The following is a 72089-nucleotide window of genomic DNA, read 5'->3' as shown; positions in this document are numbered from 1 at the left end:
AATGCAGTGATTTTTGCTGTGTTGTGTTACTCCAGATGTTTAAGCCACTCAGACCCAAGGGGCTTTGTGTGGCTTCAAAAGTCTGACTTAGAGGTTTGTGTTATGTATGTACCACGCTGCATAGTGCTAACTTTTCACAACCCTCTCATAAATGAGGCCCTCACTGTTTAGCAACTTTGTGATTTAAATGAGAATAAGACCGTAGAAAAAAACAAGCAGTGCCGAAAAAGCTTTCTACTTTGAATTAAAGGCTACTGAAGAGCAAACATGTTTCTAATAAGTCTCTAGGCTAGCATAATACTGAAAGATTCTAAATGATTATGACAAACCAGTACATAGACCATGAGAAGACCAAGGATGTGTTTAGCTGACACTCTCAGTATTCACACCTGTACAATGCAACATAAGTAGAAGTGTGTTTCAGCAGAAGGTTACAAGTAGACTTTTGTGTATCTGTTGAGGCCCTGAAAACTGGTAGTGCAACCTGACTAGTTTTTTAGACACTAAAAGCGACAACCCCAAAAAATTTCCAGGCAAGTTTAAAGACACATTCCAAAACATCCACATGTTGCGAAATCTAAGTGTGGGGTGCAGGCATTTAGGCGCATGATTTGTATTCTATATTTAAAAGATAAAAAGTCTGCTAGTTCCCTCAAAATCTAGGTCTAGATGAACAAAGCCATTTTTGGGTCACAAACTGCTTGATTCGGTCACCGCATTATCACACCCCAACTTCGGAAGATCATCAACAGCTCCTTCGAGACCGTCACCTTCCCAGAAAGCTGGAAGCATGCTGAGATCAACGCCCTACTCAAGAAACCCACAGCAGACCCAAAGGACCTCAAGAACTGATGGCCTATCTCCCTTCTTCCATTCCTGGCGAAAGTCATTGAAAAGATCGTCAACGCGCAACTGACCCACTTCCTTGAGGAGAACATCATGGACCTGTCCCAATCCGGATTCCGGAGCAATCACAACACCACAAACTGCCCTTATCACTGCCACAGATGAGATCAGGACCCTATTGGACAATGGCAAAACCACAGCCCTCATCCTCGTGGACCTTTTGGCCGCCTTCGACTCTGTCTGCCACCACACCCTATGCACACACCTACACAACGCAGGAATACGCGACAAAGCCCTGGACTGGATCACCCCCTTCCACACCTACAGAACCCAGAGGGCCTGCCTCCCCCTTTCCGTTCTAAAGTCACCAAGATCATCTGCGGCATGCCCCAAGGATCAGCCTTACCCTTTTTAACATCTACATGTCACCGGTGACCATCATCGTCCGCTCGCACAACCTCAACATTGTCTCCTATGCCAACAACACTCAACTGATCCTCTCACTCACCAATAACCCCACCACCGCAAAAACCAACTTCCACGAATAAATGAAGGCCGTTGCCAGCTGGATGCAGACCAGCCGCCTGAAACTCAACTCAGACAGATTTCTTCATCCTCGGATCCATGCCCTCTGCCTGGGACGACTCTTGGGGGCTGGCTGCCCTGGGAGCTGACCCCACACCCACCAACCATGCACGCAACCTGGGGTGATCCTGGACTCATCGCTCTCAATGACCCAGCAAGTCAACGCCGTCTCCTCCTCCTGTTTCACACCCTCCGCATGCTCCACAAGATCTACAGATGGATCCCCACCGGAACCAGAAAGACGGTCACATAGGCCCTCTTTAGCAGCAGACTGGACTATGGCAATGCCCTCTACGCATCTGCGCAGGGACCACAATGAAACTCCAGAAGAGGCTCCAATGCATTCAAAACACCTACGCACGCCTCATCCTCGACATTCCTCACCACACCCACATCACTGCCCACCTGAAAGACCTGCACTGGCTCCCAGTCAAGAAGAGGATCACCTTCAAGCTCCTCACCCACGCCCACAAAGCACTACACAATGCCGGACCAGCATACCTCAACAAGCGTCTCACCTTCTACACCCTGATCCACCAGCTTCACTCCGCCGACCTCTCCCTCGCCACCGTTGCACGCATCCACAGGACCTCTACCGTGGCAGATCCTTCTCCTACCTTGCTGCCAAGACATGGAACACCCTCCCCACACAGCTGCGACAGACCCAGGACCTGCTGATCTTCAGTAGACTTCTCAAGACCTGGCTCTTTGAGCAGTAGCTGCACCCCCACCCGGATCCGCGCCTTCGGACCCTCACAGGTGATTAGCGCGCTCTCCAAATAATGTATTGATTGATTTATTGATTCATAGAATAAGCACATTAGTGACTTCAAAAAGGCCTCTCGCTATGTACAAACCTGTACATAGCCCCCCTCATCTTTGCTCTTCAGCAAATGGAGGTCTCCGTATATAACTATGCGGACGACCTCTAGCTCATTTTTTCTCTCTCTCACTCTCCTGACTCTAAATCTAATTTCCAATCCACAATGCTCTTCATCCGGGACTGGATGAATCACAACCACCTGAAACTAAACCCAGATAAAACAGAGCTGGTTTTGACAGGTGGTTGCTCCAGTCCCTGGTCCCCCCTCTTTTGGCCCCCTTCCCTTGGGCCCCCTCCCTCCCCTTCCCCCTCTGTCAAAACCCTCGGCATCAAACTCAATGACCAACTCACATTGCACTCCCAGGTGAGTTTGGTGGTTTCCTCCTCTTTTCTATCTCTCCGCACTATCCGCAAGGTCTCCCGCTTCTTCTCCTTCACGGCCCTAAAACTTATCGTACTTGCCATGGTCGTCTCTCGTTTGGATTATGCCAATGCCCTTTACCACGGCATGCCTGCCTACAATGTACGACGACTACAGCTGGTTCAGAACCAAGCTGCCCGCTTGGTTCACAATCTCACCAAATCCCACCACGTCACTCCCCTCTTAAAATCCCTGCACTGGCTCCCCATTCGCGAACGCTCCCAATTTAAGGTGGGCTGCCGCGCCTTCCAGGCCCAGCTAGGCTCTGCTCCTGCTTTTATCTCTTCGGAGATCAAACCCTATGCCCCCTCCAGGGAACTTCGCTCCTCTTCTCAACATCTGCTGATTGTCCCCCGCTTTCGTCGAAAAAAATGGGGAGGCTCTAAATTCTCCACCCTTGCCCCCATTTTCTGGAACTCCCTCCCAGCCCACCTCAGATGCTCCACCCAATTCTCGCTTTTCAGAAAGGCTTTAAAAACCTTTCTATTCTCCAAAGCCTTCCCCCAATAATCTATCATAAGTCCCCCCCTGTTATTCTCGCTTCTTAAGGACTTGGCATACTGTAGCGACATGGAACCGTTCAGGTGTACACGTGCTTTAAAAATAATTTAAAACTCAAACTCAAACAAACCACTAATTACAATTCCATAACAAATTACTCGAAGGCAGTTTGATTGTGGGGCCAAAGTCTGATTTGGTATTTAGAAGTGGCATGTTTAGGGCTTCCTTTATAAATACAAAATTGGATGTATGAATGTTTCGCGACCAAAATCCAGTCCAGCACAGGGTAAGAGGTCATGTGAATGTTAAAAAATGTATTTTGTAAGAATAGGCAGTGTTCCCAGGGCCACTGCATACTCTTAAAAAATGTTTGTAACTTTTAAGGAAAACTGGCTGTATTTAAAAAAAAGCTGCTTTATCTAAAAGCAACCACAGACAAAGTGTTCTGCTGACCTCAGCAGACCATCATATCTGTGATGGTTGAGATTCTTAAGGGTTCTCAGTTTACGACCTATCTCATTAATATTATTAGGTAGGTCAAATTGTGACCCACTTAGAATCAGTATTATGTGAACCAACCTATTAGTACATAGTTTGCAACACAGCACACTGGTTGTAAACATACTGGTCGACAGCTGCATGTCAGTGCTACATACGTCTGGCCCCTTGCTACTTATCTTCTAAGTATCACAGAATATACAGCCTGATTCATCAACGGGACGTTTTGCGTGGCCCTAATAGCGATTAATAGCGACTCGCTATCAAGGACACGCAAAACGATATTCATGATTATTTTAGAGAAAGAAAAGCGATTTGCACGCGGCCGCAAATACCGGTTGCGAGCATCGAAAATCGCATAAAATACGCAATTACCGGCTACATCCGTGTCGGACTTGCGAATTCTCTAATAGCGAGTTCGGCAATAGCGGGACAGCAAATAGCGCGAGATCGGGAAAACGGGAAGTCGCATGTCGAGCACAGCGATGACATCACAACCAGGAAGCAGCCAGGGCCCACCCCCATGCACCACAGTGAGGCAGACCTCGAGTCAGCAACTGGGAGAGCTCCTGCAATTCTGTTTTGATACAACTCAAAAAGTACAGTGCAGCAATGTCTGAGGATGCAGTTCCTGGGCCCAGCAACACCACAGGGCGGAAGAGAAAGTTAAAATTCTCCGAGCAGGAGCTGGAGAATTTAATAGAAGGGGTGGTGGCTAACCACTCAAAACTGTTTGGGAAGGACTCTAGGAGGGTGGCGGAACAGGAAAAACGCAGGATCTGGCAGGGTATAGCGTCCACGGTGAACTCCGTGGGTGTGGCTGATAGGTCGCTGGACGAACTCAAAAAACGCTGGTACGACCTCCGAGGTCGTGCCAAAGAGAGGGTGGCTGAGCGCCTTGGAGAGTCATCGGGCACTGGAGGGGGAGGACCTACAGTCCCTCCAAAAACCCCCATGGAGGACCAAGTAGAGAACACCCTGGAGACAGAGGCGGTCATCGGAGTGACTCATCTGGACTCATCCTGCCCCACCCAAGACAACCAAGGTAAGTGGCATGCGACTGCGACCCTGTCCCCTATGAATGTCCATGACCAATTAGCCTCCCATATTGTTCCATAGTCATGCCATCGTTCCACATCAGGTAATGCCCTGAAGCATTGTGGGACATGTAGTGTGGGCACAATATAGATGTACCACAATGCAGCCAGACAGGTTCCAAAGTACGCAAAGCCATAGCCAGTCAGGGAATGTCACCCAGCATGCATGTAGCAACTGCACGTGTGACAGATACATGCAACTAATGAACGTCCACTTCCCCTCACAGGTGGTGCAGACAGCAGCGACAGCGAGAGGCTAGAAATAGATGAGGAGGCACAGGATGAGGAGGAGGTGCCGCCACATACACAGCCACCAGCCCCTGCCCCAGCAACTACTCCCGCAGCCAAGTCCACCACCAGTGTGCCTCCTGCGTCTGGCGCAGCAACTACTCCCGCAGCCAGGTCCACCACCAGTGTGCCTCCTGCGTCTGGCGCAGCAACTACTCCCGCAGCCAGGTCCACCACCAGTGTGCCTCCTGCGACTGGCGCAGCAACTACTCCCGCAGCCACGTCCACTACCAGGGTGCCTCCTGCGACTGGCGCAGCAACTACTCCCGCAGCCAGGTCCACTACCAGGGTGCCTCCAGCCCCTGCCGCACCAACAACGCCTGCCGTGACACCACCAGCAGCTGGTGCTTCAACATCAGGGCCTGCGACAGCGGCAACACAGCGGCCACCCACTGTGTCAGGCCAGCAGAGCATGCGTGGCAGGCTTCGCCTGCAGACCAATGCACCTATCAGCAGGAGGGGGAATGGACAGGAGCATGTGAGAGTGAGCGTGGAAAGACGCTTGCTCCGTATACATCAGCTGCAAGCACGCCAGCAAGGTGCCATACAGCTACAGCTGTACAACATTGGGCGCAATGTTGCCGGGGTGGGGGACCGGATGGACCGCATGACGGCAGCCATGGAAGGTGTGGGGGAGGGAATGGCCAGCATGACTGCAGCCATGGCAGGTGTGGGGGAGGGTATGGCCCGCATGACTGCAGCCATGGAGGCCATCACTGCTGCAAATACATCGCAGCGCAATGCAGCACGCCGCCGCCACCGTCAGCTATTGACCCGGCTGACCGCCTACACCAGGTCAAATTATATCATAGGCAATGCCACATCACAGTTGTCGCGGCGGTCCCTTGCGCAGCAGCAGCAGCTCATCCAGTGCTGCGAGGATGTGGCCAGAGTCCTTGAGCACCTGACCAGTGCCGTGATAGCACTACACCCTCCTGCTCTACCTGCCACTGTTGGGGGTGATGATGCCAGTGAGGGGACATCGAGTGTGAGTAGCTACTCTGCCTCACACGTAGGGGCACGCAGGCGCATCACCAGGCCCACAGCAGCTGCACGTGCCTTGGATGAGGATGAGCCACAGAGGCGCTTGGGTGGTACGCGCAGGAGGCGCACATGACTTCATATGACTCTTACAGGCACAGGCTGAGTATAAGCCTGCCCTGTCCTGTCACACAGCAGTATGCTGAAATACTGTTAGCAATGACAACATTTAAAGTGGTACCATTATTGTGAATGAAACAATAATATTTATTTTAGCAGCACACATTGGCGTTGTGTCATTATTACTTTTTGCATGCATTTGTGATTTGTGGGGTGAGGGAAGAGGGTGCTTTAGAAACTGTTCAGTGTGATGTGGTTGCGACGTCTGTGGCCTTCAGCTGGATTCTCCCCGCGTGCATGGCGCGCATGTGCAGGTGGCCGGTCGTCCCCTTCAGATTCACTGCCAGAGATGTCGACAGGTATCCGGCGCTTGGTTGCAATGTTATGTAGAATTGCGCAGACAGCCACAATGCGGCAGCACACTGCAGGACTGTAATACATGGCCCCACCGGTCTTGTGCAGTATGCGGAACCTGCTCTTGAGCAGCCCAAATGTCCTTTCTATGCAATTCCTTGTCCGAATGTGTGCAACATTGTAGCGCCGTTGCTGGGGTGTAGCAGGGTTGAGGTATGGGGTGAGGAGGTAATCACGGAGGGTGTCGCCACTGTCACCTGAATGAGAGGAGCAGAGGGTGAGTGCCTGTGCTGCACTGCTACTTCATAGCAATGTGACATTGTCGACAAAGTGTACTTACCAAGTAGGTGTCCTTCCCCAAAGTCTCCCCTGGCCAGTCGTGTGTGGAGGCCGCTGTGCCAGAAAATGTAGGAGTCATGTGTACTCCCTGGGTACTGGGCCACAATGTCAGTGATGTATGTCTTGGCATTGCAGACCATCTGTATGTTGAGGGAGTGGTAGGACTTGCGATTGCGGAACATATACTCCGTGGCAGCTGGTGGGCAGATGGCGATGTGGGTACAGTCTATGCATCCGAGTGCATGTGGAAAATGGGCTACATTGTAGAATTGTAGCTTGGTCAAGTCCAAATCCTGTGGCTGGTGGGAAAAATGATGTGTCGGTGTAGCTGGGTAAGCATAGCGTCAACAAAAGTCTTGAGGCAGCGTGACATGGTGGGCTGGGATATCCCCCCAGCAACCGCTACTATCCCCTGGAAGCTCCCGGAGGCCAGGAGGTGCAGGCTACACAATACCTGCACATGTGTAGGCACCGCATTGGTACGCCTTGTTGGGTGCTGCATCGGGGGTCAAGGTCATGTATCAGCTGGATTATCATTTCCCCATTCAGCCTGTATTTAGCATATATCTGCTCTCTGGTTTGGCCCAGCAAGGTGACCCGCTGGCGGAATATCCTGTCCTGGATCCGGCCTCTCCTCCGTGCTGCTCGCTGTAGCCTTCGCCGCCTGACCACCATGTACATTCCTGGCATTGTGGAACTCCTAATGCTGCTGCTGATTGTCCTTATGTGTGATTGGTCAGGCCTGAACCTGTTACTGATTGGCCAACAGTTTTTTGAAAAAAAATTTTAATGGCTTTTATGGTTACCACCTGCTTTGAGTTGTCCTTAATTTGCGCCGCACAAACTGCGATTTTTGGGTTTTTCGCTATTTGAGAATTTTGATGAATACCGATTGCGATTGTATAGCGAATTCGCAATTTATTTCGCAGGATCCGTGGTTTTTCGCATTTTCCGATTCGCTAATGCTCTCCTACCGGGATTCTGCGAATATTATTGCGATTTCGGTATTATGTGTTTGCGACTTCATGTTGAATGCCGATTACGGACATTGCGCCCGCAATTGCATTTTTGCAGCGATTGCGGGTGCAATTTTGCTTCATGAATCAGTCTGATAGTGCCTGTCCATGAAGGCTAAAGCAAGAATTGTAGCATCCAAGGTTTCTCTTTCAATAGCTCTCAGTTTAGACTAATCTTTAGAAATGTTCACTGTTTTATACCTTGGTAAAACCAGCGTACGTTTATCATCATATGCACTTAGAATTCATCAGTGTGTTAGTAGATATTGATCTGTAGTGATGTAAACTACAACACATTCTCTCTAAGCTCTCAGAGCTCTGCCTGTACCTAAGTGTTTGTGCATTTAATCAAGCTGATCTTTTCTCCAGAGTCGTCATTTATTTTCTCTGTGCTGCCTTTATCTCTTGTTTTTTTACAAGCTGCCAAGTGCAGCCAATTAAACAAAAGCAATTCCGTCTGCCGTGTATAGTATACAAATGTGTCTTTCTCACTACAAATTAAATTAACATAAACATCAGCATGGACAGAGGCACCTTGGCAATTGCCCGAATTAAATATCACTAGCAAATGATGTACATAGTTAGAGCACTTTAAAACACACACGATTTCAATTTAGTTTCATTTAATTTTATTTGACAGGTTGTAGTTGGTTATTTTATGGCTGTTTATGGCCATGTAAATAAAACTCATTGCACATTTTTAGGTCTGAATGTCGTCACTGGGTAGTTATAGTTAGGCCAGTATTTCCAAAAGAAAAGTGTTTTTAGTGTTGCAAATAACTTTGGCCCCATTTGACAAATCTCCACAAAACTTTCCAAAAAGGGGCTACCTTTTGACTACCTTGTGCATGGAAAGTTTCGGGGTGATCCATCAAACAGGGATCAATTAAATTGAGGGGTTTCAAAACACAAACTCCCCATTTATTTCCATATACTTCTGTGGCAGGAAGATAGATCTTGGCCCGTATATTGTGTAATTTGTGATTTGGTGTAATCAGTTCAGTAGTTTTTAAGAAATTTAGGTTGAAAAGTATCTGTATATCTGGGCGGTTGGGTTTGAAGGATTGTCTTTAGAGTCCTTCAAATGCTCTATATTTTATAAAAATAGAGCATTCTAATGGGCCTAGGGAGCTTTTTCCCCTTTGGCCCATCTTGCTTCCGCAGAAGCCAGACTCCTGCGGAAGGGAGTGCTCTGATTGGCTGCCAGCAACATGAGCAAAATGATGTTGGCAGCCATTACAGGACTCAGGGACTTGGGGCCAGACATGCAAAGCATGTTTTTATGCACAAATGGACTGATTTGCAGAATTGGCCAATTGGCAAATGCAAAAAGGCTTTTTGAGATGTACAAATTCCTATTTGTGATTCAGTAGCCTATTACTGAATCACAAATTAGGTCTACAATCTAGTATTAGGAAGGGGATTGTTTAGGGTGTCCATACCCAATTGCAGTGGTGTGTGTGTGTGAAAGTTTTGCGCGCACAATGTGTTCGCAAAAGATTAGCATTTTACTGCCTACTTCATGTAAGTGGTAACCCTTTGCAAATGGGAAGTGATTTCAAAGGGATCTCTTCCCTTTTATGATTGTTTGTTGAAGCATTTCGTAAGAGCAAACAATTGTCCCAGGGACTACTGCCTACTCTTAAAAAATGGAGAAAAAAAACCTTTAAGAAAAACAGGCTACATTTAGAAATAAAAAGCTTTATTTCAAAACAACCACATACATGGTGGTCTACTGACCACACCAGACCACCATCCCTGCGATTGTAAATGGGAGTTTGCGATTATCAAATAGCGAATAACAAAAATGCACTATTTGGTAATCGCAAATGATTACCTACGTATATCTGGCCCCAAGTTCCCTCTTCTGAAATAAATGTGAGAAAAAATAAGAGGGTAAGGTAGGTATACCTTCTCTCTCTACGGCCCACGGGGTTATAGTTTTAAAGTCTTCCATCAGAGCCCACATTGAGGCCTTAATTACAATATAATCTATTTTATATGATGACTGGCCTCTCCTAAAAATGGAAGCTCCCTGTCTATTGAGTGGAGACCTGCCATTGCAAGCTCTCAACCAATTTGACGATGTTTAGAACTTGGAGAGGGTCTACTCCCACACTCATCCTCGTCTTCAAGGATCATGTCATAAACACATATAGGTTCAAAATGCATATTAAGATCTCCCCCTGTAACAATCCAATCTTTGGGACTGATTTAAATGGACACACTGTTGCAAGGTGGCCGTGGTAGGTAATTCTACACTCCTGCCTCTATGCCTGAAATAGATACTGGACAAATTCATTCAAGTCCCCTCTGAAGAACAGATATTCAAACTCAAAATATCTAACAAATCTATATCTAGGACCACATTACGTAGGTTTTGGTCTATCTTTACCCAGATCAGTAACCCCTCGATGCCTTGTCATGAGCATATGGTATTGCGTTAACATGATATGTTGTGTAACCCAGCTTGTATAAGGGTTCAGTTGCCCACGTCTCTTGAAACAAACATATATCTAGCGATGTGTGGTGAACTCCGCCTCGCCAGCGGAGTTCATTATGTTTTGCCAACTCTGTGCTCCACTGGGAGGGCAGAATTCTGCAAAAACTCTGATTGCGATACGTTTGCCCCCGTCGCCCACACCTAATCCCAGTGATACACACTATATGGAGGATCAACGCTACTGGGGGGGGGGGTAATCCTCTGATTGTGAGAGTGTTTTATCTGGAAGGTAATTTATTCCAACAAACGTCTGGTACGGTGGATTATCCCACAGAAGCAGAGGAAGCTCCTGAATTTGAGAAATTTCCTTTACCTTTCAGCTACAAATCAGGCTTTGGTTGTGTTCTCTCTCAAACTGAGTTCAATCTCTCTATCTCACTCACAAGAGTAACTGTTATAATTAATGTTAGCCCTTTCCTGTAGACATGTTTTTTAGAAGCTACCTTACCCTTCACCCCTCCCATTTCTCCCCTTTGGAAGGCTGGTAGTTTCCATCAACCTTTAGCTGGTGCGGGGTTGTGAACTTGTGACAAGAAAAAGGTGAGCAGGACTGCGGTTACCATCCATACCGTATGTTGGAGCCTGCAGGCTGCTGGGAGCCATGAGACTGGCAGTGCGTGGAAGGATCGGAGCGCCCTGATATCAAAAGTGAACCGAACCAAACCGAGCTGAGCCGAGTGCAGAGAGATGCCCAGGAGGAAGCAGAGCAAACCACAGCAGATCAATTGTGAGTTTCTGCCCCCACCAGGGGTGCCTGGAGCAGGCAGGTGGATGTCAGTGCTCCTTGTACGCTTACGATGGTGACTGAGAGGTGCTCTGAGAATTGTTTTGGTATGTTTCCCAGGGTAAGGAGGCAGTGATGATTACTTGCACATTTTCATAAAGCACCTTTACTGAGTAGATTAGTTGCATTCACTTTTATCTCATATGGATATACATATTACCAAAAGTATTTTATGCATGTGGGCCTCACTGACCAACTTTGTACCCTTGTGGCCAAACCAATATCATGGATGTTATTTCAGACCAGAAATGATTGAACTCTCTATTTTCATAGCTTGGTTGGTATTAAGGAATATCTAGGGTGGAGCAGAACTCCGCAAAATTCCACGTCCGCAAAATTCCACAGAGTTTTTATGCAACTCTGTGGAATTCCTCGTAGTGCTACTCTGCGAACTCCGCCCACCCCTACAGTCAAATACTTCTATATATTCCATTCAACTGGTGTTGGCAGATTGGACTTAAATCTTGCGATATTCCTCGAGAAGATGTTGATTACTCCCGTGGGGTATTTGTTTTGGCCATTGTGAGGTGGGTCAACTGTCAAATTCCACGGGGTTAGAGATGGAATTAGTGGTGAGGATACAAGTGAGAGATGGGGACAAGACCTCTCTGTTAGAGCTAATGGCAGTGGGGCTGTTGCAGGGGCGTCCAGGTCATCTGTGTGATCTCTTCACATTAAGGATAGTTTGGCTGCACCTGGTAAAAATGTTTCCCTGTGAAGAGGCATCTTGCAGAAGGTTATTACTCCCCTTTGTTGTGCTACAATTTAAGACCACTGAGGAGAATGGGACTGTGTTGTCTCCTTTGGCCCCCAGTGATCCTATACCAGCAGGTGTCTTGTTCAACCACCGTCAGTTTTGTGCATCCAGGGATGTTAATAGTTCAAAAGGATTATTCATCGGTATATTGAAGGTTATTTGGACAGAGATTTCAAAGATTCCATCGAGGGAAAGCATAGCCCTGTTAGAGGTGGAGGAGAAATATAGGAGTCTGTAGAAGTAGCTCAATGGGTGCACATTTACTTTCGCTTATAATGGTGGCAGGATGTTTAAGTGCCTTAGGAGCCCATCTACAAGTTTAGGGGCCTTGGAATTCACTAATATGCAGTCCTTTCCACAGTCTTTTAGATGGATGCCAAGCCATGGGGCTCTTCTTACTGAGATGATATCTTGGGCTATATCCTGATGACATCTCATGTTCATTTTTATCCAATGCATAATCTTACTTTTCAGGGCCTCATGATCTTTTGTAGTGCCAGAAGGCATTACCGGAACATCCTTGAGAACAATCAGATAGGGGTGCACACCGGGGTAAGTTGGGGGATATCTTGTAGCAGTTTTACCTGCATTATCATATAACTTGGGTTTGGATGTTCTACTTTTTGCCTGCTGGGTCCAAATTATCCGGTCCATCTTCACCAATGGTCATTTTAAGCAAGCAAATAGCAGAACAGGTAGGGGTTGAAGATGTACCGTGCCTCTTGCATAGGGGGAAGGTCGACGGGGAGTTTCTGGTTCCTTTGGTTGCAGGTGGTAAAATCTTGAGAGGCTTTATCATTGTATTCAGTTCATCAAGTCAGGCCACTAGTGGGCCTAATTCCGTTTCTAGAATATCTTTAAATTGGTCTGTACAGGACTCCATTATCTTGAACATAAAGGTAGACATAAACCCCAAGGCAGCTTCACTCATCATTTGAGGAGATTAAAACTGCACAGATCACTGCACTGTGAGGATTTATCTATTGATAAGGCTGATGAGATAGTGGGAGATGGGACAGAGACCTTCGCTCTTTTCCTTGGTTGTTTCATATGAGTTACACTCTTACATTTTGGACTAACGACCAGGGGCGATGGACTGCAATCTACTGTGCAGAGGTCTCTTGAGTGGGACTGGTGAAGCAGTTCTGAAGGGGAGCTAGATTTATGTGATCTATCTTGAGGTGGAGAGGACAATGGTTCTGGCTCTTGAGGAGCGTTGGCAGTGGAGAGGGGAACAAAAGAGGTAGAAAGTTGATTTAGGAATAGTATCCTTTCTGAAAGAGCAATCTCAGTAGTACCTACACTGATCGCCCTCTCGAGCATGTGATCAATAGAAGTACATTTCCTAGAGGGTTTTGGATGAGAGCCCCCCTGCTGGTAATATTTCCCCCATCCTTTACAGGTAAGCTTATAATCAACACTAGGTAAAATTTGGCTCTAATGGGGGGCTAGTTATAAAACTAAGAGATCATGTACTTTAAGAAGTTGGAGCCAAGGGGGTGGCTAGCCTTCTCTGGTCTATGCACAAGGGGAAGCAAAATCCCCCTATATCGCTGGCAAGAGTCTGCTGGCCGACCCTGGACTACATGAATCACCTCCTTCACAAATCCGAGGTAACAGTTGTCTTATTGGCTTGTACAGCGGTTATATGCGGCTATAGTTGGTAATTGCATAATGAAAGTCAGGCAGGGAGTGCAGGGAAGCCGAACTCCTTGGAGCACAAGCTGCGCCAATCGCTTGGCTGACCAACTCTGTGCACAGAGAGAAGCCTCACTCTGCACATGCCTACTGCTCCTCCGATGTTTCAACCACTCTGCCCACTCTCCTAAGGCTCTATCAATTAGATGCTTTCACTTACATGCTCAGGTAGTCTAAGGCCCTCCTCACAGATCAAATCTTACAGCTGGCCTCTGAAAATTCACTGAAGCGCAGGTACAGATACTCACTGTATAACATCCAAACCCAAAATGCTGCCAGTAACCCCAAAAGCAGTTAAGAAGGGTGAGGTGTTGGTTGGTTTAATGTAACTTGTGAGAGTTTAATGTGCAAAGTACATCTGCTGCAAATTGGTGCCGTAATAAATCAGCCACAGAACATGGCAATGAACAGCAACAATCAGCAAATAGAGCTGAGATCAGAAGGATGCTTCTTTCCTCCTCCTTGTGGTATACTCTTGGTGCTGCATGGCTCAACGGGCTTTAACGAGGGACCTTGAAGGCCCTTAGGTTGTGGTAAAGAGAAAGGTGGTATCGTTTTTTTCACGTTCAGCTGCACACCAATCCCCTCGATTCCCTCACCCCACCGAGTCCGACACCAGCACCAAACACAACCAGTGCACGAATAGCTTGCACACACTTTCCCCACCTAAGGTATTGCTCAAGTTTCTGGTTTACTCTTTCCATCTGCCCATTGGGCTGTGGATGAAACTGTGACAAAAAGGGCTTGTTTGATTCCTAAAGAGGAGACAACTGATCACCAAAATCATTAAATAAATTGAGAGTCCCTGTCTGATATTATGGTATCAGGCAGCCCATGTAACTGGAAACTTTCCCTGAAAAAGAGAAAAGTCTGCCATCATAGAAAAAAGATCAACTTTGACCATATCTACTCAACGTCTCACAGAGTGCTGTATGTCAACAATAAGATCAATAGAAATAGTATTAGAAGGATGAGGAGGCACAGGAAATGGCTGGAAGTCATAAAAAGGTTTATCATGGATAGCCTTTGCCTAAACACAAACAGGGTAGGACCTTTATACAGACCTATATGATGTTCAACAGTAGACCACCAAAAAGACCCAGGTACAAGTTTGAAAGTTGAACTCAAGCCTCACTGCCCCACCACAGAGGAAACATGCCACAGCTTAAGGATGTCCATTGGTAGCTCCTTGGTTAGAATTAAAAAGGCCTGTTGAAAAAGAGATTTTGATTAGCCCTGGCTGTAGTTTGTGGAGTTCTGCTCCGGAAATGCATTCCGATTGATAATTAAAAATGTAAGACCCACTCTTATTCATTTCTGTTCCTCATGCTGCTGAATACAACAAGGTAGATAGGGATCCAGACTTCACTGCAACACTCTGAAGGAATCAATTTAGAATGAACAGGCGAAATCCAGACCCTTTGGAGGAATATGAGGTCTTTAATTTGGGGAGAAGTGAGTCTCACTTTTGTTTCCTTTATAAAGGATGAGGCTTAGTATTTCCTTGAAGCCTGGAAAGCCAGACAGGGAATTGTCTAACCAAGTGACCTGGGTCTGCAAAGTATAAACATAGGGTATTCTTGCATCATCAGCCCTTTTCAGAGTCAGAAATAACATCCCCATGTGAACTGATTTGCATGAATTCATCCTGCGAAGCACATACAGAGTTGGTGGTTGGCTCAGGTTATCTGAAACTTCGAGATGGAAAGTTTCAAGAACCGGAAAAAGCCCTACTGTCTCTCCAATCTTTTTTCCTGAAGCCTGTGTTCTACTATTGAAACTGGATTTGAGAATCCAGAGAAAGAAATAGCCTGTGAAGTTATAGCTACTTAGTCCTTCACTTCTACCTTTACCCCTCTCCAAAACATCTGACTGCACTGAAATGGTTTTGGCTGCCAATTCTTAAAAATGGGTGATAACTCGTGAAAATATCCAAGTTTCCTTGAGTGATTTTAACCAAGGTTTTCTCTGCAGAAGATTCTTGGGGCATCTCTTGAACATCTTCAGGAAATTCTCCAAGACGTTGGCATAGTCATTCAAGTTAGGGTCTTCAGAAGAACCCAACAGAGTGGTGTAGGCTAAAGCAGCATCTGAAAAGGATGCAATCAGGTACCCAGCCTTTGCCCTGTCAGAAGACAATTGTCCAGGAAGGAAGGTGAACTGATTCACTAGACCATACAGAAATTCTTTCAATTTAGTGGAATCACCGAAAATGTATAATCATGGAAAGCTTTCTCCATTTTGAGCTGGCTCCAAAGTTTGTTGCTGAAGGAGAGTCGCCAGGGGTCACACCCAGATCCATTTCTGAACCTGTAGTCAGCAAACACTGGTGTCATAATCTTTTCAAAGCTGGATGCTGAATTAACTTTTGGAGAAATTGGGGTATTAGTTGAAAGGGGTGAGAGCCCCACTCAATTAATAAGGATCCTTGTCAGGGTGAACCACAAGAGTCACTAAATCTGGCTGCTCTAACAAGTACCTTATGAGCTACTCCGGCTACCTGTAAGTAACTCTCCTGTGTGCTTCCATTCCTACCAAACTGGAACAATTTGCTTAGTTGAATTAATGTATGTGTGATAAAATTGTGTATGTAAGACTAACAATATGCAGGGCCGTACTGGGAAAAGAAACTGGCCCTGGCAAACTGCTCAGCTGGCCACCCTGGGGTGAGGGTGGATGCAGCTGAGCAGTTTGCGAGGGCTGGTTTCAGACAATTTTGTTACGGTGGCTGATATTGCCAACCCCCGGTAACAAAACCGGCTGCCCAGGGGCCCAAATCCAGCCCCCACCATGATAAAAAGGGCTTGTTTGAGTGAAAAAGTGGTAGGAGAAGAGTGTATATAAACTTTATTGTTTAGTTAATTAAAACAATAACAAAACAAGCAAGTGAAAATTGTCCTTAGCAATAAAAACAAGTAAAATTCTTCAGAATACGTATTAAACACAAATTTGAAAAGGATATGTTTTTTTTTGGGGGGGGGATTTTACCCCCCTTTCTAAGTCCAGTAAAAACTTTTATCAGATTACACATCAGTAAGACAATTAGTAATATAGAAAACATTATTGTTTTAAAATTTCATATTGCTTTCAAGCGCTTTTCAAAGGCTATCAAGAACTTTATCAGCTTGCAGTTGATTATAGGGGCTGTTGAATCCAGAGCACCAATAATGGCAGACCTGCAGGTGCGTAGCCTCTTAACCCTAAAAATGTTCTTTAAAAAGTACGTGTGCTCCTGGTTCAGAATCTTACAGTGGCATATGATGTGGATTAAATTCTCTTTTGTGGTGCCACATAGCCGACAGGCGTCTGAGTCTGAACGTCAGCCATTTTTTTAATGAAGACCGAATATGTTGTTTCTAGATACGCAGCCGGGGTGAGTTTTTTGTAACTGTTAATCACAGTCCAGGAATGGGAGCGGTCTGAAAAGATCGCTTTATCGGTAATCAGCGAGTGAAATTTGGCCACCTTATTTAGTGCCTGTTTAAAGGAAGTGAATGGCAGGGTTTTGGCCCACAGGTTGGCGGTGCATGTTTGCTCCAGAGCACAAGTCAGATATTTTTTAGCTGCTGAGTTTTGTTGGCTTTCTAATTCCTGCCATAAGAATCTGTTCATAGTGTTATTTGTGGAATTCATTTTAATTCGGTACCATACTCTGATGCTTGTGTAGAGTCTTCCCAGTGACTCATTTGTTAGGCCAAATTCTAGGCGCATCTGAGCTGGTGAAGCTGAGCTTGGGAGTTGTAAAACCTTCTTATAGATTTTTGTGATAAGATTGTTTAAAATGATTGCATCCTTGCCCTGCATTACTACGCTAGCATACGATAGGGTAGGAAGTACTTTGGTGGCCGTCACTGTCAATAGGGGAGTAAACGAAGGGCCTTCCAGTTTTTTTGACAGTGTGCTTAGTGCAAATATTAAAGCTCCAGCTCTTTGCTTCATGTAGTTTTTTGGGGCATTTAAGGTGAGTTTGTCGTCGATATAGTATCCTAGATATTTATAATCTGATAATCTTTCCAGTTGTTTTCCTTCAAGCATGATATTAAGATGCGCTGAACGACGGTTGGTTATTAACATTGTTTTTGTCTTGGACAGATTGAGAGCAAGGTTGTTTGTCGCCAGGAATTCTGTCATTACTGCTAGTAGTCTAGAGAGGCCCACTTTAGTTAAACTCAGAAGCACAATGTCATCAGCGTAAGCCATGTGAGTAAGTAGGAGGTTGCCAAGTTTCGGTGCATGAGCATTACAGTTGTTTAATTTGCCCGAAAGGTCAGAAATGAATAAGTTAAATAGTTGTGGTGCTAAAACGCAACCCTGTTTTAATCCGATCGATTTATATACTTTTCTTGATAGATGTGACCCGTTCCCTAGCTTGATTTGTGTCCAGGTGTCAGAGTAGAATAAGAGTAGGCCCCTAAGTATATTCTCCGGTATGGCCCATGCTATCAGCTTCGCCCATAATAGCTTGCGATCAACGCTGTCAAATGCCGCCTTCAGGTCAATAAAGCACAGGTTCAGATCCTGTTTAGCGCGCTGGCATTTTTCTGCTATCATGGTTATTGACAATATGTTCGATGTTGTTGCGATACCGGCTCTAAATCCAGTTTGATTGATTGGAATCATTGCTTTGTCTTCTGCCCAATTTACCAGGTCTTTTAGGAGGAGAGAAGCAAAATATTTAGCTTCTATGTCCTGGAGTGTTATTAGACGATAATTCAGTGGGTTAGCTCTGTCTCCTCCTTTATATATAGGCGTGATGATAGAACCTTTCCAGCTTTCGGGAATGCGATTACAATTTTGACAATCTGCGAAAAGTTTTTCGAGAGGTGGGCCCCAAAATTCTGGTGCGTGTTTGAAGGCAATTTGCGGGATACCGTTCGGGCCCGGTGCTCCGTTTCTTTTAACCTTTCTAATGATGGTGATTATCTCGTTAGCCGAGTAGCAGCCGTCTGTGGTCTTAAGGTGTGCAGTATTTCTTGGGACCATTGTTGTTAGGTGGCTACGACGTTGTTCTTCGCTGCTGTTTATATGAGGATCCGGTGGGAGGAATTGCTGCCAAGAGCCTTCTTTGGGTTTTCATTAAATTTTACCAACAGAAAAGTTACCCATTCAGTTTCTTGGATGTTTGATGTTAATACGTTTCATGGTCTTATTAGCTGGTTTATAATTTTCCAAAATGTATTTGAATCCTGGAGAATATCATCTTGTTTCCTTATGTGGCTAACCTCCCGTCCTATATTAGGGACTCCGTGGATTGTTTAAATCGTATAAATGTCCTACCGTGGAAATGTGAATATATAATGGTGATAGTAGAAGCAGTGTCCCTATATACTTCCGTTCAAAAGACACACAATTGATGGACGGAAAGTGGAAAAAATCAAACATTCACCCCCAGTCAAGAGATTAGGGTTAAATCTATTGTTCTATTGCTCACCATGCCACCCCAGTTTAGACCCAGCCATATGCAAATCAGTCTTGACCCTGCTTCTCATGGGAACAATCCAGACCAAACTGCTAAGCCAGATCCTTCCTGGACCAGAAACATGCATCTGGGACTGGTTTCAAGGTATCACACCTCATCAGCCAGACTAGCTTGAATCCAGTGGCACAGTGAGCCCGGGACACACATCTGTGCATATCCGGCGCACTTAGGGCAAGGAAGCAAAAGGCACACTCTCGATGGACAGAATGTAGAACAAATCAAACATTCACCTACAGTCAAAAGATCTGGGTTAAATCTATTGTATTTTTTCTCACCATGCCACCCCAGTTTTGACCCAGCCATCTGAAAATCAGTCTTGACCCTGCTCCTCTTGCGAATAGTCCAGCTCGAACCAGTGGCGTAGCTAGGGGGGCGGTCCGCCCCAGGCGGACTCGTTTGTGGGCGGCAGCTGCCCGGCCCTGGCACTTGTGGCCCGTGGCGGCGGCCTTTATAATTTATTTGGGGACACTGACTCACTGACACTAATGTCAGTCAATCAGTGTCTCCAAATAAATAATAAAGGCCGCCGGAACGGGACGCCAGTGCTACTCATCCCCCCGTGTTGAAGTGCAAGGCCAGCACACGCACCTGCTTGTACAGGCTGCCTGCAGTGACATGGTGCGGTGCTCGACGTACCGCCTTTGTGGGTCCCGTGATGTCCCAGGGCCGTCAATCGTGTAGCGCGCAAAAGCGCTACCAATGACGGCCCTGGGTTTAAGGTTTGGCCAGCCCTCCCCCTGAAAAATAAATTCAGCAGTGACCATCACGCAGTGTGCCACTTTGAAGGTGCCACTTTCAAGGCTGTAAGCCTCGCTGCGCTTGTCACTCGCTCCAGAAAGACTGCAGTTCAACGGCATACAGAGAAATGCTGGGAGGTAGGAGTCCTGGGAATGGGTTGAAAATAACCATATATGCAACCATTTGTTGCTGGAAAAACTGTGAAGAACTTTTTGTTAGGCGTGAGCGGCTAGACAGGATGCTATTGCAGTGTAGGCATGTTATATTATACAGTGACTGGATCAGGGCTTTAAACGTCTGGCCTGTGACATTCCCTGTGTATCTCTGGAGGTACATACACTATGACTTGTTTTCACTCGAGTCACATTTTACAGCACGCATGTGTGCATAGGTTTTTTGTATAAATATATACATAGCTGCCAAGGTTTCAGATTGCTACGTGTGACATTTTTATAATTTCAGTGTAATTATGAGCGACATTTCCACAAAAATGAGTGACGCTTTCTCTTGAGCAAAATCAAGCAATGAAGACAAGGGAAACACAAATATCAAAAATTGGCTATGCTACCCGTAAAACTAGTTACCATTGGGAAAATAATAGTTTTCTGTTTTCACTGATAGTTCTTTCAGGTTTATTTTGTTATACATAAAAGGTTTATTCGGAGAGCAACGGGGTGTCTGTGTAAGGCAACACAGCAACCTAGAGCGTGAGCCTGTGAAGGAAATAAGAGCAGTTACTTATAGTGTCTGGTCCTGGAGCCTGGACCCATATGGGTGTGACTGGACAGCAACAGCATCCGTTGTTGGGAAAGAACAGTGCTGATGTGGAGGCCCTGCAATCTGTGGGTAGCAACGAGTGCACTGTCATTTAGTGGGTAGGTGATGCTGCCGTGCGTGGTCCTGTGACACTTTCCTGTGCTTCTGAGAGATACTGCCAAGATTCATGCACAACTCTCTGGGCCAAGCTTTATTAGCACTGGCGCATGCACGAAAGGAAGTGGGGGGTGCAATCAGTTGTGCAGATGATCACTCTTCACATTCAAAATGAGTTTTGCGCTAGAAGTTAATAAAAGTGAAATCTCAATAGTTCATGAAAGTGGGCGTAAAAGGCCGATAGTGCAAAACTGTAGGAAACAACACAAAGTCAGATCAGTGTGATGCAAAGCAGCACGTCATAGCTTAGATTGATAGCACAGAAGCAAATGAAAACAAGTGCAAACGGTGGACAGTCAGGGGGTAGTTGTGACTGATTTTCCTGCTTGCGCCGCAGTGTTTGCCTACACCAAACAAAAGTATGTCTGAGCGCTAACAAACATAGAGGGCGGAAAGTGAGTTCAGTTGTGTTTACTCACTGTCATCCAGCAGACTTTGAATTTTGCCTGACAGCCAGAGCGCGTGCTCATCTGCAGCATTAAGCAGCATCTAGAGTCGCATGTTAAGTGCGCCACTCTAGCTGACCCAGGTGCCGCAAGGAAATCCATACATGCCGCCTCAAGCGCCAATCCGACACCATCACGGTCATATAATGGGGGTCTCCTTGCCAGTAAACACCAGACAAGTCGCCACCCCGGGATCCACTAAACGTAGTCACTGCTGGGTCCTCGTTGCATTTGTTAACATTACAAAGCGGATCTGAATGAGATGAGGTGGTATTGGCCCACAGCACCAAAAGTAAACACCTCTGTGTTGACTGGTGTCATGATACATTTGAAATTGAAAAAAGGTGCATGCCTGCATGGAGTGCCCTCCATGCAGGCAGGCAGCATGGAGGGCACTCAAGCCGTGTGGCGTACTCAAGCCGTGTGGCGTTTCCTGCTTGAATGTAGCTCTTTGTCTAGCGCTCCTCGCATATGTAGTCAGGGATTCAAAATTTGAGTCAAGACTTCACTGCACGGGGGCGTGGCTTGCGCGCCGACAGGAGAGGACGTGGTCTCCGTGAGCTCCGCTACGGACCTTTTACTGAAGATGCCGTGAGAGTGGTTTTACCTCTTCTTTCTCGTCTGGAGACGGCTGCAATTACAGCGGAACACGCCGTGACCAAGTGGATGCTGTTTTCGCTCATGCTCATGCAGCGGTGATGTGTTTTCACCTTACCGGTAATTCTCTCATCATGTAAAGCGGACGGCCGCCATTTTACTCGCCGGTCACACGCATGCGTTTTTTGCAGCTTCTGACATTACTGCTGTTCTGAGGGAATATTACTTTGTCAATTTTCCACGGAGATTTCCCACATTGACTCGTGGTTACCTTTCCTTATTTCACATATGCTGCATGTTTCTTTTTTGCCGTTTTTTCACATTTTGGAGTCTACCTAGCTGAAATGCTTGCCGCCATCTTAGGAATGCTTCACCTCATGCTTTTGCAGCTTCCTCATAAGTATTCCATTTTCCACCAGTATCGTTCCTAAACCAGGTGCTGTCACTCAATGACTTTACGCTGATGTCAACTCCTATGCTGGTCATGATATTTTAATGCAGATGTATGTTTTACTTTGCCCTTCCTCATCATTCTATTTCTACTGCACCAGTGTTTTGAGACTGCTTGCTCTACTTCTGCTCTTTACTCCGTAATTCTTGCGGCTTTACTGAGGTGCTAGTATTTTGTGCTTCTTTGCTCTTAGTTATACTACAACTTCCTTGGGCTGTGTTTACCGTGCTTCTCCAGCCTGTACGGTCCTCTTTGCTTTATTTAGCGTTGCAGACATGGCGACTGACTCTCAGACCTCAAAGATGTCTCAAACAGGTACCAAGCCTAAAAGACTCAAAAATGACCCGCCTTCTCCCATAAAATCTTCACCAAACCCGGTGTTAGACTCTATCCTTGAGGAGGTGCGTGGTCTTCAACCATTTATGTCTGCCACAAATGACCGCCTTAAGCAAATTGAGGATCGTTGGGTGTTTATGGAGGGCAAGGTCTTAAACTTAGAGCAAAGAGTGAGTGATATCCAGGATGTATCAGTCAAAATTTCAATGTTAGAGCAGGAGATCCATAAACTTAAGCTACACACGGAGGATTTGGAAAATCGAAATCGAAGAAATAACCTTCGTGTTTATGGTGTTCCGGAAAATTTGGAAGGGCATGACATGGTGGCTTACATACGTAAATTCTTACAGGAACTCTTAAACCTCCAACCTGCGTCACACCCTCTTAATATCCAAAGGGCTCATAGCCTGGGCCGCATTAACTCGAACTCTAATAAGCCTCGTGGCATTATTATGCTTTTCCTAGAATTTACGGAGTTGATGGCAGTCTTAAAAGCAGCTCGACTCAAGAGACACCTCCAATGGTCCGGCCATACCATTTTCATCTCTCAAGATCTTTCGTCAGCGACGAATGCTCGACGCAAGGAATTTCTGAACCTCCGTCCTCTTATGAGGCAGCTCAACGTTCAATGTGGTATCCTTCATCCTTGCTTTTGCAAGATCACGCATAATGGCCGCACCTCTTCATATGATGACCCTCAGAAGCTTCATGAATTCCTTCAGAGTATCACGCCTTCGAATATGGACAGTGCCATTTAATTTTCCGCTTGTTGGCTTTTTCTTGTGTTGCTTTTTTTCCTCCATAATGCAGTTATTCTCTTCTTCTTCTTATCCTATTTTGCTCTTTCTTATGTTCTTTATTCTCATTCTTGAGGTTTAGCTCTTACATTCTGATATCTTTTTTTTTTTTTCTTTTATGGGTCCATGTGTGGTTGCTCGGGGGGACATGTCCCTTGTCTGGTGTATCCATGCCTCATTAGTTTCGGTTCTCCTTTCCTTCTCAGATCAGGCTTCTGTGCCTTGATCTGTTCATTCTTCTTTCATTTTTATTTTCTCTCCTTTTTTCTTCATTTTTTTTCTCTTCTTTCCCTTCTTCCTCTTTGCTAGCTTGCTCTTTCTTTTTCTTATTTGTTCCTTATATCTTTGTTCCTATGCGATCTTTTCTTCCATTGTTTTCCTTTTTGTCGATCATTTTGGAATATAGTCTGTTATGTTTTTGTATTGAGAGTTTTCTGGGAATTTACGTCTCATGCGTTTTTTGTATCTGTTATTCCCTATGCTCCCTTACCGTGTGTTTCATCCGCTTGTCACCCGTCTCCTACTCCCTCCATGGTGTGTAAATTTGTCTCATGGAACGTTCGTGGTCTTGGACATCCCGTCAAGCGTCAAAAGGTATTGTCTCATTTATCGAAACTCAATTCGCAGGTTGTTTTCCTTCAAGAAACGCATTGTTCTGATGTAGAATCTTTAAAGTTGAAAAGGCATTGGGTGGGCCAAGTTGTTTTTTCTCCTGCTGTTAATAAGAAGGGGGGGTCGTTATTCTCTTTCATAAAGCTTTAAATGTACAGATAATCTCTTCTCAATCTGATGATGAAGGACGTTGGGCTATGGCAAAGGTAATTATCCATAATAAGACGTTGGTGTTACTTAATATTTATGGTCCGACTCGTCCTGATCCTAAGTTTTGGACCGATATTAAAACATTAATTTCCTCCATTGATTCTCCTGACTTTATTATTGCCGGTGATTTTAATCAATGGTTGGACCCTTTTTCAGACAGACTTTCTTCCAGTAAATTTCAACCCGATAAGTCCCATAAGAATTTTCAATCTGCCATTGCCTCACGTCCTTTATTTGATTCATGGAAGCTGTGTAATCCTGATGTGTTGGAATATACCTTTTTTTCTAATGTTCATCAGACCCGATCTAGAATTGACTATATTATGGTTAGCAAATCATTACTCCCCTCCATTCAAAATTCTGTGATTGGTTCCATATTTATTTCTGACCACGCCCCTGTTTTTACCTCACTTGACCTTTCCCTTATTTCATCCAAATTCAATCGTTGGAAATGTAACTCCTTTTTGCTATCAGACACGGTTTTTATGAAGAAAAGTATGGAGTTCTTTGAAGAATTTTTTACCCTTAATATCCCCTCTGACACCTCTATTCCTAACAATTGGGATGCCTTTAAAGCTGCTTTTAGGGCGTTTACTATTTCCTATGTTGCACACAAAAAGAAAATTCAGAAGAAAAAATATGTAGAGCAACTCCAGAAAATTAAATCCCTGCAACACCTATATTTTTCATCTAAATCCCCTTCTTCACTTCAAGATTTAATTTCAGCCAAATCGGACTTGAACAAGTGAAGCGTGTAACACTATTCTCAAAATCAAGTCCAAATTTCACGGTGGTCAAAATAAAGCAGGGAAAATGCTAGCAAATTATTTGAAAGTCAAATCAGAACGTAAAAATATAGGTCCAATCTTTAATGATTCTCTAAACAAACTAGTTTCATCGGATGAAGATATCGCTAATGTTTTTCATAATTATTATAAGGCCTTATACACTGATGACACGCACCCCTCTCCTATTAATTTAACGTCCTTCTTTGCTGGCCTTCCTTCTCCCCCATCCAAGCCAGATGAGTTCGCTCTATTGGAAAAAGAGATTACTATTCAAGAAATAACTCGAGCCATTAATTCACTTAAAAAATCATAAGCACCAGGTCCTGATGGCCTTCCCGTGGAATTTTATTCCACTTTTCATTCCATTTTTGTTCCAAAACTCTTACAATTATTTAACTCGTTTATTTTGAATGCAAAGGCATCTGGATCCTTTCTGGAGGCTTTAATTGTTATCATTCCCAAACCTGACAAGGACCATTCCCAATGTAAACATTTTCGCCCCATCTCTCTAATTAACTATGATTGCAAAATTTTCGCAAAAATTTTGGCTTTACGTCTTGACTCCCTTATCCCTTGTCTAATTAAAACTGATCAGGTAGGTTTTGTAAAAGGTACACTTGCCTCTGACAATGCCCGTATGTTTTCCAATGTCATTTCCCACAGTAAAAAACTTCAAATCCCTCTGGCTGCTCTTTCCTTAGACGCAGAAAAGGCGTTTGACCGTATCAACTGGCAATTCTTGTTCCATACCTTGCAGTGGTTTGGATTTGGTCCTTCTTTTATATCGATGGTCAAACTCCTATACTCCTCTCCACGTGCTAGTATTTTTGTTAATAATCAATTTTCCAAATGTTTTCCCCTCTCTAGAGGTACTAGACAAGGATGCCCCTTATCCCCTCTATTATTTATTTTGTGCCTTAACCTTTCTTAGAAAGAATTCGGTCTAATCCCAAGATTTCGGGTTTTTTAATTTTCCACGACCGAAACTAAATTGTCAGCTTATGCGGACGATGTGCTTGTCTATATGTCCGACCCTGCATCCTCTCTTCCTCCTTTCCTGGAAGAGGTCCGTTTGTATTCCTCTGTCTCGGGATATAAGCTGAACCTCTCCAAGACTGAAGTCTTACCACTTAACACGCTAAGTTATCAATACATGTTTAGTGACACTGATTTCGCATGGTGCCCAAACAAAATTAAATATCTTGGTATTTGGTTTTCCACTTCCTTGAAAGCTACCCTTACTCTTACTTTTGATTCCCTCATACTGAAACTCCAATCCCTTCTTCAAACTTGGTCTCCTTTATATCTCTCATGGTGGGGGCGTTTGGATACAATTAAAATGATGATTTCTCCACATGTTTTATATACTGTCTCTATGCTCCCCTTTAAAATCCCCCTTTCCTATTTCTCCCGTTTAACCTCTGTTTGCTCCAAATTCCTCTGGAATAACAAACATCCCCGTATAGCCATGAATAAGCAGATGCGCCCCAAATCGGAAGGTGGCGTTCGCTTTCCCAATTTTAGAACGTACCAATTAGCCTTTTTGATTCAACAAGCTTTTTCTTTAGCATATGTTTTTAATGATACACCCATACCTGCATGGATTATCCTTGAACGCTCGCTGTTGAAGGATTTTTCTTTTCAGCATACTATTTTTATGTCCAATTCTTCTTTTTTGACTAAATTCCCTATTTTAAAGTATTCTCAAACTGTGCTTTCCAATGTATATTTTTCTCAACTATCCCCATTGCAATGTTTTTTAGCCTCAGTTGTGTGGTATAACAAATTCCTTCGTTACAAAGGGAAATCGTTTTACTTCAAACATTGGAAGGAAAAGAATATTGTATTCGTTCATCAGTTTTTTGTTGATGGCTCTATCCTTCCCTATACTGATTTACAAACCATATTTGACTTACCCCCTTCTTCGGTGAATGAATACAACATTATTACTTCTGCCATTCTGTCTCATTTAGCCTCCTACTCTCCTCCTGATATTTTCCCTTCCTTTGTCCCTGTCTCCCCTTTATATCCTTTATTGTCATGCCATCAACCAAAGGCTGCTCATGTTTATACAATTTTGACTTCGACTGTTGGTACTCGCCCCAAATCTTCTGTTGAGATTGCATGGGAATGTGACCTAGAAACTGAATTCCCTGTTTTTTTGTGGGATCGTATTTGGTCCAAACTGTTTAAAACATCTGTTGCTGCTCGAATTACTCAATCTTTGTTTTTTATTTATCATAGAGTCGTTATTACACCTGTTACAGTTCATAAGTTTTCCCAGACTTCTTCTGACATGTGTTGGTCCTGTTCTACGGAGTCTGGAACACTTACACACTTATTGTATGCATGTCCCCGTGTCCTTTCCTTTTGGAAGGAAGTTTGGAAAACATGTATGCGTATATTTTCATGTTCCGCCCCCTTATCTTTACTGAACATTTTTCTAGGCTCGTTATCTGATGATATTGATATTATACCTTCTTCTGTCAAATTGTTAGACCTGTTGATCTCTATTGCATTCAAAGTCATTCTATTGTGTTGGAAAGATAATTCTAAGCTTTCTATTCTTACTTGGTGGAATTTTGTATGTGATGAACATAGGATCTCTATTGCTGCCTCTTCTTCTATTCCCCTAAAAATTAAATCAGATCTTTTATGGCTTCCTTTCACGTCTTATCTTTCCTCCAATGCTCCTTCTTGACTGTTTTCAGTCAGTCAGTCATAAGCTTTTATTCGATATGCAAGATATCTTGTAAGCACATTTAAATACAAGCATTACAGTTTCAAAAATAGAAAAACATTGCGTACAAGAAGGCAGTATAAAACTCATTTAAGAGGGATAAAAGGGCATGAAGTGCCCATTAATAAATTAGCTAAAAAAAATGAATTAAACAGCTACTGACAATCTCTTACAACGAATAAGCCAAAACTGCTTTAAAAATTTTGCTATTCCACACACTATAGGGGGAGAAGTGTCTGTGGTTAGGATACGCAAGGCTACTAGGTGGTTACGTGTGCCCATATTTCGACATAGAGGTTTCAGCCAAGAGCTCCTAGGCCTTGCATAATCCGGGCATTCGAATAGAACGTGGGCAATGGACTCAATCCTGCTCGGGCAACATGCACAATTAGGGGAAGTTCGGCCCGCTAATGACCATTTCGATACCACAGCACCTACTGGGAGGGATCCAACTCTGAATTTAAAATAAAGTGCTCGATCAAAGGGGATGGTAATCATGTCCAGAAAGGGTTCAAAGGCAACAATGTCTTTAATTTGTAAAAAGGCAACCGTGGATTTGCAGTGGTTGGAGTTTGTACTTAAGCGCTCCGAAATCCATTTCCAATAATGTGTCTTAACCACTTCTTTTGGTGGGGCTGAACGTGATGGCCAACAGTCTCCTAGACCGATCTTCTCCAGGAGGTTTTTAGTTTCACTTAACCATCTTATCTTTGGCCAACCCCCCAGGCTCATTATATCCCCCAGGGCATCAGCATAGGACTTTAATTCTTCGGCCCTCCATATTCGTGTCCATAATAGGAGCGGCCGAAGCTGGGCCTGGTCTTTGATATTTTTACAGCCCGTGTCCAACCACACTGGTACAGATGGAGTGCTCAGTGGAACGGAGATAATGGATTTCAGTAGCTTACTCTCCGCTGTCACAAGGGTGTCCATTCGGCAGTGGCCCCACAGTTCAGCCCCATACAAGGCCGATGACACAACTTTGGCCTTGTAGATGTCAATTACTGGGGTAAGAGATCTCCTAGGTGAGGCCCTGAACTCCCTCATAAGGGCTCCTCCAACTCTCCTATGGTTGAGGACCATTTTTTCAATGTGGTTTGCCCAGGACAACCTATCCGTAATTCGAATGCCGAGGTAATCGAATTCGGCTACTTTTTCTAAAGGGATCGAATTAAGTGACGGTGGGCGGCCTAGTTTCTTAGGAGGGTTTAGGACTAAATATTTTGTTTTATCCACATTTATTGTTAACCCTTTTGCTGTACAAAACTCCTGAAATCGTGTTAGCAATTTCTGTAGGCCTTGTGGGGTCTTCGAAATCAGGAGCGTGTCGTCCGCAAAGAGTAGGGTGGGGATGCGGACTCCTCCGAGGCAGGGGGCGTCGGCTGGTTCTTGCTGAAGATGTTTGACCACCCCGTTCACATATAACGAGAAGAGGGTGGGAGCCAAGACACAGCCCTGTCTTACGCCCCTAGACACTGGTATCTTCTCGGTGAGCTCTCCGTTCTTACCCCAGCGGACTTGTGCATAGGTATGGGTATGAAGGCTAATGAGAAGGGACAAGATATAAGGAGGTAGTCCCATCTCGTAGAGAACCCTCCAAAGCTCTTCCCGGGGAACCAGGTCAAAGGCAGTCTTCAGGTCTATAAAGGCCAAATAAAGACTACCCTTGCCTAGCTCCACCACCTTCCACCCCAATAGTGCCAGCCTAAACACCTGCTCTATTGTCCCCATGCCTGCCCGAAAACCTGCCTGAAAGTCTGATAGGATTTTATTCTCCTCCACCCAATGAAGAATCCTACCAAGGATAGCTTTCCCGGCTATCTTTTGGGTGGAGTCTATCAGACTTATAGGGCGGTAGTTCCCCGGTGTTTCCCTACACCCTTTTTTGTAAATCGGGCCCACCACTGCCCCTTTCCAGGATTCTGGCACTGCCCCTCCCGCCATGATATCGTTCAGGAGAGCTGCTATAACCCTAGCCCACTCCGTTGGGAATGCCCTCATAAGGTCCCCCGGTAGGCCATCAGGGCCTGCTGCCTTACGCGGTGCTACCCAACCTATAACCCCCTCAATCTCTAAGGGAGTGAAGAGGTCATAGGCAAGGGGTTCAATTTCACGTGTAAGGTCCATCCCCAAGATCAGTTCCCCATCTGGAGGGAGATATAAATTCCCAAAGTGCTTTACCCAGTTTTGGGGCGGGATGTTACAGGGTCTCATTGATGCATCGGGTTTATTCCGTGTGCTAATGAGATTCCAAAAGGCCCTTGAGTCCCTGATCTTGCTAGCCTGGAGGAGGTCATCCCAAAATTTTGCTTCCCATTCCATCCTGGCAAGTTTAATAGATTTATTATAAGCCTTCCTAGCTTCCTGAATCACGCCTCGGGATTTAAGTTTAACCGCCTCTACTAGCCTTGCCTTGTGGGCCCTACAGGTTTGGGTATACCAACCATCAACTAGTTTTTTTGATTTTTTATTGCCCGACTGGTTTGGATACATGATAAACACATTGGTTAGGGCTTCTACCAGGGAGACAAAAAGCCCACTAGCTCCACCCGCCCCTTCTAGGGAGGTTCCAAGGGTTGTTACTGCTTGGATTAAAAGGGATTGAATTTCCCCTACCTTTGCCTCGGATAAGACCAATTTCGCCCATTTTATTCGTCTGCCACAAGGGGAGACTTCGACTCATCCGGGGATGGGGCTACCAGGTTAATATTAACCCTATTTGAAGTACACCACCACTGGACCATACTTAGAGAGAGTGAATTGTGGTCACTTTCAGTCGAAGGGACCACCTGCATGTCCCTTACATAAGGCCATAGACATACGTCTATTAGGAAATAGTCTAATCTAGAGGAGTGTCCTGGCCTATTGTAGGTGTGGGCCCCCCCCCTATCCGAGGGTGTCCTCCCATTTGCTGCCCTCAAATTAAATTCGAGGCACAGTGAGTATAACTGGAGCGCGACTGCTGTCCACCTTCTAATCGGTGGGATTTCTAGTGCTGGGATCCCCTTCCTGGAATCCTCCTCATCTTGGTCGAGGGAGACATCCGAGCCCAAGGGCTCAAACGTACAGTTCATATCACCTGCGACCAATGTGCATGTTTTATGAGGAGTGTTATTTAACAAAGTCTCGAGGAGTGATATTACAGAAGACTTCCTGCCACCCTTTGTTCCCCGGGCGTAAACATTGTAAATGTTTAAGACAATTCTTCCCCTTTGATCTAATAGGGTGATGTTTTGTATGTCCGGGGAGCCTGTGGGGAACTCCACTACTCTACAGTCTAGGGATGCTGCGACCCAGATGAGGAGGCCGCCCGATGGTCGCCCTCTCCCTGATGGCGAGACTTGTGCTGAGGTAAAGTAGGAAGAGAAACCCACCCTGTGGGCCGGGACCGAGCTCCATGTCTCTTGAAAGAGGCACAAGGAGTACTCATCAACCCAAGCATTAAAATCTGGTAGAGCCAGTTTTCTTGCAATCCCCGCCACATTCCAGCTGAAAACCTTAAAGACTAGGTCCGTCACAGCTGGAGTGCAGTTGGGCACTACAAAGCCCCTATCTAAGGGCCTCCTCTCCAGCATCTGGGGGGAAGAAGAACCCTGTGGGGAAGCTACAGAGGTTCTTATTTCATTAGTGTGGTTTACTTGGGTAAGTGGTACTCCTGCGGGCTCTACTCTGCTCCCAGTATCCAGTCAATGAGGGCCTAATGCCCACAGTTGGTTCTCCCTAGTGCCCCCCGAGACCCCAGCCCAGTTTTGACCAATCAAAGGGGAACCAAAACTTCCTTCAGTTGGGCTAGCATTTTGCCTGGGGTAAAAGTAAGAAAGGTCTACCACCTTTACCCCCGGAATCCCCATACTTTTAATCGGAGTACAGATCGTTGGGACTACTCTTGAGTCTTGGAAGTTTATGATAATACAATCCCCCTCCTGTGTTTTTCTCCCCAGCCCTACCCAGCCCACTCTGCGGACACTTAGAATAATGCCGTCCACACTCAGCGGAATTGGCTTATTCGCCTTCAGCCAGTGGATACACTTATTTTTAAGTGATTGGTGATTTTCCACCTGGCCATCCTTTAAAGGGGGCACGTTGAGCATGACAGCAACGAAAGGTTGGCAGTCTGGTGGGAGATTAACAGGGGGGATCCGTCGCACTGGTTTGCTGGGGACCGTTGAGGGTGTGGGGGGGACTGTAGAATGGGATACAGACTTGGGGGCTTTCCCTGTAGATAGCCCATGTGATATGGTACGTGCCCCTGGTTTTTGGGAAACTTCCTTTTTACCACTAACTGGCTGTGGCTGTTTTTGTATGGGGGGGTTAGATTTATTTATGGCAGGTTCTAAGTGTGGTGAAGGTCCCTTGAGTTTTGGCCCTGTGTTGGGACGGGGAGGAGATTTAAGAGCTGAAATTAGTGGGTTTTTATCAACAACTTTTTTTGAGCCAGTGAATGGTTTAGGGTCTCTCTGAGGTGATGGTTCATTCCCCTTTACGCCCAAATCCCTGATTTCGGTCACTCTGGTTGTTTGTTTAAAAGTTGTTTTAAGTGAGTACAACCCATCAAGGGTTGATTGCTCTAATTTATCTATCCTCTCTCCTAAACCCTTGACTTGCGATAGTAATGGTTTCAAGAGGCTGTATACCTTCTCAAGAATGTTTTCCAGTGAAGCCAAATCAGAGAGCTTAGGGGCCTTAGCAGTGATAACGTCTTGATATAGCCCTATGGGAGAGATCTGAGCATCCCTGTCTGTATCAATTACATTCACTATGGGCGTATCCCTTTTGGTTGTCATACTCATTCCTAAACAACTTCTTGCTCTTTGGTAAAGAGCGGCCTGACTCACTAGCCTACCCTTTTTGCGTTTTCTTGGCTTTTTGCTGAATGGTCTAGTCTCCTGCCTAGTCTCGGGGATTTGAGAGTTGGGGGACGCCCTAACTGACCCCCCTTCTGATATAACTATGGTGGGCGCGAGAGGATTTGAGGACTCTGGGTCGCTAATTGCCTCACTTTGAACATTTGGTGATAGTGGTATGGACAGCTTGCTTGGGTCATCATCTTCCATTATAGCTATAGGGAGAAGCTCGACCAGATTTTCCAGCCTATCTATGTTATGCTCTACGCCAGCCAACTGAGGGGGGTCTGCAGGAACACCTGGGACACTGGGTGGGGAAACAGATTGGGGCCGAGTACAGGCCGGTGTAAGCGACTGAGCGGCAACCCCTAGAGATGAACGTCTTGAGGGGAGGTATACCTCAGATAAACGTCGCTCAGAAATGGCAATTTCCTTTTCAATCACCGCCGCCACCCTGGTGATGAACCGGTCCATAGTTCCTATAACAGGGCTTGCGGCATTTGACCCCTTGTCAGCTTCGCTCCTAAGAGGCTTCCCAGAGCGAGTAGACATGGTTACTGGAAACAAAACGGACGACACACCTGGTTAATGTACTCACTGTTGGCAGTTGGTAAAGGACGTGGCCCAGCCCAGCCTCTGTCAGCCCCTGACTGCCACAGACTGCCCGCCCTTTGCTCGGGCTTCACTCGGCGTCCCGCTCGCGTCCCGCGGAGCGCTTGACAGCGCGTTGAAGTAGAGAGTGTTGCAGGCGGGGGGCGTGGCTGGTGGTGGGCGCGTCCACTCGCGCAGCTGTGAGAGCAGGGACTCCTGGATCTTCGAGTCCCTGCTACAGCGCCAACGCCGGTTTGGTGTTGCTCCCGGCGCCTTCAGGAGCCCAGCGCCTCCAATTTGCTCACACCCTCCTTGGTCCGCGAAGCGGCACCCGCGAAGCGGGTGCGGCGAGGGGCAGCGGCGTGCAGGAACACAGAAAGCAGTCCCTGGGTCAGCAAGACGTGTAGATGGCTCCCCAACACAGCGCTAGTCAGTTTCTGCTCCCAGGTAGGATCCCGTGGAGCACTAGAGACACGCGCCTTTTCAGGCTGGCCAGGCGGGGGGCGTGGCTGGTGGTGGGCGCGTCCACTCGCGCAGCTGTGAGAGCAGGGACTCCTGGATCTTCGAGTCCCTGCTACAGCGCCAACGCCGGTTTGGTGTTGCTCCCGGCGCCTTCAGGAGCCCAGCGCCTCCAATTTGCTCACACCCTCCTTGGTCCGCGAAGCGGCACCCGTGAAGCGGGTGCGGCGAGGGGCAGCGGCGTGCAGGAACACAGAAAGCAGTCCCTGGGTCAGCAAGACGTGTAGATGGCTCCCCAACACAGCGCTAGTCAGTTTCTGCTCCCAGGTAGGATCCCGTGGAGCACTAGAGACACGCGCCTTTTCAGGCTGGCCAGGCGGGGGGCGTGGCTGGTGGTGGGCGCGTCCACTCGCGCAGCTGTGAGAGCAGGGACTCCTGGATCTTCGAGTCCCTGCTACAGCGCCAACGCCGGTTTGGTGTTGCTCCCGGCGCCTTCAGGAGCCCAGCGCCTCCAATTTGCTCACACCCTCCTTGGTCCGCGAAGCGGCACCCGCGAAGCGGGTGCGGCGAGGGGCAGCGGCGTGCAGGCAAGCGGCGGCGTGCAGGAACACAGAAAGCAGTCCCTGGGTCAGCAAGACGTGTAGATGGCTCCCCAACACAGCGCTAGTCAGTTTCTGCTCCCAGGTAGGATCCCACATTCTCTTCCCCTTTTCTTTTTCTCCTTCTTTTCTTATCTTTCCTCTCTCTTTCTGGCTCTTCTCTGTCTTTTTCCCTATTTCTTCCTTTCTCTATCCTCTATTCCCTCTTCATTATACTATTTAGTTTTTCGTACATATGTTATGTATCTCTGATGTACTCATAGTATTTTTTCTGATTATATGACCTCATAACGTATGTACTATGATTATCTTAAAAATTCAATAAAAACTTCTTAAACTGAAAAAAAAGACTTCACTGCACACAATCACAGGACTGCGGATGCAAGAGGTGGCAATCTGAGGGATAGCCCCTGGCGCCACAAGCTCTAGCTACGCCTCTGGCTCGAACTGCCAAGCCAGGTCCTCCCTGGATCAGAAACAAGCATCCTGGGACCATTTTCGATGTATCAGCCCCAGTGGCGGCTGGTAAATGGTAAAAGTTGTGGGGCGGAACACTGCAGAACTTCCTGCACCCCCCACACCTCACCCCCATTACAGACACAATGTCCACTCCAGGCCCTCCTTATGACCGACAAACACCCTCCCTCCCCACCAGGTGCACAACCCTCCTTCCCAGATACGGTCCAGGTCCCGCCATGTAAGTGGCAAACTGTCCCTCCCTCCCAGGCAACAGACAAGTTGCGGCAGGCATTACGGGCGGGTGGGTGAAAATGGGGTTGTCGCGCCGCAGAAGGGCTGGGGGGAGGCGTGAGGAGGTTAATAGAAAAAAATAATTAAATTAAATTAAAACTTACCGTCACGCTTCCCGAGACTCCCGACTCCCGCCGTCCTGGGTTGAATTACTGGCTGAAGCGCACGTCATCAGGAAGGCAGCCTCCCTTCCCTCCACCAATCACAACCCTGCAATGGCAGCGTTGTGATCGGTGAGACCGCTGCCCCACACGTGTCATTTTCTCTATGTATGCTGTAGCATACATAGAGAACAGGGAGAGTGGGCGGTGTTACTCGAGGGCAGGGGGGAGTGGCCTGCCCACTGTTGTACATAATGACTGTTTGGGCGGCCTCAGGCTGCCCAAACAGTCAGAATTTCAGTATTTCCTTTGCAGCAGACCTGTTGCAGGTCTGTCCTGTCAGTAGGATATGCTTCTCCTCCTCGTTGAACTCTTGTAGGCCTGATCCCATCCTCAGGGATCTTCTCGGCGCTCCACTACCTGAATGGAGAGTCACTTTCTTAAATCTTTTTCACTCAAGACATAGTGCCTACCCCTCAAGCCTACGCCATTGTTGTGCTTGCTCCTGCCTCAATTCACACATGCTTGGCAGGGTCAGTCCCTTCGTGTGAAGAGCTCAATGCTTTGCCAACAGTGGCTATTCTATGTCACGGGTGACTGGCTTGCGTGGCTCTTCATTTTCAGCATTGCTTTTTCTCTTCGGAGAGGCCTCTCTCTCCAAGGCTCCTGCCTGTGCTGTTAGGTTTGCTGGTGCACCCTCTGCGCACCTCTGACTTCACCCTCGCGGGTTTCTTTCATGGGTGGCCTTGGCTGACACCTTGTATGCCCGTTGTCCTGTCTTGTGTTGGTGGCCATTCACCGCTGGGGCACGTGTCGCTGTCCCCTCACTTGCAGTGGATTCAGACAGCCACTGGGGGGTGCATGCTCTGTACTTGTCCTCATGCCCTTCTTGGGGCGTGTTGTTTGTCGGTTTGGCTGCTCGGCGCTTTATGTCCTTGACTTCAAATGGGCACTTGTCAGCTTTCTCAGCCGGGGACGCTTTGGAATTCTATTGACTCTTTATGGGGGTTCCCAGTCCTTCTTCCGTCCATGTGACAAGGACAAGCAATCATACACAGCATTGCAGTTCTCGCTGGGTCAGTCTCCATGTCCATTCTGACCACAAGCTGTTCAAGCTGCTGCCTTGCAATCTATCTTCTGGGGAAGCACAAACCTGGAGTTTTTACTAGAGGTTGCATTTCCCATTCCCTGACTCTGTGCTGGAGACAGCATATGTATACTCATTCAGAATGCCTCTTTTAGACCAATTTAGGGTTCTGTGTTCTTTTGAACCATGCAGTAAAGATGACCTAGTGTTTCTTTTTTCAAACAGACATGCTGGATACAGGGTAAAAGAACGTCCAGTAGGTGGCGCTGCAGCACTGTTCCGAGAACCTGGCAGCTTTCCGGATGCTGTGGGCCTCATTGCTCCCTCAGGCGCTGTAGAGGAAGGCGCAGAACGGTGGCACTCAGGGAGGGTGCTCTCTAGTTCGGCCGTGCACCGCACACCTGTAGGGATGCCAAATCTGATAGCAAGCTCAGGCTCACACAGCCGACATCTCTCCCATGCCTATGGCCCCTCTTCAAAGCATGAGACACTTCTGTCCCAACCAGGTAATTGGTAGGGGGCAGGGAGCCATCCACAGCTGTGCTGCAATTACTCCTTCTCCAAATGATTGCAGGTCAGGGCCTGCCTGCAAATCCTCCAAGACAGCTCCTTTACCTGGAGGCCACGGCAGCTTATCTCGTGCTGCGGGCATGGTGCTAATTGCGCACTTCACCATGCACTCTGGGTACAGGGGTTTCAGTGGGTGCAGCCTTGTCATCAGCAAGGTCAAGCGGCGGGAGGCCTCTCGCACGGCCCATACCAGCTCTTACTTCTCTCTCTTCCCTCTTCACTGGGGGAACTAACCGGCAGAGCTGCGAATGCGGTGCAGGCTGATGCGGGCTCACTCCAATCACACCATAGCTAGCTGATGTGCACAAGGGAATGCGGCAGGGGCAATCTTCGCTCTTTTTACCTGTGGAACACTTGGGCTGCCAGAGGGTTGATGCAGTCTTCTCGCTCCTCTCGGGCGTTTCAGGTGTGGGAGTGGAGATCTGCTTCTTGCGATCTCAATGGGAAGGGTCAAAGCACCTGGAGCGCAGGACTGGCTGCGACCATCTATCCCTTTGCCACTGCTTTAAGGTTGCAGGTCCGGCTATAACTAGGCTGCAGAAGAAGCGGGTGGATGTAGGGTTCCTACAGGTGAACGACAGTGCACACACTGGGGCGTCCGTCTCCTCGCTCTGTCTTGCCTCTGTAGTCTTCATGCTGATAGCAGGTGCAGGGGTTGTGCTAAAGGTTGGTTACTCCTATCCCCACGAGAAACAGCCAGCCTGCTGCCATTATACATGCAGGGTCAGTCAGCCCAGCTGATCGCCAATGTAAAGTAGTGGCTCTAGGCCCACATATTTGTGAATAATGCAGACACTGTGATTTTGGTACTGGTTACTCGCCCATGGCATGTGCGTCTGGCCCCTTTTATTCAGGGTCCCATCACACTCCTGAGCACTAGAACATGTTCAGCAGGACCCTACAGACAGAACTCCTCTTTGCCAGATGCAGCGGGTAAGGGACGGTTAATTTGTTTAACAGCACAGCCCGAGAAAGGGATGTGTGTGTTGCCTCCTTCCAGGTCCTGGCCAAGCTGAGATTAGGATGTTGGCTTATTTCTCCCCCGTTCCTGTCTGATATATGCAAATTTTGCATGACAAATGAATAATGCAGCTGCTTTATTTTTTCCCGCCAAATGTTTCTGTCAAGTGTGCATACTCTAAGGTTTATGAAAGCACATTGCAGCTTTTCCTGTTGTGTTTCATCTATTATCCTTAATTCGCAAAGGAATATGTAATATGGGCATTTTTTGACACTACACTTGTTACTCCCTTCTCAATTTATGCCTCAAGAAAGTCGGAATGAGTTTTCAACAAACCAAAAAGAAATACAGAATAATGGAAAGGCGCTTGTGCCTTAAAAATTTTATGAGCATTCACTGAGCAGTTTGAAAAGGGGGGGCCCTCGGCCCCCCCGCACGCATGGCGGCGCGGCGACCGTCGCCCCCACCTTTTCCCCCTTTGTTGTCACTCGGCGGTGGGGGCGTGCCCTGGGGGGCGCGACCCACCGCCGATTGGCCGGCGGCCTCCCTGACCCGGATCCAAGGTAGAAGGTCCGGGTCAGGGGGGGCGGGCTAAAGGAGGGGCCGCCTGGCCCCTCGGGAATAAAGAGGTGGGGAGCGCCCAGGAGACCCCCTTGTCCCTGGACGCTCCCTCGCTGAACGGTGTGCCCCGCGCTCGGGGCTTCTTTGTTTTTCTCTTTGTCCCTTTTTGCAGGTCAGGTTTGGCGGGACGACGCTGGGACGGACAGAGCCGGAGCGACGATGGATCGACGAGGGCTCCAGCTCCGACGGTCTTTTTGTTTTCCTGGTCCCGAGTCATCAGCTGGACAATCCCACGGAGCCATGGACGGGGATGTCGGGACATGTGATAGACACGGAGAGCGTCGGAGCACGGTGAGGGAGCCCCTTCATAGGGGCGGAGCAGTTGTGTGCAGTGGGTGGGGGCGCCTGTGGGTTGTGCGGGATCCTAGGTCGGATCGGAGGCGGAGTGGCCGTGCCACGTGTGTTTTTCTGCCCCATGTGCAGAGCCGAGACTGTGGCTTGGTGGATGCGGCGCCATCCTGTGTTTGTCACAGGACGGGCCATTGAGTGTTGGGACGGGTTTCGGTGTGCGAGTGCTGTTGCCCGGGGCGGGGGCAGTGCAGAGGCTGACTGGTCTTTCTTCCGCTGTTCTAGCAGTGGACGCTCGCTGCTCCCTTGTCTCACTGTTGGTTCTTTTGTCCGGCCCGCGTTCTCCCTCCTCCCCCTTCGTGTTTGGGTGAGCTTTGAACGCGAAACGCTGTGTTGTGGTTGATTGTAGCTGTGAATCAGACTTTTTCATTTTGGGTCATGTGTCGGGTGTCTAGGGTGAACACTGCATCTCAGCAGAAGCCGGGTAGAGTGTGTGATAAATGTATGCAGTGCAGGGTGACGGTCTATTGCTGGGGGCGGTTTCCATTTGTCATTGGAATGTGGTGAAGGTAGCGACCACTATTACCTTTGAGCTTTGAAGTGTCGAGTTGCATATTTCATCAATACGCTCACACGTACGTAGTGGCCTCCACAACATTTTACACTACAAGGCTTGGTGGAGAAATTAATAGCTTAAGGTTTCTCCCGTTTGAGGTGCGCACGCTCAGTACTTGTGCAATAATACGCGCCTTTGTAATTGTGCAGTTTGCCTACACGGTGCTTGACCAGCTTTCCAACATTTCATACCGGTAAAAACTTGGCAGCGTGTGCTTTGTATACATTAATTAGAATCACGATTCTGGTGTAAACCATATCCTTGCCTCTCACGAGCCCATAGACAGTTAACAATTTCAAACTAAAAGTTTCAAACTAGGTAATGTACATCAAAATATGCATTTTAAGCGTTCAACTTAGTTTCTGCCCTACAGAATGTCGGTTCTCGTTTGCCTGCCTACAACAATGTACAGCCAACAACATATGCCTTATTAAATCGACCCCAGAGGTAGGAGGCCAGAAGTTAAAATGCCTGTCTGTCCTCTCAGCTTTTCATTCTTCTGAAGCCAATAAAATGAGCAGTATAATAGTACCACTTGATATTATAGTATTTTAGACTTAAAGAAAAAACATGCCTTATAAATACCCAGTAAAACACAGAGTCAAAAGAGTCCAGAAATAAAGCACTTTATATTTATCTGTCTGGTCACTCGCTGCTTCAGCGCTTCCGCTTCTCTAGCGCGCAGACAGGTGGAAACTGGAAAGAGTGACTGGGACCTAACGTTCACAGAAAATAACTTCTGCCTAAGAAAAGGAAATGCCCTTTTCCTGGTAGCATGCACCATTAGTTACAAAGGCTTTACATGTTTCACACGAAACTAAAAGAAACTTTATACTCACAGCCCATAACACTCAGTCGTCTGCAATTGTGTCATTCATGTGTGACCTCGCTCGCAAGCATCTTCAATCCTTCCAGGTGACAAACTGTCCAACAATTCTCAAAATTCTCAAAATTGTTCATAGCCAGTGTCCTTTTATGAAGGGAACTGTCCCCTCCCCTGCTAGCTCTGGCAGAGCTCGCACAGACTCACGGGAGATGTAGTCTTTCTGCCTGCATGTCTCAGAATGAGGACCGTGCTGCGAGCAGCTGAATAAAAAGTGAAACTATTTTCTAAACAGGATGAGGACGTGGAGCCTCTTTAAGTGATACGGCGGCTGAGACTTCGCTCGCACTCGGTGACTTTATAAGGTGATGTAATGTGCCCGGCTTTCCGCAGGATCAATGCATTTATAAACACTTCCCCCCTGAGTGCTGAAATTATACAGACGCCAAATACAAACTCAATACCATTTGCATTTTATTGCTCCGAGGAACAGGGCAGCCGAACTTTAGGGCATTCAGAAGCGTAAAGAAATTCCATATGTAAGCAACGTTGTTGCAAAGTCTGTAAAAATGCAACCCAGCATATTTAAAATAAGGTCTATTTGCAAGCTTACTTTGTCATGTCCTTATGTGTGGGCCGGCACTCCTCCATGATGGAAGGTACCATTGTGGCTCAGGATTGGGGGTGGCCAAATTCCCGGCCAATCCTAGCATGAGCAGCTGCGCTTGCACATGATGCTGACAATGTTCAGTGCAGAGGTGCCAGCTATCGACATCACCTGACTTAAGTACCTTGATTGTGCTTTCCATGCGGCTGATATATATAATTAGAGATGTTTTTAATCTGCTTTGTACAGTTAACAAGTTTTTCCCTATGCGTGCGTTAGAACACTTCTAGAATACTGTGGCCTCTTCCTTTCACCTGTACCCTAGTAAACGGGCCACTAGCTAAAATGATCTAACTAAACCTACATTTGTTGTTGTACCATAATTATTTGCCTATTGTTTTTATATGATCTACAACAAATAAACAATTAAGACTCTGCTGTCTACAAGGTACAGCTAACAACGGGCTATGGTTGCCGTTAGAATGTTCAGGTTCTGTCCACCTGGAGGTGAGAAAATAAGGCAGACACTCTAGGCCTCCTATTGGATGGGTACGATATTAATTCGCATCTCTGTACCAAATCATTTGTACACACCGGTCTTTACACTATTTCAGTTGTGTGCATAGGTTCCCGCCACGGGGTGGCTTATTCCGTTGTCCATGTGAGTCTTCTGCGGCATGAGTATGTTGATGTTGGGCCTATAGAGAGAGGTTAATAGCTTCCTAATTACCGATGCACCCCTGGTCTGAGGCATCGTATAGGTCTTCAATTCACATTGTTGGTGCCCGGGTTGGCAGGTGGGAGCCCGACAAGAAGGTGAGCTTGAACTTCAGAAAACAATAGGTCTGTAAAAATTCAAGTTGTGACTAACTCTTCTGCCATCTGGGTAAAACTTCATATACATCACCCCTGAGAGTGTGGTATGAAATCCTGCATTCGATTTACATGTAGAGTTAAATAAGATGCTGCCTAGTAACTGCATTAGCTATTGCATATAGGCTTAACCTAAAAAGAGCATTTGTTTAAGGAGTGGTGATGTAAACGGCAATTCATTGCCTTTAAATTGATTATTAATGGCTTTTTGCCAACCAGGGGCAAATTGATTTCGCAAAGTGCATAGTATTGTCAGAAACAGTGGAAAATGCTGCTTCGGAATTCAGTTTTTGGAAAACTCATTGTCTAAATCAGAGCTAACGCTACATGGGTGACATTAAATTTCACCTGGAGAATAGGATGGATGTTGACTTTCCTGGGCTGCTTTATTGATGTCCTCTAAGCACTTGCAATACTTTATCCGAGCCATGGTTGCTGCTTATGTCTCTTACGCAAGGAACAGCCATTGACATAAGTCAAATTTTGACACTCTAGAACGACTATCATTGGTATCAGCTAGGTGATAGTTAGAACAATCATGGAACCATTCACGAATAGGGTATACCACCTTCGCCCGGGGTCATCCTGGGGATTAACGACATCTAGGGGTAGGGCTTGTCGAGACTGAGAGAGCCAATTTCCCAGGTCCCACTTCCCTTTCCAAGCCAAAACAGAAAGCCAAACAATGGACTGATTTCATTGTGGAGGTAATTACCATGTGAGGTGCTGTTCACTATTCTAGGGGGGAAATTGCACCAGTCCAAACATTGCACCTGTCCAAACGACCTTTCATGGATGATAGGTTAAAGTCAACATCATTAGTAAGCTATCCTAGGGTTAGCTGTATTGCGTGCAGCCTTCAGGTTAAGTCTTGAGGGAATATAGAGCAGCTTGTTTTACCAGTCTTTAATCTCATGAATGAGTAAATGAAGGAAGAACAGGTGTATAACAACAAATATATGTATTTGTTCTAAACACACCCCTTTAGTTGCTTTCCGAGGCTAAAAGCAAGAAATTGCAGTCAGTAAACTTATTTAACACACAAGTAAATTGGCACAATATACGTGAGCCCATGATGAGATTTGAGGCGAATAATTACAGTGTGAAAACTTATATGGCACACAGTAATTTAGCACCATATACGTTGAGCTCTAGGGGTGTACCAAAGCCATATATTAAAAATATGGTGGGGGAACCACGAATGGCATAGAGACAGGGCCTAGAGCCTGTAGAAAGACTACTCGGGGTCCTGATAATGTTACACACCCTGATGTCACACCTAAAGTGCCCAGGAGCCTAGTTGCGGCATCGCATAGTTCTGGGGATGCATGTGATCATGTCCGGTTGGCTGGGATGATATTTCCCAGACGCCAAAGTGGCGAGCGGAAAAGGTCCTTGGGCCAGCTTATGGCCTGGCGGAGTTGGGGCTGGGCTAATTCTTTTAGCTAAAGACTGTGATGCTGCACTGTTAAGTAGATTGTCTTGTTTTTTACACATAGATCCTATGCATAAAGACGTGGGTAGAACACCAGGGTTAAGAGGTGATCTCGCCTGCAGCACAACTTTCTGGTGTAACAATGATTGTGAAAATAGGAAGCCAATTTTACACCCTACCATGGTTAGGGCGGCGCTGATCCTATGCTTAACGACATAGATGCTGCACTAGCAAACAGACAAACTGAGGCTATGCTTAACATTTACTGTCGACGCGTTAATGTGTAGTAATCTGGCACTAAGATTATCTAAAACTTAGCAACTGATGGTAATGTAAGACTAACGCGTGTACAGCAGTTATCGCCGGAAACATTAATGGTGTGTGTCTATCTTTCCAATTTATGTACGACCGGGTCCATGGCGGATACCTGGAGTGCTCCACATCACAACAGCTGCAACAGGTGGACAGCCCAAGGGATGCTACGTCAGTCACGGCTGGGTCCATGGCGGATATCTGAGGAGTGCTCCACACCGCAACATCAGCAGCGGATGGACGTCAAAAGGGAAGCATACGTCAAGAAAGAGGACACCAAGGGCCTAAGTATTTCTGGCAGGTGTAAGTGCTACCCATTCCCTAAGGTGGAAGGGGGAATTGTCACCCAGGTTTGCTTGGTCTTTTCCTGGTTCTTGCAGTTTCTCAAACCTGTCACGCAGGGGAGGAACTCATCACCAGAAGTGGAGGAGCTACAATGTGCCAGCACAAGCAACATGCTGGACGCAGGACAGGGAAGAGTTGGTTTGAGGGTCTGTGCCCTGGTAAGTTCAGGAACTTCTTTCAGGGACTTTTAGCTCAGCAGCCCGACCCCCTGTCAGTGGTGATACTTCACCTAGGGGGGACTGAAGTGGCCAAACTGGGGAGGCGAATACTCATTGAGTTCATCTCCACTGTGGGTGGGTCTTCAGGACTTGCCCGGGTGGCACAGTAGTAGGGTCTCAACTTATCCCGTGGTGCCAGGGACTCGGTCAGGGCGTTGAATCACTCGATAAAGAGGATCAACACGCAGTGGGACAAATTATTTCAAGCCCCCCTCGGTTGCAGATGATCCAACATGGGGTATTTGTTCTACCTGGTGAGGGGAGTCCATTTGACGGAGGAAGGAAGGGTCCTGTGGTCTGATGATGTCAGGGCCTGGTTGGAAGGTTTTGCTAAAGTGAGAACTTTCTAGGGTAGGTCTAGGCAGGGGGAGGCCAGATCGTCGGTTAACAATGCTGGCCTGTGGCGGTAAGGTCATTATAGGTGAGCACATATTTGAGGTCTGAGGGGGCGGGCATCATCCTATGGAGGTTCCCGCCCAGGGGGAGGGGCCTGCGGGCCACTCCTAGAACTCCAGGGGCAAGGTAATTCATGCTGCAAAGGAGCGCGGGTAGGAGTAGTTCACGCTTTCCTTAGGCTGGTAGCCACCCCGCGCGCGTATACTCATGACGTCACCGGCTGGCGCAGAGTAAGGGCCCTCCTTCAGTGGGTAAATGGAGTTCAGGGCGTAGATCGGGCAAGTCCCGTGGTAACACTGCGCATGCGCACGTCTCAGGGGGAGGCGCAGCTTGTAGGACCTGACACCGGTAGTGACCCTGCCATATGGCCAGAAATGTACAAAAATCAAGATGAGGATGTTTAGTCTCGGTTAGGAAACAACATGTATTAGAGTTTTTGTTAAGGTCAGGCTCTCAAACTTGTTGAAGAACTATGTATCTAAATGTCCTGCTGATTTTTGTATAATTTGTTGATGATGCAATTAAAAACCTTTTTAATTTCATACTTTAATAAATACGGCCGGGCGACTAGCGCCCGCCTTCCAAAAAGTAAAGATGTCTCGTGTCCACGTTCCTGGGTGTTGGGTGCCGGATTGGGGGGGGAGGCGGCAGCTAGTCGCTGACCATGTGAAAAGGGGGGGCCCTCGGCCCCCCCGCACGCATGGCGGCGCGGCGACCGTCGCCCCCACCTTTTCCCCCTTTGTTGTCACTCGGCGGTGGGGGCGTGCCCTGGGGGGCGCGACCCACCGCCGATTGGCCGGCGGCCTCCCTGACCCGGATCCAAGGTAGAAGGTCCGGGTCAGGGGGGGCGGGCTAAAGGAGGGGCCGCCTGGCCCCTCGGGAATAAAGAGGTGGGGAGCGCCCAGGAGACCCCCTTGTCCCTGGACGCTCCCTCGCTGAACGGTGTGCCCCGCGCTCGGGGCTTCTTTGTTTTCCCACCCACCATCCCCTGGAACAAAGTCTTGTAGCAGTTCTTATGTCTGGTTGACTGGTAAGTTTTGAAGGTACTGTCCACATGTCTCACAGGGTAGAAAAAATGGAATTGTTGGTATATTTTGTTGATGCTTTTGTTTAGGAATTTTTTCCCCTTTTTTAGCAAACCATGTGTGAAATGAATTGTATTTGATGCCAAGTGTCTTTAGGCCTTTTTTCCCTTTGTAGCTATACGTTGATACTGTTATTTATTAGCCAGTGTAGCTGTCCTTTAGAATTTTTTCCCATAGGTCGTCGTATTTATTAGGTATGGGGCATGCGGTAAGGTCATTATCGGTGAGCACATATTTGAGGTCTGAGGGGGCGGGCATCATCCTATGGAGGTTCCCGCCCAGGGGGAGGGGCCTGCGGGCCACTCCTAGAACTCCAGGGGCAAGGTAATTCATGCTGCAAAGGAGCGCGGGTAGGAGTAGTTCACGCTTTCCTTAGGCTGGTAGCCACCCCGCGCGCGTATACTCATGACGTCACCGGCTGGCGCAGAGTAAGGGCCCTCCTTCAGTGGGTAAATGGAGTTCAGGGCGTAGATCGGGCAAGTCCCGTGGTAACACTGCGCATGCGCACGTCTCAGGGGGAGGCGCAGCTTGTAGGACCTGACACCGGTAGTGACCCTGCCATATGGCCAGAAATGTACAAAAATCAAGATGAGGATGTTTAGTCTCGGTTAGGAAACAACATGTATTAGAGTTTTTGTTAAGGTCAGGCTCTCAAACTTGTTGAAGAACTATGTATCTAAATGTCCTGCTGATTTTTGTATAAATTGTTGATGATGCAATTAAAAACCTTTTTAATTTCATACTTTAATAAATACGGCCGGGCGACTAGCGCCCGCCTTCCAAAAAGTAAAGATGTCTCGTGTCCACGTTCCTGGGTGTTGGGTGCCGGATTGGGGGGGGAGGCGGCAGCTAGTCGCTGACCATGTCGGAATTATGCAGGAAGCAAAATCTCCTATGGGTATGTCCAATTTATTTGTACGAAGGTACGCTTTTTGCCCCCCATTATATCTTTGAAAACACTGAGCAATCTGCACTAAATTTGGCTGAATTTCACACTGGGCGGTGCCCCCCCAAGTCTGGTAAAGATTGACGGAGAAAGCATGTAATTTTATCAAGAGTTCAAAGATGAGATTTCCTATTTAGTGAGATATAAACCTTAAGTAGAGAGGCAAAACTGCACATTTCATATTTGCAATAGTTCTGTAAAGAGAATATGTTGTTGGGAGAGCGTCCTGGAGTAGATTATGTTTTAATTTTTCGACTTCCCTACTATCTCATCTTGCAGGGGTCATGCAGGATATGATACAGGAGTAAGCAGTGAAACTTAAACTGACTTCATCAAACAAGAAAACAAAAAAGTTCGAGTGCCTGGATAAGTAATCTGCGCTATAATGCATAAATATTTTCACCAACCAAACTTTGACAAACTGTCATTTGAAATGAATCATATGTGAAAAATGTATGGTTTTGCACACTTCATTAGGTACAAAAGTATTTTTGCCTTGCTCTTTCGATGAGAAGGTAATGCATTGTGAATGTCAGAAATCCATGTTTAGATACAATTAATGCTGGCACACAGTTGTTTAGGCTGTCCAGTCAGGCCAATGCTTTGTGCGAATACTTTCTTTAATCACTAATGCCGCACAAAATGCAGGGCCGCCACTGTTTGGTGAGACTGGAGTTCAAATATTCATTTTACCACTAATTCAGGGTAGGGTGACCGTCCGTAATTTGGACTTCACGTCCGTTTTCCGTGAGGATCCCTTTTATGGACGCCTTTTGTCTGTAATTTTGGGCCTTTGCAGGGAGAAGAGCTGTTCCCCTGAAAGAGGCCTCAGCTCCCTGATGGGGCTGCCTCGCACTCCTCCTCTGAGCAAAAGAGCTGCCCCACCCCACCCATTGTCATTCTGGTTGCTGGCTGATTGTCACACACAGAATGACAGTGGGCCAGTTTGAGCTGTTTCAGCACGTGGTGGTCTCCTCCTGCCATGGTCTGTAGCAGGGCATTCTGTTAGGTTTAGATGGAATAAATGTACAAAACAAATGTACAAAAAAGCCCTTGCTGCTATGTGGCAGTTCATGAAAAGAAGCTGGCAAAAGAAGTTAAAAAGAAGAGGTTATAGTTCTTATAAAGTCTCATCATTTCCAATCTGAAGCATTTTTAATATTATATGCAACAAAGTCATAGTTGCTGCTTTTTTATTTATTATATGCAGCTAACATCCATTGACGAAACCAATAGTCATGGCTTTTAGGTCTAATATTACTGGATGCAATGATAGAAACAGCAAAATGTGACTCAGACGGCACATTATGCTCAGCACATATTTTTAGCTTAGGTGTGTTAAGCCACGCCCTTAATTACATCAGACACGCCCCTTGGAGTGACCTCCAGTTTTTCCATCCCACTTACAGCCCTGGGCACAACACCATCTCACAGCAACCTCATATACTGGAACTGTGCATCATGCATGACTCATGACTTCTAAGTTTCAGATTGCCTACGTACAGGGGCATAGTGAACCCTCCCTCACCCCACCCCTTGTTTTAGGAACTACAGCTAGGGGAAGTCTTTATTGGCCTCTTCTATCTGCAACTCAGTAGACAAAGGCTCAGCAAATAAGTAATGTGAAAAAGGTGGAGGAGTGAATAAGTGAAGGAGTGGGTAAATGGCTGGATGGATTAGTGAAAGGATGAATGGATGAGTAAAAGGGTAAATTGATGGATAATAAGAGAAAGGATGGATGGATGCATGAGTGGAAGGATGGATGGGGTACGTAGATGGATGTATGGGTGGAAGGGTAGATGGATGGGTAAAAGGGTGGATGGATCAGTAGAAGGATGGATGGATGAGTGAAAGGGTGGATGATGGGCGAGTGAATGGCTGGATGGATGAGACAAATGGTGGATGGATTGAAGAATTGATAAGTGAAAGGGTGAATGAATGGATGGATGAGTGAAAGGTTGGGTGTAAGGATGGATGAATGAGTGAAAGGGAGGGTAGATGGACAAAAGGATGAATAAATGAGTGAAAGGGTGGATGGATGAGTGAAAGTGTGGAAGGATGAGCGAAAGGGTGGGTGGATGAGAGAAATAATGAATGGATTAGTGAAAGGATGGATGAGAGATAGAGTCAATGGATAGATTTATGAGGGGATGAGTAAATAGATGAGTAGGTGGATGGGTGAAGGTTGTATAGAAGGATCGGTGCCAAAGTGAAAGGGTAATGGAGAGAGAGAAAGGGAGAATGATGGATTATTGGATGGATGGATGAGTGAAAGCATGGATGAATGATTGGCAGAATGGATTTGCGAATGGGTGCCTATTTGAGTGAAAAGATGAATGTAAAAATGTATGAGTGAAAGAATGCATACATGAGTGAAAGGGAAGAAATGACGGCTGAGTGAAAATTTGAATGGGTGGACGGATGAGTAAGTGAAATGATGACTGGATAGGTGAAAGGATAAATGGTTGGATGGATGAATGAATGTATGAATGGGTGAAAGAGTGGATGGATGAGTGAAAGGATAGATTGGGTGAAATGGTAAATGGTTGCATGGATGAGTGAATAGATGGATTGGTGGAAGAGTGGATGGATGAGTGAAAGGATGGATTGTGTGAAAGGGTGGATGGATGGTGGATAGATGAGTGAAAAGGTGGATGGAGGGAGGATAAACGTAATGATGGAAGGAAGGGTACATAATGGATAGGTTTGCAAATGGTTGAAAAGGTTTGGATATGGATGGGCACACAGATGGAAGGACAGAAGGAATGGACGGAAGATTGAATGATGGATGAAAGAATTAATAGATGACAGAATATACATTTGAAATGGTGGATATCAGGGGATTGATGGAAGGATGAATGACTAGATCCTTGGACAAGAGAGCTCTTCTGGGGAGGGTTGTGATGACTTACTTTGCTTTCTTGGTGCCTTAAGAGCTTTAGTTCGAAGTGGGGGTATTTAAATGTTCTGGCTACTCCCTTGCCTATGTGTTACTATTCTGTATTTGCTGTGTCCTTATGTGTGAGAACTATACATCATGCATATGACATTTTCAGCGACACCCAACTGCTACTTGAATAATACACTAGTAATTGTAAATGTTTGCATATTTTGTTTTATGTGTAAGGTTTTAGAGAGAGCCTCATAGTGCCATGAGCTATGCTTGAGATGTAGATTGTGCTTGTAGCAATAGGCAGAGCGTAAACATTTTAATGTTATTTACTTTTCCAGCACGCATAGATACTACAAGAGTGTCCCGGCTCGAATCTTGAGAGAATAAAGAGGAGACACATTTAGGGAAATAGGTAGTTTTTCAACTTCTTTTTGAAAAGACTAGAGTCCTGAGTGCATTGGAGCGCAAAGGGCAGAACATTCCAAGCCAAAGGGGCCTCCACAGCCAGAGAGCTGCTGCCCTTCCTTTGCAAACAAAAACGCGGGACTTGAGCCAGAAGTTGGGAGGAGGAACGCAGGTGTCTTGCGGGGGTATAAAAGGAGAACCATTTCTGAAGATAGCCTGGTCCTGTGGCATACAGAGTGCGGTGGGCGATAACTAAGGCCTTGAATCTAACCCACTCTGCCACAGGCAGCCAGTGTAGAGCGCGAAGATGTTGTCTCACGCTACATCTGGCAGTGATGTTCAAGAGAAGCTGGCAGTCATGTTCTGCACCACTTGTAGTTCATTTAGTAAGTAACTCGGGACCCCAACGTATAAAGCGCTGGCGTAATTTAGCCAAGGAAAAATAAGGGCTCGGGTAACTGTCTACTTGGCCGCCTGAGGAAGAAGGGAAAGGAACTTCCTGAGAATTTTTAGGAATCCAAAGCAAGTCCCTGACAGCTTCTTGATATGAGTCAAGAATAGAAGATTCTCCTCAAACCAGACCCCTAAGTTCTTGACAGGACTCCCTGGTGAGGCCGGAATCACTAATTCAGAAGGCCAGTGGGTTTCCTTAACTCGAGAGGGAAACTTTCCAAATAAGAGGATTTCTGATTTCTTCTCATTGCATTTCAATTCTGCCGCAACCAACCATCAAAAAATTGCAGTCAAACAATGTTTCGCGGCAGAGATAAAATATTCGCTTTTTCCTCATGTGAACAGGAGCTATGTAATAGTGTAATTGTGCTTGTGTTTGTGTGCGCAGATGTTTCTGTATGTGTGCTTATGTCTGTGCGTGTGATGGTGTGTGCATGTACTTGAGTGTTTTTGTACTAGAGCATGGGATTGTATGTGTGCTTGTGTGTGTGGATATTTCTGTATGTGTGCTTGTGTGCACCCTCTGTTCGCGTATGAGAGTGTGTGAGAACGAGGTTCGTATTTGAAACCTCACGGGACCCCTGGTTCCGGGGTTCAAACACGAACCTCGTATCGGAGAAGGGGCGCAGGAATGAAGATTCTGTTGAGTAGCTGGGGCTCAGAATGAGCTTGAACATGCAGGAATTGTGCACTGCTACTATGCTAGGTGTAATCCGATGTACTACATTCCCCATAATGCCTCATACACAGTCTCATTGGAGTGACCCCATCCAGGGCTGTGTCATTGTGGACAATATAAAGGAAGAAGTATGCACACCGAAGCACGTTATTTCCGTGTATAGCCTTTGAGAAAGTAATTATACGAAACGCGTCAGACAAACACACAAGATTGCTTTCAACGAACTAGCCACACAAACTGCATCTGTACCTGTTATCGGGGCTGGTAACCTCTGCCGCCTTCTCGTGTGCTCTCAAGTATAGGACAACCAGCGCATCGGAATATATACATATATATATATATATATATATATATATATATATATATATATATATATATATATATTACCTACTGGCGATAGCCAGTAGGTATATATAGTTAGGATTGTTTTCCATAGGGAAATCGCAACATTCTATTGGGAATAACTTTGGCGCCAGTTGAGGAATCTTCCTGAAATTTTCCTTAACTTTGCCTCGCAGCGCTCCGCTCCTTCCCTGAAAGTGTGGGGGGGATTCGTCAAGCGGGGGCCGAGATAAAAGGGGGGTCCCAAAACGTGTTTTCCCCATGTTAATTTCCATAGGGCGGTTGGACTCACTTTTAGCCCGAACGGCTGAATGGGTTTCCACCAAACTTGGCAAAATTGTAGGGACTGGTAGCCCGATGTGCCTTTGCTATGTCTCAAGATATGTGCTCCAGTGGTTTTTACGAAAATTAACTTTGAAAAATATATATTGGGCTACATTGGGCTATATATATGTTAGCCCAAATGTAGCCCAATGTAGCCCAATGTAGCCCAATGTAGCCCAAAGATGGCCACCAGAGAAAAAAAAAACAAATGTAGCCCAAATATCAGCCAGATGTAGCCCAACTATAGCCCAATGACAGAATGTCCCAGAGTGTTCTAAAGAACAACTAGAGCGCTAACAGTCTTACTTATGACAAAAGTATGGCACACCTGAAGTCATCTTGATTGGAATAAAGTGTTAACACTTAAAACATTTAATTTGCAAAGGAACAAAATGAGGGGGTTCATTTTGCCATAGAAATTATGATTAGTGCTGAAGAAAGAAAAATTAGGGCTTACATTCGGACTATTTCAGTTAATCATGGGAAACACATCGTGTTCCGAGTCCAGACCGTTGTGGTGAATGTTGAGAATGTACATATGTATTTACATTGAACAATTTTGGTTATACTTAAACCGGGGCTGCTTGTATGATCAATATTTAATGATATTTACATCGTTATAAGATGGCGGCCACTTTTGATAATTGTATTATAGTCCTTCTTTGCACTTCACATTTTGAATGACGTCTTTTAAGGCAGACGGGCGCCTCGGCTCTCTGCACAATTTGACAAAGCCCGATGGCGAAACGCGTCTTGTTGCTGTAAAGTTCCCGTAATAAAATCTTCGTGGAACTACCCCCTGCGTGTGCTACGTTCTTTATGGATTGAGTATCTGTGGATATTGGAAGCATTGATCACTCTAACGGGCACACCCCCGTTTTGTGTGCACCCGCTCATGTGTGCATCTGGCTGGTGTTTTGGAGCTGTTATATATATATATATATATATATATATATATATATATATATACATACATATATATATATCCTCGCTCCTGTTTGCACCAATTGCGACGGGGCTCTAGCGGTGGGTGCCGCGACACGGTTGGTGCACCGTGTAATATTACAGCTCCAGGATCTCCTCTCCCAGCCGAGAAAGAAGAAGCAGCACTCGCGGGGTGAGTTACAATGTTTTCTTTATTCCCTTACAGACGCTTTTCGGGTCAAGCCCTTTGTCAATGTGGTAACGAGAAATGTTACACGGGAATCATTTTTAAGCAAAGCGTGATCTCAGATGGAAACTGTAAAAGGACTACCCGCTACAAATCCGCGGGCGCCATGTTGGAATGTGCAAAGACGAATAAAATTTCGTCATGTATCAATAGGCAAAATCTCAATGCATATGTATATATATATATGATGCTTGGAGTGATGACAAAAGTACGATTGCGTCAGGAGGTGAGGAACTTAAATGAGGTAGCGATTAAGTGATTATGGAGATAGCCTGCAAAAGAGCACTGTTGAGAGACTCATATTTGATGGTAGAAGTAGGCGGAAGATCAAATTTAGTTCGAATTACAGAAAAGGGAAGAGAGCTCCTTCCAAAGAGCGGCAGTTGCACATGCTACATCCTGAGAGATAAAGACCCTCTGTCCAGACCAAAGCATTTGTTTCCTTTGTTTGGTCACCGATAAAACCATAAGCAGCTCAGTGTATTCTAGAAAAAGGGCAGCTATTGCTCTAGGGCAGCCAGAGACTGAAGCACCAACAGATTTGGGGCCAATAGGATGGTCACGTTGCAGGTTAAGATGTGCCTTACTTAAGGCCCACCAGTTTAGGGATGTGAATTCCAAGAAAGGTAAGCATGTATTACCCCTCCGCTCCTTCCGGAATGCCATAAATTTGGAGATTATTGCACCTATTATGATTTTCTAAGTCCTCTGTTTGCTGTTTCAAGAGCACAATCTCCTTATTCATGCCGTCAATTTTGGCGGCCGCATCCTGCACTTCACTGATCTGTTGCTCAACCCCTGACACTCCAAAGTAGACCACTTAGCTTTAATACGTTGGAGTGTGACGATAGTCTCCATAACAAAAGGTTTCAAATGCTTATTTTCCTCCATAAGATTGTCCAATGTGAGAGGTAAAGGAGACTTTGTAGGGGAGCCAGGGTCCTTTTTTTGTCTCTAGGTTGGAGCATTGGAGTCTATGCGAGCAGGGGGCATTGTTGTGGATGAAGTAGCAGCCTTCAGACAAGAGGTTGGAGAGGGTTTCATAAGTAAGAGAAGAGTCTAGCAACAGAGGCCCTAAAAAGAAATAATGCCAACCACTGAAAGATGACTGAAGGGTGTGCATTATTCAATAATAACAAATGTGGCACCAAAAAGCAGGTAACTGCACAAAGTAGATTGTTATATAAGGAGTGAGTAACAAAAATAGTCAAGACTATCAGCTCACCATTCAAGAAGAAAAAATAATGAAGTGTTTCATTTAAAATGAGTTTTAGTTAGACTACTGTTAGCCAGTATCTCCACAACTAGACAGGGGTGACAGGATATGAAAATTATTCCATTGATATTCATGTATTCTAGTGTGCCAGTATTTCCTTGATAGACACTCTAACTTGTGCAGAAAAGGAGAAAAACAGTAATTACGGGCCTCCTCTACTCTCTGCCCCATAAAGACATTAGCAGCGGCAGAAATAAGAAAAAAAAGAAAAAACTAAATGGAGGCGCAACCGCCTATGCTGAGATGCACGTAGTGGAAGAGATATATTGCACTAAAAGGCTTAAAAGAAGCCAAAAAAAAGAAAAATACCTTCTCTCCATGCGCTTGTGCACCATATTCATCAGGGCATATTCCTCTTTTTTGCCGCCAACTGCCGTCCGTAGCAAAGGAAAGTCTCCAGCGACGTATGGAGCCTCACGGACCTGCGGCCATCTTGCAGGCGACTCAGCCATGCCCCCCAGGGGCAGCTCAATTTAACTTCTACCCTTTGCAACTGACAGACACTGACAAAGCTAATTGTCCTGGCTTGTTGTAGGAGTAATGTTACTTGTTATATTATATACCTGGATGAAATGACAGGAGCAGCAAAATACCAGTCGGGCAGCACACAATGCTAAGCACCGATTTTATCTGAAGTGTTTTTAATAAACACCCTTAATTACATCGGCCACGCCCCTATGAGAGACCCCCAGTTTTTTTCATCCCACTTACAGCCCTACGTGTAGCCACCCACTTGGCGATTGTTGTCTTCCTGACTAAAATAAGAAGGAGATCGATGATCATAATTAGTAGGACAAGAGCCATCCCTGAAATGTAGAAAACGAACTCCACACAGTGTGTCTCACCAGACCATGGAATGCTGATCAGCCATTGGCCGTGCGCTGCGCCTATACTTGAGTTCTGAGTACCCACCATGGTCTTGATTTGTGGAGAAACAGATGAACTTAAGTTTGAAAAAGCTCATTTCATGCTATTGCAATAACAAAACTTGGCTAGAAGAAATGTATCTGCACACTAGGAAAATAAAACATTTTGACATACGCTGCCCCTTGTACGAGAATCTGGCAGTGATACTGAGGCAAAAGTGACAGCATAGCTAGAAGGGCTCCTCCAGGCAGTGCATAAAAATAGGTGAAGGTCGCTGGAAGTGTCAGGAGTATTTCCAGCAGTGACTTTAATAAAGCACTAAGACGTACTGCTCTTTCTTCATTGCTTTGCGCAATATGCCATGCGTTTTGTTTTCTCAGTCTGTGGCTCAGCTGCGTTGCAAGAGTAGCATGGCCCCTAATATGAGCATGGCAGCATGACCCGCTCGACACCCGGTGAGGGGGCTCATATCCATATCTGTGATGGAGTCGACTCCTCGCTTTCCAAGGCTCCAGGTACCTCTGCATCTGGTGTACTAATGATAGCTTTGTCGAGACATACATGCTCTCTTTCTTCATATGTTCCTCTCTTTGTACTATATCCATCACACTCCCTTTCTTCATTCCTTCATTTTCACTTTTTTTCTCTTACACCCTCTCTCATCTTTATCTCCTTCCTCCCATTCTTAGTTTTCCTTTTTATATCCTTGCTCCCCTTAACCTTTTCCTCTTTTCTTTGCTCCTTTCCTCCCTCCCACTTCTCCCTTAACGTTTTTTCCTCTCTTCTACCTACCTTTTACTTTTTTCTCTACCCCAACCCCCCTTTAATCTCCATGTCCTCTCTCTTCCTTTCCTTACTTCCAAAGTTGAACCTTGCGTTCGGTTTACTCCCTCTCATCTCTTTCTTACGTGTTCCCTCACTACCTTCGTTTGGCTCCTTTACTTTACCCTCAAAAGTCACTTCTGCAAGTTTTCTTTTTATCTCTTCTTTCTCTCACTTTTAACTTGCTAATTTTCGTTCTCTACTTTCTTCCCTTCCCCCTTTATTCTCTTCTCCAATTTCTTCTTTCTATTTCACCTCTGTTGCTTGTCTATTTTCTCTTTCTCTGCCCTCTCCATTGTTGCTCTCTCTTTCTTTCTCTGCCCTTGAACATGCCTGTCAACATTTCAGAACAAAAATGAGGGTGACAATTGAGTGACTCTGAAACTCTGCCAGCGGGAGCCTACGTCTGCGGGTTGTTGCCGTGGAGCACATTTTGGAACACTGATGTATTTTAAAGCTTAATGAACTTGCATCATAGGTCCAAACTGAGTATGGGTTACAGATGGCTTTAACCTTGGGTTTTATCCGGTGTTATCTTTATTTATTTATTTTTATATAGAGAAAGACACGGTGCAGCTCCAAGCACAGTATCCTAAAATATAGGTCAGGGCTGATCGAAGTTTACAGTCGGTGTGGAGATCTGGTAAATGCAGCTTTTTCAAAAGTATACACATGCTGCTCTTTAAAGTATATTGCACCACTAAAATTAGTAATGAATTAGACACGTTAGTGCTTTAGATTAGAAAGGTGCCATGCTTTGGATGGGTGGTGGCAATGTTTAGACTGGCGATGCCCATCACTTCTTGGGAAAGAAAACTTTCTGTGTGAGGGCTGGGCCTGGGTGGAGCTTATTTGAGGTGAGCACCTGAGGTTTTGAACGTATCTAGGATTGTCTGGCCAGATCTCAGGATGTATAAACCTGGACCTACTGGATTAAGGTGACTCTGTTTGTAGCAATCAACTCTAGGATACCATCAATAGTGTCATTAAACAAACTATCATTACAAGCATACTTGTGTCTTTCAGCAATATTAAAGCATTTACACTAAAATAATCTGTATTTTATTACAGGGTCAAATGGTGTACAAACCAGCCACACTACTGAATACAAATATAAAGATTTACAAAAAAAAACACTGTTGCAAAAAGATGCGTTACTTGGAAGAAAATGCCCACAAGTTGACTGATCATTTCCACTCTATTATACACTGATAATAGAGGTAATATTTTTATTGTCTTGGTTACATCTGGTGAAGGAATGTGAGCCTAATGTGGCACAGAAAGGTGGTCCAGTTGGTAAGTTTCACAGTTCAGCATCAGGAGTTTAAACTCTTGGCTCGCCATTTATTCGACCTGTGCTATCCTGGGAAAAAAACTCTGTATGCCTCAGAACTTTAATCCTATAAGTAGTACCTAAATGTAATTATATGTCATTTGCACTATGCGCAAATACACACAAGAACATTGACAAAACCATTGGGAAGCTGCAGTATGCATACATTGCTCTTTAGATTTCTCACGTTTAAAATGTATTTTGTGATTTCACATATCATTTCAGATTTGCCAGTAGGTCATATTTGAGAGGGTATAGTACGTGTGTTTTCATCTAATTTCCATTTCAAATTAAAGCTCAATTTAATATAGTCCAATGAGGATTCATTGTAGAACTATGGGGCATATTACCAAGAGTGGCGATAGGCAATTATCGCCGGTTTAGCGGCCGTTTTTGTCCGTAAGGCGGCGATAATTCTATCGCTCTATTAGCAAGCTGCCGCTAACTAATGTTAGCGACAGCTTTTAGGCGATAGCGAGCGGTTTGGTGCCCGCTTTGCATGTCAGCGATATTTATCGCTAATGACATGCAAAGTGGGCGTACCCAACCTGTTAGCGACTGAAAGCAGTCGGTAACGTCGCTATCGCCTACTAGCAAGGCAGGCGTAGCAATGGAAATATTCCCGCTATCGCCAAAAAACAACGCCTGCTCAGACCAGTTCTGAGCCATGTTATCCAATGTAAAAGGGGCAGGGAATAGGAGATAAGAACAATCTAAGGGGCAGAGATAGTAACAAGTTCGACAGCGAGGACTAGGTCAGAGGTACACGGGAGACGGAGACGATAGAAAGGTCGCCCTGCTGGGACAGAGGAAGAGATCGCTAAGATGGCGGATCAGGTAAAAGAGAGTAAAAGAAGCAAGTCACAAAATGGTGAGGAGCACAAGGGTCCAAGTCTGAAAGTCAAAGGGAAAAAAAATTCCCCAAAACACCATGAGCAAATTTAGCAGAGGGCTACCAGCGAGGGAAACGGGCCAGAGAGTCTGGAGGGAGGAAGGCAGTCGGCTTCAAAGTCACGGCCACACCGTCCATGAGCAAAGGCTCAGGGCAGCGGGGGCAATGGTGTCCAATCCAGTGACCATGAGTCAGGGAAGAAAGACCACGGGCACCAGGGCAGCTGTCCACAGAACGGGAGGCAGCAGAGTCCAAAAACAAAGTACAAGGAAAGCCGGCAGGGGCGTCTCTCCGGCACGGTCACAGAAAGATGGGGTCAGATAGCCACGGAGAGCGGTGCAGATTTCAAAACCTCTGCTATGTCTCCCAATTGGCCCGATGTCTCTCAAGGAGGCGAAGCTAGAGATCGGTGCGCCTCTCCAATACGGTTGAGGAACAAAGGGCTCAGAACAGCCACAGAGAGCGGCGCCGATACTTCTCACCTCCGCCATGCCCCCAAAACAGTTCAGATGTCCTGCAAAGAGGCAAAGCAGGTGGATTGGCTGTAGGGAAGGCAGCAGTAATCGGACTCAGAGACAGGAGGGGGAGCCTACGCCCGACTCTTCAGCAGCCTTCCGGAGAGATCCAAGAGGCATCGGCTACGAAGCAAAGGGGTCCGTCAAACGTTGTAAACCAGGAAATGGACAGGAAAAGGTGAGGGAAGACGAAGACGAGCAGCTGATTTAGGATGGGAGCTATGCCCGATGCCCGATTGGGTAGGTGTCGGCCGCGGTAGGATACCTGGGCTAAACTCCCCTATAGCTGAACAGAGCGGCTGCTGTGGACATCGGCCATGCTGGCTCTGGAACTCCGTGGGAGAAAGCCTCAGGCACCCATTCTGACGAGTATCTCAGGCTCACATGCACAGGAATGGAGCATCGAGGACCGTAGTTGAGGAGGAAAACCCAGGTGAGTAGGTTTATCCCCAGAGGAGGTGAGAATCCAGGGATTTTACCCAAAAAGGCTATATCTGGCCGGGGCCCCCGGCCGGAGCTCCTCACCGGGCGGCCATCTTTGCTGGTATGGCAATTTGCTGATTTTGCAATAACCATCCACAACCCAGACTGCTCTACTATCACTTGTTGATGTCTGCTTGTTGATGTTTGATTACTCGACCAGGTACAGTGCTCCGTTGCCTGCTGACTAGGTTCGAGCTTTAGAAATATGTTATACATACATGCATTGCATATGTCTACCAAAGCCAGACCGACTTGCTTGGCAAAACGCTTTTTCTAACAGGGTAATTGTGAATTTGGAGCTAAAGCTTCCATTCGAAAGGGCAATAAATTCCAGCTTGCACAGTGCTATTGGAAAGAAGTACTAAACTGTATGTAGGTGCTCCTGGTCACATGAAACAGATGGGCCACAGTGTAATATATATTTAGTTTTTAAAACATTGCAAAGCAAAACATCTCACCTTGCACAATACAGACCATTTACAACCAATTTTCCCCATTGATAGCCAGGACACTATGACCAGAGCCTGGAACGTCAATTGTACCTGTTGTAGAAACTTGCTATTTGGTACGATTATGACACAGATCTCAAGTTGATCCATAGCAGTTGTGATCAGCCTATCTAGTCTTGTTTTTCTCTGCCAAGCCTTTCCTTGCTTTAATATAATTTTAGTATTACAAGCACCATGGTGGATAGTAACCCTAGAACTGAAAAAACACCTAAGCAAACTATGAGTCTCCATTACAGAGACATATGTTTTTGCAGCCCACGTGCACATAATACTTGGCAATACGAACCTATGTTCTGCGATGTACCAACCAGTAGTAAACTGGTTTACTAATCAAAAAACAGCATGATGATCTGTGCACGTGCCCTACGTTGAGCCAGTTACCAAAATTGCATAGCAAACGGAATAGTTTTCAATAATAATTACAACGTAACAAATATAAATTGCGGATATCAAATTGTGAATCATACAGCCTGATTCATCAAGCCGAAATCGGCTCGCAAAGGGCCAGATTCAGAGAATCTGGCCCTTTGCGAGCGCTATTTTTGCATTTGGTATTCATCATCCCAAATGCAAAAATCGGTAATAGCGATTTCGCTATTTTGAGAGGAATTACATTTAAGGAATCTCTATTTGTGATTCCTTAAATGCAATTCATCATCCATTTAAAAATTGTGAATTCGCAATTTCGGCCCGCTATTTACCGCGAGGTCAAACCTCGTGGTAAATAGCGAAAACTTAGAAAAATGCTTTTAAAAGCATTTTTCTAAGTTGCATGTTGCACACACACATGTCCTTTGGACATGTGTGTGCGCAACACCTGTTTCAATTTGCATTTAAGGGGTGCTACAGGGTGTCCTTTGGACACCCCTGGCACCCTTTAAATTGCTATCTTATTTGCGATTAGCTAATTGCTAATCGCAAATAAGGAATACTCCCCATTCATTCCTATGGGCCTTTTGGCCCATAGGAATGAATGGGGAGTTATTCCTTATTTGCGATTAGCAATTTGCTAATCGCAAATAAGGAATGTGTACATTTTGGTATCCAGATGGGCAGACAGGTCACACTAGCAGGGTTATTAGTATATCGCCCCCCGGGAGGTTCTATCTCCGGCTTGGAATCACTGATGGATATGATTATCCAGAGCTCACTCTTACACTCCCATTTTCTTCTACTAGGGGATTTTAATGTTCATGTGGATACGGATAATTGTACCCTAGCTGAAACTTTACTGTCCACTTTGCTGACTGCAAATTTGACGTTATGCAATGAGGGCCCTACACATAGCGCTGGTCACACGTTAGACCTCATTATTAATAATGGGGACATTGTAAAGGTTGAGCCGGCCATGCCGCTGACTTGGTCTAATCATTTCCTTATTCCCTTTACGGTGGAAATAGTCACGTCTAGACTGGCTATGAGTAAATGTACTTTTATTAAAAGGCATTGGAACAAGCTAGTCCCGGCGGCAATGGGGCCGGCCCTGGGCCTGAAAAAACCTGTTTTAACTGCTGACAGTAACACTGATGCGCAATTATTCAATGATTGGATTAAGAACATGGTGGACTCAGTAGCACCCGCCAAACTTGCAACCTCACAAAGGGAGTCTCCATCGGCCCCCTGGTTCTCGAGTGATCTCAGAGCCGAAAAGAAGGCATGTAAAAAATTAGAGAGGCTATGGAGAGTAAGGTATGGAGAGGCAGAAAGGGACCTATATAAGGAGGCATTAAAAATCTGCAGAAGTCAGTGAAAAGGGCCAAGAAAGCCTTCTTTGCAACCTCTATTCGAGAAGCTGAGCACTCCAGTAAGGAAGTTTTTAAAGTGGTACAGTCCTTCTTTAAACCTAGCTGCATAGAAAGGGAGGTTTCCCCATCCTTATCATTGTGCAACAGCATCTCGGAGTTTTTTGAGGGTAAGATTCAAAAAGTGTACGACTCCTTTGGCCCGGAGGTTAGGACGGAGAAATCAGATACAGTAAAAAAAACAGTGCCAGGGGTAGCACTCGAGCAGTTCCTGCAGATAGATTTGGACTCAGTCACCAAGGAGCTCCAAAAATGTAAATCGGGCTCTCCCGATGATGCCTGCCCGCCTAAACTTTGGAAATCTATAACTGAATTTGTGGCTCCCACCCTTCAGTCCATCTGGAATGGGTCCATTACTTCAGGAGTATTCCCGGACGCTTGGAAGCATGCCACTCTTCTTCCACTAAAGAAAAAAGCAAATGGGGATCCGCTGGACCTGGGTAACCTGCGCCCAATCTCTCTTTTGGCGGCCCCAGGAAAAATGCTCGAGAAGCTAATCCAGCGCCAGCTTAACAAATTTATTGAGAACAATGACGTCCTACATGAGACTCAATCAGGCTTTAGACCGGGCTTCAGCACGGAAACTGCACTCATTGAAGTGGCAGAATCTGTGAGGTGGTCGATGGATGCAGGGGAATCAGCTATGCTGGTTCTCCTGGACCTAACGGCCGCCTTCGATACGGTGGATCATGATAGGCTCATACAACGCCTGGCAGAGATAGGGCTAAAAGACCAAGCACTGGGATGGGTTCAGTCATACCTATCACTGAGAACACAGAAGGTGGCACTGGGTCGTATGGTATCTAAACCCACCAAGATAAAATGTGGCGTTCCTCAGGGGTCGGCCCTGAGCCCGCTTCTATTTAATGTTTACTTGGCACCTCTGTTCACACTCATCTCAAACTGGGGGGTCAAGGCAATATCTTATGCCGATGACACCCAGCTGGTGTTTCCATACTCGGAGGTGTCGGAAGAAGCTTTCGCAACTTTTAAGGGGTGCCTGCGAGATCTGGCCAGCTGGATGAACGCCAATAAACTTAAATTGAATGCTGAGAAGACAGAGGTCATTTTCTTGGGCAAGGGATCGCCCCCCCCTGCAGAGTTCTGGTGGCCGGTGGAAATGGGGATGCCCCCGGCGCCGAGCCAGAGCGCAAAAAACTTGGGAGTCCGCTGGGACAGCAGTCTCTCTTTTGTTTCTCATATTCGGCAGGTAGCAGGATGCTGTCTATCCAAGCTGAGGAACCTGCGCAAGATCCTGAGACTTCTACCAGAAGAGTGTCGTAAGACTGTAGTCCATGCCACAGTTACCTCGAGGCTGGACTACGCCAACGGACTCTATCTGGGTCTTCCCCGATATTTAATCCAGCGCCTACAGTTGGTGCAGAATGCGGCTGCGAGACTGTTGAGGTGTATTCCCTTCAAGCACCCTGTCTCTCCGCATCTTCGGGCACTGCACTGGCTTCCAGTGGCCAGTAGGATCAAGTTTAAAACCTTGACGCTGGCCTTCAGGTCCCTGTATGGCATCTGTCCTAATTATCTGAGAGCCAGGCTACCCAGGTATCACCAGTCGAGGACCCTCCGCTCCAATGGGCGGGTGCAGCTTGTGGTCCCTCGAGCACGAAGAGTGCGGCTGGGTGGAAGAACCTTCTCGGCCAATGTGGCGGGGCTATGGAACTCTCTCCCTCCTGCATTACAACAGGCCCCTTCTGAAACTTGTTTTAAAGGACTGCTAAAAACCTGGCTATTTACTACACTATGCTAAGATCTGCCACCTCACATATGGCTAGTATGTTCTCATAGCGCCGGGACACCTCCATGTGAGGTAGCTGTTCGCGCTTTACAAGACTCATTATTATTAGAGCCAACACCTATAAAAATGGCAACATGTGCAGTTATTCTCCACATCCAAAAAAGACGCTAAGATCTGCTGGGAACGTGCTAAGCCATGCAATGATAACAACATAACCGCCTGGGAAAACCTTTCTGAAAACTTTTGGTCTAGCTAATACAAAGAGCAACTTCTCACAAGAAATCAACGCGCCTAAGAGGCTAAAAGATAAAAACCCCAGGCTGACAAGCAATCCAAAAACTCAGCCCCAGACACCTCGATCCTCCAAATTAATGCAAATAAAAACAGCAATCAACAGAACACTCCGTGGACTGCGGAAAAACGGGAGTGACGAAAACCTATTGACTGAACTGCGGTCATTAAAGGCCAACATGAATAAGATCCTGTGGGGAAAAAAACTGGACTCTACTGACAAAACATGGGCGAAACTGCTTTATGACGCAAGAAGCAACAACAGTGCGAGATTCTGGAACACGGTTAACAAAATTGAGAATCTTAAAGCCCCTGGAATAAACTCCCATATCACGGAGGAGACCTGGGTAAAACATCTAACCAACCATTTCAACAATGAAACCGATAAAATAACACAAAACCCAGACATTTGGGAGGAGAAAACGAATGGCCAAAAGCCACCAGCTGAGGAGACGAACTTCCCGGGTTCAACAACACAGATTAAGGGGAGAATCGCGAAAGGCCGGAAAGAGGGAGCCCCGGGGCCAAACGGAATTCCCCCCGCCCTTTACAAGGAAGATCCAAATTACTGGGCCGAGCAAATGCTCCCAATCTTCACGAAAATCTGGGTGGCCGAACAAATCCCGAGTTCTTGGTTGGGATCAATTATTGCTCCGATCTACAAAAAAGGCAACAGGAGCGAAGCAAAAAACTATAGGCTCATTGCCCTTATTGACATAGATGCCAAGTATTTCTCGGGGCTCTTACTAGAAGAACTAAGTGCTTGGGCTTCAAAGAAAAACTTAATCCCCATTAACCAGACCGGCTTCCAAAAAAGCACAGGGACAACAACAAATATTCTGGCCCTCTCCCTACTAATAGATTCTGCAATTCCAAACAAAAAACAGCTATACGTCTGCTTCATCGACTACTCAGCCGCATTTGACAGCATAGACAGAAGAAAACTTTGGGCTAAGCTTTTAAGCTGGGACCCCGACCCCAAACTGTTGAACCTTTTGATCTTATTGCATTCAGAGCTGGATCCAAATAAAACTGGGGGCAGGTAATTGTCTATCTAGAAAAATAACTACCACAAAAGGTTTGAAGCAGGGGTGCGTTCTCGCACTGACCCTGTTCAACCTTTTTATGTCCGATCTTTCCAACAACCTTGACAAATGCAATCATCACGCCCCAAAGATAGGAAGCCTCACTTTGTCAAACCTGTTGTACGCGGACGATTTAATTCTAATAAGCCAAACCCCAGTTGGCCTTCAACATCTCATTAACACAACGAGCAATTTCTCCGAAAAGAACGGATTAAGCATAAGCGTGGGAAAATCAAAGGCGATGATATTAAATCAAAAATCTAAAAAGCAGCCTTCACAATGGTTCCTGCGAGATCAGAAGATCGAAACAGTCAAAGAATATAAATATTTGGGCATAATCTTCGACTCAAAAGGCTCGTTCAAACAACAAAAAATGGCAATTAAGACCAGAGGGATATCCCTGGCAATTACCCTAAAGGCCATTAAGAACAAAATAGCGGGACCAAACCTAATCCCTCTGCTAAACATTCTACAAGCTAGACTACTGCCATCGATATCCTATGGTAGCGAATGTATGAGAGGAAGAGACAAGTCCACACTAGACAAAGTAGTAGCAAAATCAATGCAAATACTCTTCAGTCTCCCTCCGTACACTACGCCAGCTCAACTAAGGCTTGAGTTTGGCCTACAGAAACAACAAATAGCACGCAAGGGTGATTATGCAAAATGCTGGCACATGGTAAAGAGCTCTGAGACGGGCACCCTGAACACTCACCTATGGTGGGAGCTGGAAAGAAACATGAACAGCCCTGCAATGGTCTATCTTCAAGCAGCAATAAACACCCTTGCGCTAAAAGATCTTTGGGACACAAGCTGCACACACAAATGCTTCAAACGGCTTGTTAACAAAACTGTGAAGTATCAATCCCTGAAAGAAGATAAAGCAGCACTAACAAGTAGGACTCACGGGTGGTTCGTGATTCAGAGCTACATCAGGCCCCATCCACAGGCCTGGGTTTCTCAAGGGTGGTGAAAGAATCCTTCTTGCGGTTGAGAATGGGTGTATTACCATCAAAAGAACATCTTCCCCCATGGAAACGCTTAGAATCCAATACAAAGTGCAGACTCTGCGAAGATCCAAAATAGGATGTTTTGCACTTGTTATGCAGCTGCAAAGCCCTAGACAGTGTACGAAGGAGACAACTAACACAGCCGTGGAACCAAAGACGTTTGCGAACTCATCGACAGGGATTGCTGGCATGCTTTAACGGGGAGGACATTCAATTAGCCTGCAGACTGGTTCGCTTCATGAAATCAGCAAATACCGCACTAAATCCAACCGTTACTCCATGATCTGGAATAACTATGACCTGCGAAAAACCTTTACATGAAAAGAATTTTCACTGCGAATGCTTGACAGTGTCCTTTTCCCTCCGCTATAGTATGCAAAGAAACCACACACTGATAGTGCCTCACAGGAATCTTGGGTTTTTAATTCCTCTCCATTTAAAGATAGCACAAGACTTTTTTTTTTGCACATATTTTTTTACAAATTTATTAACATTGCCAAATCTTGAAATGTGATTGTAATGAAATGTATTCCTTTTATCCTTCCCTATTTTTACGTATCTTGCGAAAGTGCTCAAGACAAGCACTTTTTATACCAATTGCAAAGATTTTTATTAATATCGCAATAAAGAATTACTTACTTACTTACATCCAAAAAAGCATTACATGTCTCCACCCTTAGATACAGGACATTCAAGGATACCTAGAATTTTAATAATAATAAGTGTAGATTGGATCTGGAAGTGCTGAAATGTATGGGAACGGCCTCCTATTTTCCCAAGATTCTGGCATATAGTTCGCAGAGGGTCTGTTCCCTACAAACTCCACATTGGCCTTTCTGCTGGCCATGTTTAATAAAAATTTTGAAAGACCAGAGGCCTCTGTCATTTTTAATTTCTCAATCTATAGGGCCCACGCAATGGTACCTGTTAGAAATGGGATTTCTGGTTGGCTAAGGCTTGCGCCAAAGCCAAGCAGAAACCACCACTCTAGTCAGGGCAAGGGAGTTACACACTAAAGATAACCCCTGCTCACCCCTTAGTAGCTTGACACAAGCAGTCAGACTTATCCCAGAGGCAATGAGTTAAGCTTTTGCGCAAAACACTCACAAGCAGCAACACACTAGGCACACCACAAAAGAAACTCCACACAAGGTTATATGAAAATAGCCTTTGTATTTTCCAAAACACATTAGAAGAGAAATCACACAATAGACACTGTGCCAAATGGCACTAGGCAGTATTTACAGGGATTATGTATATATGACAGGGCCAATCGGGCCACTGTCAGAACCATTTGAAATGCACGTAGTAAATGTAAAACACAACCAGTAACTACTGGTGGAATTAGGAACCTAGCATCATATCCTGCAACATAAAAACATAGGATGCACAAATCACCTTGCGCATGAATCACATTAGGCATAAAACTACATCAGGTCCAAACCTCATTAGCATAACAAATTATTGCGTAGGCCTCACAGTAGGCATCACAAGCATAAATACATTATGCAAAACCTATAAGCATGAGCACAATCACATAAACACATTGGGCATCACATTAGTGCCTTGTGCCCTACCAACCCTCAACTGACCCCCTGGCCAACTGGTCTTCCAATGGGGCTCAAATGCCCTATGTCCAGAAATGTCGGGGCGTAGGTAGGGCTACTCAATTAGCCCTCTGACTGCCAATGCAGCAAAAGCAAAGTGAGCAATTGCGCTGGGGCGTAGGGTGCTTCTCACCCCCTCTTCCTCATGAAGAAACAGAATGCCCCAAAAGGTTGCAGCTGTCTGCACTCTCGCAGGGCAGCTGGGTATCTGGCACTACAGTGCCTTTGGGGCTCAAGACCAATTTGCTCCCCAGGAAAATAGGTACTGGCACTACACATGCCGTGGAAGTCCCTCTCCGGGACTCCTAAAATACTTGGTCTCCACGTTGCAGCTGCCCACTGTCAGGTGGGGCAGCTGTGTAATGAACACGAATGCGGGAACCAACCAGGCCTTGGGACGCACCAATCTAGGGCTGTAATAAAAACAAAGGGCCCCTCCATTGCAGCTGCTTGCTCTTGTGCGGCGCAGCTGAGTTGAGCAACCCGGGCACTGGCACTAACCGTGCCTTAGGAACACCAGACAAGGACCTCAGGTCAGCCCCCACTCACTGGGGCTTCTCGGGATGCTCTCTGCTCCTGTCACGGCGGGGGAGAGCAGATCATGCAGCAAAAGGAACCCGCGAGGCTCCTAAGCCCCCTTTCTTCTGTGTGCTTCACCTGGTCCCACTCCCAGGGTCATGGACTTCGGTAGACACGCGGGGCTGTCCTCCGGTCATGGGAGCCCCGCTTCCAAACTGGAACAAGCTTACCTGATTTCCTGTCCTGGCCGGACCTCGGGTGAAGTGCCGCCCATATCCAGGCAAGGCTGCCTGGCTTCCCCGTCGCATCTGCGCCGCAATTTCTCCTCGGGCTGCAGAGGTGATTTCTTTTCAGATCTCTTCAATGTGGGGTAGGCTACCGCTTTAAAATAAATCAATTGCGGGGTGGGCACCCGCCAGCGGTGCACAGATGCAGGCTGGGCTCCCGCTAAAAATACATCAATGGGGCACGAATGAGGAGTGGGCACCCGCTCATAAAATGTGCACAAAGCAGGGTGGGCACCCACTAGAGAACATAAATGCGCAAAAGCAGAGGCAAACGGTAGTAGGCTCCAACTCGATTAGGGATTCCCTCAGCAGTCACTTCTGCAACACCGCAAATGCCAGTAAAATGCTCCTTTCAGCAACAAGGCATAAAAGCGCTCTTCAAACTAAAATTAAAGCACTCACAGGCACACCCTTCTTTCAGAGATGGGGCTCTGCCATCAGACACACCGCAGGGGGCAGAGCCAGCTTGTACAGGCCAGGCACTGACCTATTCAGTGACCAGGGACTTCCCCTCCCACTACTCAGAATGCAGATGTCCCTATTCAGCCTAGCGCTGACTCAACCTGCCCCTACTGGAGCCACACACACCTCCAGCTCCTGTCACTCACAAGCTAGACCTGCAATTCACATCAGGCAGGTAGATACATAGCACACAGAAATGCCAACTTCTAAAAGCCGAATTTCTATATAACCACAATAAATCTGCGCACACCATTGTGCTGCATTTATTAATACCAATTCGTACATACCAGACTTGACCATGCTGCGCCTCACATATTAGGATTTACCACTGACCCATATTCATCAGGGAATCCCCCATGCATTTGTATGGGAGGGCAGGCCAATTTCACGAAATATAAACCAGAGCGCACGCACTTTATGCTGGACAGCAGTGCTAAAGTGCCTAGAGGCCTAAAACCACAAACACTACACATGGAAAAGGCTAGGAGACAGGCAAAAAGTTTAGGGGTGAACCTGCCAAAAGGGCAATTCCAACACAACCCCCTTCCAGCCAAAATGCAGGGTAGACCAATCACCACCTTGATGGGCTTCCCTGGTTTGGGCAATATAGCATGGAAGCTGGCCTGCAACTACAGGAACACCCTCCTGTTCTATGTCACTCGGAACCCATGTGGTTCACTCTGTAAAAGCTCTCAGGACCAACTAGGCTACCACACTGGCACGCCCTAGCTGTCCGTGGCCAGGACCAGGCCCTAGGCCATCCAGATGTATCTGGTCCCTGCCATCTCACAGAATGGGGGCAGTAACCCCTGGCACATAGTGACCATTCTCCACTCTACCCCTCATCAGGGCAGTTCTAGACTGCCACTGATCCTCCAGTCTAGGGTCCGCACCCTCAGGCTGATGAAAAAGGGTTCAGGCAGATCAGGTCGTTTACCCCTTTTCTAGGTTTGCCCGGCGTTAGCCGCTTCTCACCCAACTCACGATTACCCAAATAAAGAGGCAGGCGCTGGAGACTGGAAGGCAGGAAACAGGAGTTTATTTCCGACGGAACAGAACACGTCAAATCAGACAACAGGGTATCTTCTCAAGGTGCTCTCCCTAGTTTCTCTACGGCTCCGTCTTTTATGCACAGGTTTATGATGTACAAACATTCCTTATTGCAATAAAGACACTTTGAAGTACAAAAAGGGCATGCTTGGGACCCCGGCTCCAGGCCCATTCCCATACTGACCGCTCTGATGTTGTCTTCCCCTCCCAAATGTGACATGTGATTGTAATCTGCAGCCGGCCATTCCAACAGGGCACGAGGGCAGGAGGGGGTGGTCAGAACTAAGGTTGGGCGGGCGATAAGATCATGTTTCGCTATGCGGGGCCGGAGGGGTACATCCACGAGACCTAGTTTTATGATGTGAGACTGGGTCGAGAGGCCAGGTGTAGCCGGGGGGGGGGGCCATCAGAAGAGAGGAAGGGTGTTCCTGGGAGGGATGCGGGGGTGTCGGTCAGGTCTAGGGGTGTGAAGGCCTTGATTAATCACCGCTCCTCTGATGTGAGGCGAGGTCCTACTGTAGGAAGCAATAAACTGCATCTGTTGGGCTAGGTGATGGCCTGGGATCAGGCCGGGCAATCGGGCAGGGAGGAAGAGGTTACCAAAAGGGCCCGTTCTATGAGTAGAATGAAAGAGCGAGGGGGCAGGGGTCCAGAGTGGTGACAAGGTCGTGTTTAGTGGTGCGTTTATGGCCCGAACAGGAGAGACCAGGGCTGTCGGGGCGCGGGGTGCTTGCGGGGCTGGAGAGAGAGAGAGATGATGGCTATCGGCAATGGGCAGAGAGGTCATGACACAAAGATGGCTACTATCTATGTTCGTGATGGAGCCTAAAAGGGAACAAGATGGCGGGCCACGATTTCGTGACTTTCTTTACCTTCAACAGTGGCGAGGGTGAACACAAATGAACGCCGCTTATGTACATATACATTTTGTCATTTTCCACAGTCGCCGCTTTTTACATAAGATAGATCATTTCCGTGTTTATCATACATATAGTCGTGTTTAGTCAATGAAATAGCGTTTGTCAATATTGGTAGACTTACATATAACCGTGTGTAGTTGATGCAACATACGAGGTGGAATACATATAAATTTACATTTGTCGTACTTAAAAGTGACCGATGAAACATTTTACAGGCAAAAGTGATTGAGGAAGGAATTTAGTCCAATACAAGCAATTAGTCAAGGGGTGTAGAAAGTTCCGAAAAAGGGGGGTCTTCGCCACAGTGTCTTTATTAGTAGCGAGTCATCACTGGTAGGTTCTGGTAGTTCGTTTTCTTCCGTTGGCGCTGTTGAGCACCGGCGGTGGAGCTATAGGTCCAGCTCGGGTCCTTCTTTACACGTCGCAGGGTGTGATCTGTCCTTTGCCGTTAGGCCACAGTCCTGTTTCCTAGCTAATCTCTCTTAAGGGTGCCTTATGCTGGGCACCTGCATTTCTTTCTCGGAGTCAGAATCCACGTGGAAAGGATAGAAGGGGTTTTGTCGGATAATCGAGGGAGGAGAGGGCGGAGTGGGACCGGATCTTTGAGACGGACCAGGGGAGCAAAAGGGTGATGATGCGCAGGCAGGTCCATCAATCGGGCTCAAAGGGGCGGGGACTTCTGGCATGCGTGGGTCAACAAGTAGAGGGCTTCAAGGCAGCCCCCCATTCCTTCGTTTTCTGCGTTTGAGAGTGGTGCATCGTCCCGCGTCCCGTTGCTCTGCGGCTCCATCTTAGGTCGAGGTCACACGCGCCTCACGATCTGTGGCCAGGCTGTGCGTCACGTCCAGCCCCTCTCCTCCGGTGGCTGTGTATCCTTGAATGGGTACAAAACAGGTTTTAGCAAACTGGCAAGAGAAGGCATTTATACATTTCAATTCCGTCCCAGATCTAGGTAGCTGGGGGTACGTTTCATCGGTCACGGTCAGAAGTTATCACTGTGGAGTATGTATACAGGCGTGTCTACTGATTTTGAACTAGGTCTATTTGGCGTTCATTCATGTCGCATGTGGCTTTCTGACCCTAGCCCTGGCAGTCTTTTATCATCATGAGAGAGGGGTAGAGGCTAAACACTCTTTTCTCGGGGAGCAACAGTTAAGCAGGGTCATCAGTTATACCTCGAGTTTACGGAGCTGGGGTCAAGCGGGAGGAACGGGGACGTTTTGGACATCCGTACTTGGGTGCGGAGGGGTGGGGCAATCTGGGCCTAGGAGATTGTGTTTCTAACGAGCTGAGAGCAGAAGGCCACTGACGTATAGTCCTCCTATAAAAAGGGCCAGATTAGGGGGACATCAGTCGTCTTACCTGTCCTTTCCTTATAGCCAATTCGAGTTCTGTCATTTTTACAGAAAAGGAGAGGTAGTAACATGGCAAATTACAATTGTTTTAGTTTCTGGCAATTTTGTCGATCACCTTTGTGTTCGAAAAACCAATTAGGCTCGTGCCAGCGGGGCACAACATTACCACACAGAGGAAGAGGGAGCAGGGGTCGTTCGCATTTTAAATGAACTATTCGGTACACGTACAACATGAAGGGAAAGGACGAGAGAGAGAAACGTGTACAATGATAGGCCATTTTGATGCGCACAAAATACAAAACAGTAGGGGTCATATTATATAGAAACACAGACTGAGGGACAACGTAAATCCATATACCACGTACACATGAATTCAGGCGAGGGGGGGGTACATGCATTTACATACAGAATTCAAGACAAAACATAGAACAGTACTTGGCCAAAGACATTTCCTCCTGCATGCTGCGCATCCTTAGTTTCCTATTTAATTCGCCTGGCTGTCTTTTGCTGTTCGTCTCTGTTGCAAATACTTATACTTTCGTCAATTGTTCGGGAACTATCCTGGTCGGGCTAGTACTTACGGTGGGATCTTTGAATAATTTTTAGCGGACGGGTATCCAGGCCAAGGCGACGGAGGGTGTTAGTTGGGGGAACAATGGGCAACTTCGAGTTTCATGGCGTAAGAATCTACTCGTAGGTGCACGTCATTCTTGGTTGCATTA

Source organism: Lissotriton helveticus, chromosome 1_1 (assembly GCF_964261635.1).
Source record: "Lissotriton helveticus chromosome 1_1, aLisHel1.1, whole genome shotgun sequence".
Lineage (NCBI taxonomy): Eukaryota > Metazoa > Chordata > Amphibia > Caudata > Salamandridae > Lissotriton > Lissotriton helveticus.
Note: the sequence above shows the minus strand (reverse complement) of the source record.